Here is a 72,089-nt window from a genome sequence, read left to right as displayed (position 1 = left end):
GCGAAGTAGTTAGATCTCGCTACCCTCATCGCTGCGAGATAAGACCTAATATGGGTTCTTAGTCGCAATCGGTCGGATTCTGGTCCTCATCCACAGCTGAGCGTCCTTTCGGCTTTGGCCCAGTCGCTTCATTCTTTCTGGTGCTACTAGAGCCCTCTGCTCTTCCCCAGTAGCATATTGGACGCCTTCCGACCTGAGGGGCTCATCTTCCAGTGTCATATCATTTTGCCTTTTGGTACTGTCCATAGGGTTTTCATGGCAAAGATACTGGAGTGGGTTGCCATTTCCTTCTCCAGTGGATCACATTTTGTCAGAACTATCTGCTATGATCTTTCCGTCTTGGGTGGCCCTGCACGGCATAGCTCATAGCTTCATTGAATTATGCCAAGGCAGTAATCCATGAAGGGGATAAAAGCAGTAAAATATTACAACTCAAAGATAAAACTAGAAGCAATTAAAATAGAAAGTTGAGGAAAACTGCTCTATTTGAAAGGTTTCCCAATTCAAATATTTATAAATCAATGGAAAAATGTAAAACAGGGGCGTAAAGTTGTCCATCCACATATAGTGTCTGGAATGTAGACTGATATACTGGCTTATTCATGTCTTATTCTAATGTCTATTCTGCTTTATTATGTGCATATGGTATATTTATATGATGAAATTTCCCTTTTTTCATGATGTTACAACAGGAACTGAAGCATGGCTTTTACTTGACTTGAAACACACCTACTAACAGCCACATGGATAAACACAGAAGTATTCAATTATAAAAAAAGGAATTAGTTTTAAATAATGCCAGAAGTGAGTCTGCAGGCTTCTTTAAATCTGAAGCCAACATCATGTCCTAATTGGCCCAGTTTAAATTTTTAGTACATAGTATTCTGACGTATGTTGCACAAACAGAGGGCTTCCTCCCCTCTTTTTTACATGTACTAATGACCTTAATAGCTTTTACTAATAGTGGCCTTAGGCTGAATGGGACCCAAGACATTTGAAACCTGGAAGTTTTTCCTTTGAAGAAAAGTCTACAGCTGATTAATAACAGTGGAACAACCACTGGGCAGTTAGAGAACCTAACATATAAAATATTTCATTTCCTAGCAGTAAGTTCTGGGGAAATTAAATAGACAGGTTGTCATTACTCACTTGGAATTTGGCCACCTATATTTCCAAAGCTTATAAACAAGTTTTAATCATTCTTCCAGTTCAAACAAAATTGAAATAATAGTACTGAATACAGTGGAAATACAACATTGGCTAAAGTGGACATGAGTTAAGGTAAATGTTCAACGGCATCATTTATGAAGGAATAAAGCTCTATCATTTCTTTCAATAAAAGTACAAACTTACAGGTGAAAATAGATTTGTATTGCTTTTGCTATAACAGAAGATACCATAACAAAACTAATCCATTATAGAACATGGATAATAAAAGATGTTATTAAAAATAACTTAAGGCAATATTTTTCATTAGAAAAAAGGTATAAAAGTAAAAGTGAAGCAGTGATTTGATTTATATATAAATGCCATGACATTTTATTCTTTATAATGTTTTGGTTCCTTGGCAGGTATATTAATATTTTGAGTTAATGCATCTTGGAGCTTGGTTTGGGGTATTTTTGATTACTGAGAAATTAGGGGAAAAACAATTGATTCTTAATTTTTTTCAAACAAGGGAAAACTCTGGTCCTCCCCTTCAAGCCTGGGACTTTTCCGAAATGCAGACTTAAACAGCTTGATTCCATACATTATATCAGGAGAGAAAAATAGGTTTAAAAGGGAGGTGGCCAATGATCTCAGTGTAGGAAGCATTTCCTTTAACAACACTTATAGCAAATAGAGGTGGAAGTGTTTATTTACAATGAAATGAACTACAACAGTATAGCATGTGCTGCTCTAAGTTAGAAAATAGTATTTTTGATGCATAATATGAAAAGGCAGGGGACTGAGTATAAACAGAGGACAAAGTCCAAGGGCCAGTAATATTCCAGCATTAACTCTCAGTGGAGTGGCACTTCCCCACAGAATATTTGTATGCAGTGAGGGGGATCTTCTTGGACAATGAGCTCCTGTTAAAAGACAGTGACAACTGTGGCCAAAGGGGATTTTGCAAAGACCAACATTCATGCCCTGATTAGATTAGATTTTGCAAAGACCAATATTTACTTCATGATTAGATTATTATAATTGGCTGTAGTTGGGTCTGCCTTTAAAGATCATGTGGAAGGTACAGTTGATCTACAATGCGGCAGCATGGGCCGTGATGGGAGCAACACATTATGCTTAGATCAGGGGTGTCAAACTCGCAACATCATGTGATGTGTTGCGACGTAGCGTGACTTTTTTTCCATTGCCAGCAGTGGTGTGGGTGCAGTTTCGGCATGATGCATCTGGCCCGTGGGCTGGCAGTTTGACACCCCTGACTTAGAGGAACCTGTTGCATTGTGAGCTGCATTGGTGACCAGTTAGCTTTGAGCTACAATTCAAACATTGGTTATCACTTTTAAAGTCCTGTATGGCATTTGGCTGGTTATTTAAAGTACCATGTAGCTCCAGTTACTTCCCCAATCTGGGAAGATCCAGCAGAGTGAGCACACTTTAGATCCTGCCTCTCAAATGGCATAATTTGGTGAAGTTGGTTTGTTCTTCTGATTTACCATTTGAAGGTAAGCAGAAATAAAAAAAATGGCTATTTGGAGAAGGAGTAGTAACATTGTGGAAAATATTTGTTATGGAGAGCAGGTGGTTTTCATAAAATATTTTTGTTCAGACCTCAGAGTCTTCATCTTCTCATTAGCTGGCTGTCTAGCTGCTTTTTGTTTCCAGGCACAAGTTCAGACTAAACATATCATTTATCTTGAAAACATGCTCTGGTCACACTTTGCTACCAACTTGGAGGAAAAACAATATGTAAATTGGCACTGTCTAAAATGTGCAGTTAGCAGCTAACAAACAACTTTAAAAATGTCCTTAACTAGAACTGTTATGTAATTTTCTGTAAAAATGTGGGGACCTTTATAAAGATGAAATTCCATTGTAGTAGACTAGGTCCCAAAAATGTGCTATAAAACTCACCAGCTTTGTAGTATATCCACTGTCACTCATGTTTGAGAAAGGAGTTCTTGTAGCAAAAGATGTATAAAGTATTTTATCTTTATATTTTTCCTTCAACCACATTATTTAATTGATCATTATTACTTGTTGCCTTTGTATATTCGATAAATCTTTTTGGCTTTCATCTCATTTTTGCTGCCATCAAATTCCAAACTTATAACTCATAGTCTTCATGGCAAAACAGGATATGGAGAATGGAAAAGCTGAAGGTTATGTTTCTATAACACAGAGTTTATTTATTGTATACAAACTATAACATGCTTTGTCCTGAGCTGTGAATGGTGCTTGGACATTCCAGATGATTGCCAAGTATAATTACATGTGAAAATGTCCTCTCATAACTCCACTTATTACATTCCATCTGCCCCAGTGAAGAGTATTAGGTGATGGGTAGAATGAGCAGTGCAGTACTGGTAAAAAGAAAGAACTGCTTGATCAATTGGAGTAGCTAATAATGGGCTGGAGAAAGAAGAAACCAGAAGAAAAAAGTCAGTGTTTTAAGAAGCAGTTTATAGGACAATCTACCTATAAATGTATGTTATGCGCATTAATACTATACCCATTGAAAAAATAATAATCCCATTGAACACTATATATATGCAAAGTCAACAGAGCTATGGAGTTTAATTCAGTGAGGTTTAATACCTGAGTAAATATGTTTCATAATATATGTGGATGCTAAAATGAACTGTAAGTCTCAGTCATAATGCAAATGTAGAATAAAGAAGTAAAGCTTGATTCCTGTCACTGGTGTTATAGATAGATCAATCTTAGTTAAGAAAATGAAATTTTACAAGGAATATTATAGTAGAATTGCTGCTGCAAATTATTGAGAAAGAACATAAGATATTGTGCCATCACTCAGATTTACAAGGCTGCATAGTTATAGACACTATTGATTTGTACATATTGCTGTCTTTCATTTATGAACATTTGTATAAATCAGCAGAGATGGAATCTCTAGAGGTGGTTTTGAAGGATTTTATCTACAGTAAAAACTCACATTGTTCATTTTCCCATATTTTACAGATTCTCACAATTTAATTAGAATGCTCAAATATGAAAAAAAGACCTTGCTAATCTGTATGAAGAAAAAAAAAGCAATGCATATGGTTTGCTTCAGTTTATAATACAATCTCTTAAGCACATCTGCACCACCATCTACTGGAAAGGTGAGTAATTATATAGCAGTCTGTTTTCCTTCATTTTGCCTGCTACGATGAATATATGTATATGTATATGTATATGTATATGTATATGTATATGTATATGTATATGTATATGTGTATGTGTATGTGTATGTATGTATATGTATATATGTATATATATATATGTGTGTATATGTATATATATATATATATATATATATATATATATATATATATATATATATAATATTTTGTATGTCTAAAGGTTTCAACTTTATTTTTAAAATGTATTAAAAGTTTAATTTCCAGACCATTCATAAATATTTTACTAATACTTCATTTGTATTCACACATACACTTTATGAATAAAATAATTCTTGCAAAACCATTCATCTACTTGTTTTGCAACTCCTCTTTGTTTCTGAAGATCTTTAAAACTCCTTCTCAATTTATGACAATAAAAGAAGCCATTCTATTTTTGCTAAACTGAATGAGGCTTACTTCTGATATATTAGTTGCACTCTTGCCAAAAGCATTAAATTGGATCTAGTGAAGGCAAAATGCCTACTTTTTGATTATTCTTAATTGTAAATGGAAACATTCAGAGTTAAAAGCTTCAGGAATTCACATTTCCTGTGTTGTCTTCTAAAGTACTCTGATATCTTTATCCTCAACAGTTCAAACAATTCAAAGTAGACTATTTCAATTTTCAGAAGATAGTTCTATGAATATTCCATAATCTCTATATCATTAAAACAGATTTGATACTGGTGAGAACATAAGTTTTGATCCATGTTTTCATCTTTTTATTAGTAAAATGTATTTACACATAATGTTTCTTACATGTATTTGTATACTTCTTTGTCTAAAATGTGTTTGTGACATAAATTTCCATACATAAAAATCAGAATGTAACAGCAAGATTACTGATACTGTTAAGAAATAAAATATTCATATCAATATTCATATTCATATCATTCTCATTTTAGTGAATTAATTCTTTATGCCCAGCACTATCCACATGATTCTCAGTAGTTCTCAACATACAATAACCACTCTTTTTCCCCCTCCATATTTATAGAAACATATAAAATACATTATATATTATCTGGGTCTAGATAGCACAAGGTAATGCAAGACAACCAAGCTAAATCTGTAAAAGAGAGGTATGCATCCTGAGACTCCAGGGCCACAAAAAAAACTCAGAAAGCTTTGTTTAAGATCCCACTAAGAACAACAATACATTGCAAACAAATTATAATTATTAATTATATGGAAGGTAATTATATTAATTATATAAAATTTTATTTGAGTTATATTGAAATGGATTAATATTTAAGTTTTAACCTAGCTCGGGTTACTTTGTCTTATGCTTACCTACTTTTTTGAAAGTAGGGACCTTTGCAGCCTTTCAAAGTCTAAATGCTGCACTTGACCATGAAACATATATTTTCACAATCAATATCAAACATCCTCTAAAACTATATTCTTATAACCAGTCTCAGCTTCTGTTGACTACAATGGTCTGCCCATGATTTTGTTTACTGATCTCCCAGTGATTCCATAGACATCTCTTATAGGTTTTTAAAAAAATGGGATGGGGAGGAAAAAACAAAAGCAAGAGTGCAGAAACAGATTTTCATCATCTTTGCTTTCAACTTCTTAGTCTAGTTTTTAACTTCTAAAGCCAGATTCCAATTCTATATTGCCAAGATGTCTCCAATCCAAATATTGACCAACCCAACCCTGCTTAATTTACGTTTGCAGTGTCAAAATAAATCAATAGAAACATTTTTCTATAATGCCTATTTTATTAGCTGATTTCTGTCATGTACATTCTAAGTAAAAGAAGCATCCATAACATTAGAACAAGGTTTTTTTTCCTTATCACAGGTAGCAGATGTCATGGTTCTGATAAATGAGACAGTTCAAACAAAATGCAAGCAACTTGTCAGTTAATTTATTTAGATAAGAAATTTGAAAAGCAGTTTCCTGTAGTAAGCCTCTAATAAGAAATCAAGGATGAGTAAAGATACAGAAAAAGCAAAATTGTAGATTCAGGCTCAGTGTTCTGCTATATGCTTTAGCTCAGGGATCTTCAAACTTGGCCCTTTTATGACTTGTGGACTTCAACTCCCAGAATTCCTCAGCCAGTGTGCCTGGCTGAGGAATTCTGGGAGTTGAAGTCCACAAGTCATAAAAGGGCCAAGCTTGAAGATCCCTGCTTTAGCTGAACACACTGTGGATTTAAACTAAGACACCTGTCTTGGATTCTTTACCAGATGCAAATCCTATAAAATAAAATAAAATAATTACTGCTCTTAGGAAAAATGCCTTTCTACATGTTGAGGTATAGATTCCATGGAAGTCAGTTATATATCTCATACAGCTGAAGTAATAGACATAGCACAGTTACCATATGCTCCTTCAGATTATTTTTAAAAGCTGTGGAGAACATAAGGAGCTGCATGAATCACTTCCAGCTCTGACAAATGGATATCAGTGTGTGCCTGGCGGAAGCAAATGTCAGTAAGAGCAACATGCATAAATTCAGCACACCAAGTTCGTGATTTATAATAGAGGAACTATATTGTTGCTTTCCTCATACTAGAAACCTTTTCAGAGGTTACTAAATCAGCAACCCAGTGAGCTCTCAGACTGTAGCAAATTATACAGAATTAAGTGAGGTTTGTGCGATGTGTTAATGGTACTTCTGACTTAAAAGGCTGCTATCATTTCCATATTTATTGGAAGTAAGTTTCACTGGATCTCTCTCAACATGAATAAAACTATACTTTTATAATAAAATTAAGTTGTTAATCAGTGTATCATGTTGCAAGTGTTTAACAAAATTGCTCATATTTTCAAAATTGGGCTTCAGACTTTGTACAAGTACAGCAGCTCTCTGTTATTAAATAACTTAACTTTTTTCAGATTACCATCCAAGCCTGCAAAATAATGTCATTGATTTAAAGAATTCACCAATTAAAGATGATGAAACTATAAATTTGTCTTCTTTAGATGACTGATTATTCAAAATTTAATCAGCTTAGATTATCAAGACTGCCACTCATTTCTACCTAAAACAAATTCTGGAATAACTCATGGCAATTTTATTTTTTGCTTGATATTTCCAAAGAATTTCAGAGAAATAGAAATATAAAGAAATATAGTAGGTGATATGCCACCTCTGTACAGTTTAATTTAATATGTTCAATTTTTATTAGCTGTGGGTATTCTGCCAGGTAAATACCTGTGTGAAATTGCAGGTAACTCCTAACATGAGTGGGTTTCATGTTTACAGTTTTTAATGGGCACAGGCTATCTTCAGCACAGAACTGGAAATTTTGCAAATAGTCTTCTAAATGGTATTAAACTGATAACATGTGAAAAACCCACCACTGTAGCCATGAGTTCCACTGGAATGCAAAGACTCAAGACCTAATGAAGGAACATTTACAGAAGAAATTAGTCCAGGAGCAGACAAAATGGCTTTGCTTTTATGTTGCCAAGCACATGGTATAGCTAAGTTAGGTATGCTGAGCTACTTGGATACATGGCACACCATGCTGCACTTAAAATATTCCTAACTTTTATACTGAAGATTGTGTTTGCGGAAACAGGCTTTACTGTTCCTTCAGGGTTTATGAGATGATTGTATCAAGTTTCAGAAATTATTGTTTGTTCAACATAATCTGCTCAGAAACAGGATTTACAATTTCCCCATGGAACTCTTTAAACAATTTCCCCTAATTTATGCTTTCCTAGGAATACTGTATATTGGCTACAAAAATCCCAATGATTGCTATATGGCAGTAGCAAGTAATTTATATTTCTCTGCTAGCAGGTAGTGGTTATCTACCGTAGATTTTATATAGAAGTCCAAATATTTTGGACCACAGTTACAAGAAACTGGAAATATTAAAGATATTATGCAGATTTGGGAATGCTGGGAAATGAAGCCCTAACACTTCCAGGAGGTGTATGGAATTGGGAGGATAACTTTACTAGAAGTATGCAAGAGCTGCTATCTAGGCAAAAGGTGCTAGAACATCTTTTAAATCCAGAATAATGAGAAAATTTGGAAGAGGGTCAGATAGACAACTCCCTAATTCACTGGAGGATATGGAGGGAAAGGAGGTCAGCAAATCTGACATGCAAGATTCTGTTATTATAGTCAATATCAATAAAAGTACTTTTTAGTTTTCCTGTAGAGTTGATTTACTGGTGCGGTTCATTTGGTGGGCGTAATAAGTTTCAACTTTGCAAATGCTAATCTGAAAGTTTCTTCCTTCAGTTTTAACCAAGTAAATACCAAGTGTCTTTTTTCATGAAAGTTGTTGTTGTTGTTAGTTGTGAAGTTGTGTCTGACCCATCGTGACCCCACAGACAATGTTCCTCCAGGCCTTCCTGTCCTCTACCATCTTCTGGAGTCCATTTAGGCTCACACCTACTGCTTCAATGACTCCATCCAGCCACCTCATTCTCTGTCATCCCATTCTTCTCTTGCCCTCAACCTTTCCCAGCATTAGGCTCTTCTCCAGTGAGTCCTTCCTTCTCATTAGGTGGCCAGAGTATTTGAGTTTCAACTTCAGGATCTGACCTTCTAAAGAGTAGTTAGGGTTGATCTCCTCTAGGACTGACCTGTTTGATCGCCTTGCAGTCCAAGGGACTCGCAGGAGTCTTCTCCAGCACCATAGTTCAAAGGTTTCAATTCTTTGGCGCTCAACCTTTCTTATGGTCCAACTTTCACAGCCATACATTGCAACTGGGAAGACCATAGCCTTGACTATACATTCATGAAAGTAGCTGTGTTTAAACATTAAAAATATAACTATGAAAAAGGTATTTATCCTATTGGTTCTGCTATGTCTTTTCTCGATTTCTACATGTTAATAGGGATGGGAAGGACAGAAATGAAACTAGTCATGTGAAAATCAATTACAGATCAGGATTTCTAATAGAAATCAAGGCAATTATTCACATAAAACTGCACACTGATCCAATTTGATTTTGACTTTATGGGGAAAACAAAACTAAGAGAAATGGAGATAATATGTCTCCCTTTCCTATTTGAAATATCCACCTCTCAGTTACAATTCAAGTGACTGTATATTTACTTCAACTATCCATCTTAATAGTATGTTCATTCTTAGAATATGCAGATCTTTCAAAAATTGTTAAACAGCAACTAACTTGAATTAGGAGTATAGTTTTTCTCTATCCACATAGAATAATTTTCTTTGACCAGGTTAAAGCCAGAGTTATTCCTAAATTGTCAAATTACATATTTTAGGATTTTAATACAGCACTAAACATATACCTTTATCTGCTATATCCTCCCACAAAATTAATGTATTTTATAACTGGAAAGCAGAAGGGACCCAAGACAGGAAATCGCCAAAAGATGTGTGTCAGAAAATCCTCATAGTTTTAAAAAATACCATAACAAGACATGTTATATACAACCTTTTAAACATTATTTTATTATTTGTTATTATTTCTGACCTTTTTATATAATAAAGATCAATAAACATGAAATAAAATGTTCTGATGAATTAAAATAAATTTTATTTATTTATATCCCTTTTTAATAAATAAGGCAGAAAACATAAAATATTCCTTCCTCCTCCTATTTTTTTGCAACAACAATGGTGTGAACTGAGTTGGGCTGAGAAAGAGTGAACTCACAGTCCCCTGGTTTCTAGGCCAACACCTTAACAACTACTAAACTGTTCATATATGTTCCCAATGCTAATTTTCATCCTTTTTTTAGTTTCATGTAAAATTTACTTGTTGATTTTACTTCAAATATACCTATACTCAAGAACTAAATTGTAGATTTTTTCCAGAAATAAATTAATTTAGAGAGAGGAATGAATGGCTTTGAGGACAGAAAAAAGAGCCACTAACAAGATAATGGTTATATAAATGAGGGCTAAATCTTGGCCAGAAATGTAACCTGAGAAAAAGTCTAAAACAAAGATAAAGGGGAGAGGGGAGAGCACATTCATACTTGCTAAATTCTGCTACTATAACTTTATGTTTAGCATTGGCCCACATAACTTTGTTTTCCTGGTTTACTTTCCTTGAAGGGATAACAATTACTAGAAAAGCTGAATGTGAAGCAAACAAGTAAATAAATACATACAGAAAATTATTGATTCTGATTTCTGTTGTGAAAAAACATTCAACAATACGGTGGTGGATTAAATAAGGCTGATATTCAAAGCAGCTGCTCTAGTACTCTCTCATGAGCTTTTCAGTTTGGATATCTATATTGGAGCCTAATTCACTAGCTCTTGCATTATTGTAATTCTAGGGCAACTCAGATGATCTCAGAATATATTTGATATTCCCAGATAGGGTACAAATGGATATCCTGCAATGATTTAGAACTGAATTTGCCAGGTTTGTAAAATAGTTAAGATATGGTTCGTGGAACAGGGAAACCAAGATTTAAGTTTAGCTATAATGATATTTAATGAGATACTTGAGGCTAGGTACATTTTTTTTCCAGCCTCATCTATCTCAAGGTTCTTAGTGTAAGGAAAAAATAGTAATGGTGTGCCAATTTAATTTAAGTAATTTAAGTAATAATTATCTACAAGTGTTGGTTTCAGAGATAGCCTGTTGAGGAAGGGAAGCACCAGTGCCTCACTTTAAAGCAGAGGGTACCACTTTCTTGCTCAGAGAAGCCGACCCACAGGATAGATCCAACCACAGATTACATCCCTACCTGCTCTCATGACTCAAGAGACATCCTGGGTCCAATTAACATGTGGTTGAACTAATAGTACAAATGAGCATAAATAATGGCTTATTCATGATAAGGATTTTGAAACATGTTTATTTCACTGCTCTTATGGCATCCTCCAAATGTTGGCAATTAACCTTGCTTAGGCCAAACTCTTCCTTCTTAGATAGATAAGGACTACGAGATTCCTTACAAGCCACTGTGAAGAATACATTCAGCATTGAGTCAACAAAGTTACATGGTTTTATTTGGAATTAAATTCTGGATTTGTAATTCCTATAAAAGTGACCTTGTACTATTATCTGAGAGAGGTTTAAACATGTTAGTCCTGAAAAAAATGGTTAAGATCCTTGCTCCAACCACCTGTATTTTAGATCCATGCTAGTTCTGGTTGGTTAACAACTCCTTTGGCAGATTTAAGATTGGAGAACTGCGTCTATTCTGGCTCCATTTCTCTCTCAGTGGCTGTCAATGCCTCCAGAATGGGAAACATTGTGCTATGCTGGTTTTCTTTGCTTCAGGGCTGGTTGCAATCAGTGCTGCTGATCTCAAGGAACAATCTATCCCTATCCTCCAGCTTCAATGGATACCTCTGGGCTCTCCTCTCCTCATCCTTTTTAGCATCTACAGGAAGGCACTGGCAGAGATAATTCTGTGGCATAGAAGTTGTATTATCAATAAGATGATTATACTAAAAATATGTTTCTTCTGTAAAAAACAACAACAACAACAACAACAACAACAACAAGTAAAGCTATTCTATTCTAATTCCTGGACAATATCTGGTTGGAGGGAAAAAGCTTTAATTAAACCCTATCAAGACTGAATGATGTGAGTTTGAATTTTCCTGGATTACAGAACTGGATAGGTTCCATTCTTGGTTCTGTATGGAATGCATTTTCTCACACAGACATTGTGTACAATCTGGGGATTCCCTTAAGACTTGCTTGAAGAGCAGGTGGCAGTAGTGATTAGGCTTTGTACAATTTTGTATTGTGCATTATTTTTTTTAATTAGGAGGTCTTGCTTGTTGTGACTCATGTGCTCACGATCTCTTAATTGGACTACTATAATGCACTCTACATGAGACTGCATTGAACCTCATTAAAACTACAACTGGTTCTGAAGGAAACAGTGTAAGTAAGTGTAAGTGCACCTCAGCTCATGTAACAGCCTTAAGGAGCACTCCTTAACAGCCGGGGAGCGTGCACGTGTGCAGGACTGCCTTGCTGGCTCCCGCCCGACGCCGGACGGCTCCGCCGATGCTGCTTCAAGAGGGAAGAGTGTGAGGCGCCTGCCATGGCTCCCCGAGGACTCCTTAGGAGCCAGGGAGCGCACACGTGCGCAGGACTACCCTGCCGGCTCCCGCCAGATGCCAGCCTGCCCTGCTTCCTCCACAGTGAGAGGGGAGGGCGTGCCTTCCCGGGCTTGCTGACTTGCAGCCAAGCCAGAGCCGAAAGGGGCTTTTCCTTCCACCCACCCTTTGGAATAGACGCAAGAGCTCCCGGGGTCTGGCGTTTGCAAGGGGGAGGGGAAGGGGGTGAGAGGCTCTTGGGGGTGGGAAGGGAGAGTCACGTTGGAGGGGGGACTGGACTAAGGAGGCTTGAAGTTGCTTTTCAAGAACGGGGGCGCTCAATTGATTTATGTACTATTTTCCAGCGTATAAGACGACTGGGCGTATAAGACGACCCCCCAACTTTTGAGATGATTTTCATGGGTTAAAAAGTCGTCTTATACGCTGGAAAATACAGTACATATACATATACATAGAAAATTTATTTCTAGACACGATAGAAAATCAGTTAAAATACATTTTATTCTTTGATATTAATTAAAAGTCCATTTTTATCCAGTTCTTAAGAATTATTTTCTCTCTTCACTCAGAAACCAACAAAACCTGTCTTCTCTTAATATGACAAACATTGTTATTTCAACTATTGAAGGTCTTACTGACCTTTTCCTCTTAGAAGCACAGACTGATAATATGCAAACAGACAGGATAGAACTTATTTTTTAAAAAAAAATTCTGTGTGCTCGGATGCACAAGTCCTATGCAGGTCCATTAGGAAAACAATAGGAATGGAGGCAAAATTTCTTCAGATAACAATGTGAAGAGACAAAAGCAGAGGAAAAAGAAAACTTAATATGAAATATATATATAGAGAGAGATCAAATGAATATTATGTCCAAGAATATTTTTTTTAAAAAGCCCTGGTTTTATGGAGTTATTTACTAATACATACACTGGATTAACGGGATTGTAGACATACACCATGCCATAACTTCAGTGCCCTCAGCTGTACAGCTACTGGGAAAGATGTTTGAGAATTTAGATGATTATGTTTATAATTCTAATTACAATTGGAAGCCCTTGCCTTATAAAGATCTCCAACCATGAAGTAATTGCCTTTGAATCATTAAAATAATCATGTCTTTTCTAAGTTTATTTCTTAAGCTGTTCTCAGTTGCATCTGCTGGTGCTGTAAATGTATGCACTACCAATTCAGTATCTTTTATTAGGAAACCTATAAAAAACAGCAGTGTTGCACCTTATGAAGCACTACATGAGCCTGGAAAAAGATAAGGATAATCATTCATAGAAAAATATATGTGAAGCAATTTTTGAAGGATTTATACACATCTTATTTTCTTCTTTCTGAATCTTGTGTTGTGACCAAAACAAAAACCATGATATAGTGCTGAACAAAACACAGAATGGATGATGTAACTTTAAATTATGCTACCAAATCAGATTCATAAAAGCAGAATAAGAATGATACTACTTCAAAGTAATAAATTGAAACAGATAACACCAAAGCCCTTTGGGAATGTGATGACTTTTCTGTTGCTTCTGGAATTTTTGCAAACAATTTTCAATATTGTAATTTCAATCTCATATAATGAAATCATGGTGGTAGGAATATTGAGTTGGTTCTCCGGCTGACATGAGGAGCCAATCATGAGATTTATCACCTTATTAAATATTCTAGAAGAATTATTTGAGGTTAAAATTAATTTAGGATTAATCCAATTTTCCAGTTCTTACTTTTTTCATGTAAGAACCATATAAACACTAACTTTATTCTCTCTTGTGCTAATGCAACATTTTCATGCTGTTCCTTCATATACAGCTGGAGTTTTAGTTCTCAATATTCTAAATACAGGTTCAAGGTTGAGCTTTATAATTCATTAGAGTGGATCAGATTGAATATTCTTGACAATGAATGGATGCCAGGCTACTTTCAGGTACTGATCAAAACTTTTACAGCTCTAAAAACACAACTGGGCTGCTAAGGATATAAGGGTTATTTACTATATCAACCTTTTTCTCAAAGATAATTTGTGCATCTATTAATATGGCTTTTAAATGTTTGACTAAATATAAAGAAGAAGCATGTTTTCCTTTTCTCTTTGCAAGGTCTACATTGAAGATCTCCTCTGAAAATTGTATAACTTTATAAGAGAGACTTAAAGAAGCTTAAATGCTTCTCATTTCTATGTATTTATAAATATCTAAGGCAAGGTAGGGGAAATAGATGACCCTATGGATCTTGTTGACTTTCATTAGCAATCTTCTTCATCATTAACCATGCTGATTAAAACTACTAGGAGATGTATATCATCAACATCTGCAGAAGTAGAAGCTCTTAACTCTTGTATTGAGCACAGTGGATGGAAAGGTATCCAAAAACAAGGTTAGTTATTAAAAGCAGCATTATTTTCTCCTATCAAATATATTTAATTTTTTAGAGTTATCTAAACAAGATGTGACCAATATTTGAGAGTTGTCGGTTTGCAGCTCTATCCTCAACCTTTTTGAAACTACACAAAGCCATCTAGTTACAAGATGCTGTCCTTTAAAGCAGAGTTCCCAACTTTTACGGTTTTATGGGATGGCGGGGGGGGGGGAAGAGGGGATGGTTCTGCACAAGTGGCAGGCAAGCACAGCTTCATTTGCATGAGGGGTGGGCATGGGTGCCCACTGCTTGTGCAAATGGAGCATGTGTGCATGCGCTAGCCCATTACTCATGGACTTTTCCTTTCTTACTGAACTTTGTCTCTTAAACTGTTTCTAAATTTCTCAGGAGACATGTTGGCAAGATCATAACACTGGAAGTTTTTTATAAGGATGTGAGCATGTGCACAAGCACTTACGAAACATTTTGGTGGCTTGATTTCAAATGGTTCAAGATGAGGTAGTGGGGTTGGGAACCCCTGCTTTAAAGGGTACAAAAATGTTTGTTTTAGCATTTGTTTTAGAATTAGGGAGAGAGAGAGAAGGGAGAAAGAAATAATATATATTCCACAAGACACCCTGATTCTAGCTATAAATCCCAGTAAGAAGGGTAGCTATAAATGATGTGTTATATAAACCCCATTTAAACTTTAAAGTTTAATGTAGGGCAGCCTAACTTGGTACCCTTCAGCTATTATACCAATCAGGAAAATCAAATAAACAGGAGGAGCACCAAATTGGAGAAAAAAGGTATATAGTTTGTCAAGATCAACCAGAAGGTGACCGTAGAGAAAACTTTTCTTCTCCTCCTATTAGTAACTACAAGTATTAGAGAACAATTCAGTATTATTTTCATAACAAATTCATACATTTTTATTTACAGGAAAAATTACAGGAAATGATCTCTTGCAAATATATTTGCCATTAAATATTTAAAAAGGAGATTCATTTTAAAAACACCATCACCTCATTTTAATTAAAATTGATTCTGAAAACAATATAAATTTTATTGCCCATTTTAATCATGGTTTTTTTATATTTATTTCTACTAAGACTAATATGCTTACATGAGGTAATCACTATACTCAAAGTAAAAGGCCGCCCTTTCCTTTCTCACTGCACTTTGTCTCTTAAATTGTTTCTAAATTTCCCAGGAGACATATGTTGTGCAAGATTATAACACTGGAAGTTTTTTGTAAGGTAATTATATTTCTTTGAAGGAATGTTAACGGGAACCTTTTTGAAGGTTACATCCTAAAAAGCTTAAGGAAGAAAGGCATTTCAAAGTCTTTCAGCTTAAATATGAGGAGCATAAGCCTGTCAAACATAAACTAAGATGCTAGCATCTCTTTGTGAACCACAAATCAATTTTTCACTTAATATATTTGCTTTTGGTTGACTAAAAGATGTCTCTACCAGAAGCATTAACAACACTGCAATTTGCTGGCATCAGCCAGGTCTATACCTTAGTGAGTCTGGGCCTTCTTTAATTATGCTATCAGCTTTCAAAACCTTATTAGGCAGAGCCCATTTAGGTGCCACTAGTTTCTCGGAACTACCAATGTATCTCTAATCAGAAAACCACAGAGCAGCCAACCTGCTACTATCAGAAACCTCAATGTGATTTTGTATATTAATATTTCAGAAAGCATGTGGGAACACACCTCCCTGCTGAGCACTACAACCAGCCAAGAAACAGAAACAGCAGAAGCCAATCTCCTGTAAAAAGCAGCCAGATATACTTAGTGCCATCTCTTGTCTGGCTTAGGACCTGGTAACCAAAGACGACAAAATGCAATGACTTCTCCTATCTGAGCTGTGATGAATAAATTTATAATGAGATGACACTCCATGATTATAATTAAAGTTAAATGAACAAAGGAATTCCTAGATTTTTTAAATGGATCTATTTTATTTTCAAAGTTGCTAGGTTTGTTTATACAAATGAAAGAATATACAGAGAAGACTCCCCCCTTGTTATTTTCATAAATAACAAAGACCATCAAATGTAATTCAAATTAAAATAAAATGATACAGATGCGGTGGCTCAGTGGGTTAGGACGCTGAGCTTGTTGATCAGAAGGTCGTCAGTTTGGCGGGTCAAATACCGAGTGCCGCGTAACAGAGTGAGCGCCTGTTACTCGTCCCAGCTTCTGCAAACCTAGCAGTTCAAAAGCACATTAAAATGCAAGTAGAAAAACAGGGACCACTACGGTGGGAAGGTAACAGCGTTCTGTGTGCCTTTGGCATCTAGTCATGCTGGCCACATGACCACGGAGACGTCCTCGGACAAGAGCTGGCTCTTCGGCTTTGAAACGTAGATGAGCACTGGCCTCTAGAGTTGGAAATGACAAGCACGCATGTGTGGGGGAAACTTTACCTTTACCTAGCAATCTGAAAGTACTGATAGTAGATTCAGGAATCAGGCAGGCATTCAGGTTTGTTTTGATAGCCACTGTAGGTTCATACATTTTCAAGAGGAAAGAATGAAACAAAACACATTCCAGCAAAGCAGAGCACATGAACACAATCAAATATGGCTATCAATGAAGAATTCTGGAACATAACAGGAAAGCTAATTTATGAAGCAGCAGAAGCTTTTGCTCATCGAAGAGGCAAATTAATGAATGTCAGTATATCATCAAGAAAAGAATTAAACATAATCCTTTCAGTGAAATCAAATAGAGTTTTAACAGAAGAAGCTGGTAACAGGTTATTGTCCTACTCCTACTCTTTTGTGGGAAGCAAATTCATTTGGTGAGGAAAATATTAAATTTCCTTTATGCCATTATTTTAACATATCTCCCCAAAGACCCAGTGCCTTCCTCCTTAGCATCCTAAACAAATTATTATTATTATTATTACTTTTGTAATAATAAGCCCTAATAAGCAGGCATATACATAGAATGTAGGCTATTGCTAAGCACATTGATTTGTGCTTCTTAGATTGTAAGCCGCCCTGAGACTTCGGAGAAGGGCGGGATATAAATGGGATTAAAAAAAAATAGAAGTATGCTAGATCAAGTATCAACCTCTATTTAAGCAATATAAACCTAGATGTTTAGGGGAAATCAACAAGCATGTTTTCCTCAGCATGTAAAATAAATTTCATCCAATATTAGTTATATGTAGCTGTTACAACTGGTTGCCATTTATAGTCTTAATCATACTTATATTTGTCTGCATTCCCTCATCCACAACTGTTTGTGTGTAGGCAAACACCCATTTATACCCTACAATCTGAATCTAATAGATTTATTTCATTAGTGGGTTTCAGCCACTTTGAAACTATGAACTTCTCAATCTTATAACTAATTAAAAAAAGAAGCAAACTCTCATAGAATACAGTTTTATTTTTGTTTTCTTTTAAAATGAAAAACATATTACTCTCCATCTTCTCATTAACACAAGTACAATTTCTAAATCAGTGTTAAAGTTAGTCTTGTTCTGTTTATTCTTCTAGAGAATCATAATAATCTATTCATCTCAATCTAGTTTTATCTGGGATTATTTGAGGGTCAGTCTGCATTCTATGTTTACTAAGCATGAAAAGTCATGCCTTGTGTGTTTCTTATATTCTTTATTATTTTGAAACTGTTTATAACTGATGAACCGTATAATAATAATAATAATAATAATAATAATAATAATAATAATAATAATAATGATGATGATGATGATGATGATGATGATGATGATGATGATGATGATGATGATGATGTTGGAAGGGGCCTTGGAGGTCATCTGGTCCAACCCCCTTCTCAGGCAGGAAACCCTATACCATTTCAGACAAATGGCTGTCCAGTCTCTTCTTAAAAAGAGCATTCACAATTTCTGGAGGCAGGTTGTTCCACTGATTAATTGTTCTAACTGCTTAGTTCTATGTTGCTTCTCTCCTTTATCAGTTTCCATCCATTGCTTCCATTGTCTTCTGGTGCTTTGGAGAATAGCTTTACTCCCTCTTCTTTGTAACAACCTCTGAGATATTGGAACACTGCTATCATGTCACTCCCAGTCCTTCTTTTCATTAAACTAGACATACCAATTCCAGCAACTGTTCTTTATATGTTTTAGCCTCCAGTCCCCTGATCATCTTTGTTGCTCTTCTCTGTACTCTTTCTAGAGTCTCAACTTCTTTTTTACCTCATGGGGATCAAAACTGGATGCAGCATTCCAAGTGTGACCTTATCAAGTCATTATAAAGTGGTACTTTCCCGCCCTATCTCCCGAAGGACTCAGGGCGGCTAACAGCAATAATATACAATAAATACAGAAATTAAGATAAAATATATATATACCCTAGTTAACTGACTAGCAAAAAGTTAATCTATTTCCTCTATTTAGTTGGGTGAACTATAGTATACAACTATGGCATTGTTATTTTGGTACATAGGGATCAATACTAGAAGGGAAGGAGGGAAGGAGAAATAATACTGTCAGATTCAGTTATTGGCTTAGATATAAATCCAATGATATTATTTTCTGTCTTTAAATATTAGTTTCATTTAATGATTATTTTTAAAAGATGAAACATTTTAAATGAAGAAATTGTCTCATTTTTCTCCAAAACAAAAGCAATACAAGACATGGTAATAAGAATGATCATTCTTTACTGGATTAAGTAATGTTTATTGCAAGACAAAGGGTTTTGGCTGGAACAAAACTCTTTTTTGAGACATTGGCATTTAAGAGGAATAATATATAATGGTGAAACTTATGTGGGTGAAATATTAACCTAAAAAAATATTATTGTAAAGCAAGAGGACAGTTTTTCTCCCTTGAACCAAATCTGTCTTTTTTGGAATTAAGCAGATAACTAAGTAGGTATTGTCTGGCTTTGATAAAGTTGACAGAGAAAAATCTGTGCTATCATTGTTTATTGGTGTTTATTGTTTAATTGTTTTCATTATATTATTCCTTTATTGTGTTTTGATTTTGTATACCACCTAAAGGAATGAGGCAGTTTATAAAACTTATAAATAAACAAACATATACAGATAATATTTGGTTAAGTATTGCCACTGCTGAAATAAAACATTAAAGTAATATGTTACAGACTTGTTAAAAATGTCTTTCAATTATTTCTTATATTTGTCCAATTAAATTTATGACAAACTATGTCATATGTGAAACACTTCAAACCGAGATGGCAATTGTGGTAGAGAACTTCTATTCATTTTTCATAGTACTGATATTGAGCACCTAATACATTTTAATAACAAACAGGATATGAAGATTTTAGGTAATAATTTATAATCTATAATTATATTTTAGCTTCCCATGAACAGTTCTGCATGGATAAGTCAGAAATGCATATTTCTGTTTCCAACGTTGTTGGCAAACACAGCATCATCTTACTGGGTATTAAGTGAAAGCTGAAGCAAAATATCAAACAGAAGCTAAAGCTAAATCATGCAAATACATCTTTTGCCGCTTTATAGCACCATGTTGCCTCATTTCCAAACAGAGTCATTGACAAAACTGTCAGAAAAAAAAACATTTGTAGAAAGAAGGAACACAGAGATAGAGAAGAGTTGCTTTGTGATGAGAAATGTGTGAAAAGGGATCACCTTGAACATTTTAGAGTTGAAGCTGTCAGATTTCTATGTAAATGCTACATTAAAGAAACTAAATGTGACCTACTTGTACCATCTTTCTGATAAGAAGTAAACCTAAAACTTTGACAAGATAAAGGGAAAGATTATCTTTAAATCCTTAGTGATTCTGACTATTGCGAAAATTATTCATTGCATCAGTTTGATAAGACAACATATAAATCCATTTTATTTCATCTTATGTGCCTTACTGAACAATTACAGTCTAGGAGCATCCTTATTAATAAAACTGATCTAACTTTTAATCTCTGATATAAAGAGTTACATGACAAGATTACAGAAATCCAAATCTAGAATATGAAACTGTAGTACCTTTTTTTTAAAAAAAAATAGATAAATTAAAATGTAGGCAGTATTATAAATGCTAATTATTTTCATACAAAAAGTGCCAAAGGTTTTTCTTCCCTAGGAGATCAACTGATGCTCTGTATTTGCAGCTGGTACAGCACAAAGGGAGTATTAATTGCCATGGTGTGTGTGTGTTTCTATATACACACACACACACACACACATTCTGAACTTTTACCCCACCCACATCCCTAAAAATATTTAAGCTTTTTTTTTAAAGCTAACTTTGTACAGTTGTCTTTCTGAGAGAAGAGACTCAGCTTAAGTAGTCATCTGAAAGGCCTATGCATTCTTCTACATACTATATGCTGTATGCTTTTGTATTAAGAGTGTAAATATATTGATCTTTGACCTAAGCACCAACACTTTGACCAACGTTTTTTTACTTAGTCAATATTAGGATAAACATAAATGTTTATTACACATATTGTCCTTTTAATTTATAAAATCTTTGTATTGAGTAGCCCAGAAACATAACATAACATTACTTTTTAAGGCCATAATCCAGGTAATTTGGATTGGAAAGATAAAATCCCAATGTATAGCTCAGAATATATTTTGCAACAAAAAATTAGATTATTCAATCAGGAGTAATACTGTAGAGATAATTGCTATGCAATTATAAATTTATAACTAAGAATAAATATAATTTGTGATTATAACATTAGCAAAAATCAATACAGTTTGACTTAAATCAACAATGAATTTCTCTTCATATATTTAAAATTATAAATCATGACAACAGGAAAGCAACAGAAGACTTTAAGATACTCCTTGTACTATGATTGTATATAAGAAAGACTTTTCTAAGTCTTTAATTTTCTAAATTAACAGAAATTGGAAAGATAAGTACTATATTTATTTATAAGATGAAAGTATTTTTATCCAATTCTGTCTTATTTAGAGGTGAGTGATATGCCATGCCCAAATGGCAACATGCAATTGGTTTAAAACAAATTTTTTTTTAAAAAAATGACCAAAATTGCAAAAACCTTGCAGGTTTTTATGAAGTTTGTTAAAGACATAACTCAGGAGTCCTCAACCCCGGGGCTCTGGTCCAATACCAGGCCATGTCCCATTCAGAACCAGGCTGCTGAAGTAGCAGGCAAGCAGCTGTTCATGTGTGTAGCTTCACTTGCACACACAGCAAGTGAGCAAGTGCACAAACACATATGCTTTCCTGCCATATATAAAAGGTAAAGGTTCCCCCGCACACGCGTGCTAGTCGTTTCCAACTCTAGGGGCCGGTACTTATCTCCGTTTCAAAGCCAAAGAGCCAGCGCTTGTCTGAGGACATCTCCGTGGTCATGTGGCCGCATGACTAGACGCCAAAGGTGCACGGAACACTGTTACCTTCCCACCATAGTGGTCCCTATTTTTCTACTTGCATTTTTACGTGCTTTCAAACTGCTAGGTTGGCAGAAGCTGGGACGAGTAACAGGCGCTCACTTTGTTACACGGCTCTCAGGATTTGACCCACCAAACTGCCGACCATCTGGTCGACCAGCTCAGCATCCTAACCCACTGAGCCACCCACTGAGCCACCGTGTCCATATTTAAAAACTGGAATCCTGGGTGTAGACATTTGAAGTTAGTAAAAATAAAAACGATGAACTCTGAGATATAAGAGAAAATTCTTCTTTATTGCTGAGCTTTCATCAACAAGCTGTTGACATCATCAGAGCAAGGAAAAATAGATTTTTTAGAATCTAGTTATGTTGCACTTCAGTCTTTAAATAATTATCCTAGTATATACATAACATTATATGATGTTTTCCATGGTGAGCTTAACATCAATAACAACATTTATTAAAAAGGTGTAAGGTTTTACACTTAGCCTCACAATTGTCCCAGCATTACTCAGGAATTTAAAAGAGCCAAAAGAAACTCCTGAGCTGAGGTTTCAGCAAGCAAACAACTTTTATTTTGATCAAAATAGAGTTGGGTGGCCACATCTCTCTTCGTGGCTGGTAGAGAGATGAAGGCAACAACCAGGAAAGATGTCTTCCACCTTTTATACCCCGTCAGAACAAATACATCTGGTCTTGGTACTAGGAACCAAAAGGTACAGAAAAATAATTCCTAGATGATGCCTATACACAGCAACCCAGGCTCCACCACAGCTCCTTTTCCCCCTCCCCTTACCATGCTCTTTTCATGTAAGCAGTCACCTGTACCTAACGCATGAAACATTTGCTTTTATATAACTAATTGCCCAATATAAAGCACCTACAAAACTTCTTGCACATAAACAAAAATGATTACAAAGTATCACTACTAATATCAATATTACTAACATCAACCTTAAGCATAATAAAATCCCTTCAAAGGCTAAAATAATTTCTGGTGGTATTATCTGTACATTAAAATTTTGTTTAGTCACAATCTTTCACTTTTCACATTATGGACAAGCAGTGGTGATGTATCCTAGCAAAAAATGTTACGTATGTGCTTAAGTGTAGTCAGTAGCATATGCCTTTTAAAAATATCAAACATGCAAAGAAACAAAAATAAGTCCAAAATATCTGTATTACATCCAGAAATGCCAACTTTGCAACCAATATTTCTCATCCATAACTATGGCACCCTAAGGATACCTGCATACATGCAAATGCTTTTCTGGGATCAGTAACGCAGCAGGGATTGTTTTTTTCCTTCCAGTAACAGATTGCTGGGAAATACTAAACATGGCCTTGAGAATTCCAATGTTTGTTACAAATTTGTCTGGATGTGGTTGGAAAGAGGCTGTTTGGTGCCGGAGACCACTGCCGTGAGGAACACAGCTCTGGGTCAGGGTTCGGAGCAGCTGAGGGGTGAGGGCTCAGCACGAGCCGCGGAGTGGCAACTGCAGGGAAGGGAATCCCCACGGCAGCTGTGGGGAGGGGAATCCCCATGGCATGTGGCTCCGAGCTGCGGGGCCGGTGTGCAAAGGACGTGCGGTGACGCTGTAGCAAGACACCGGCATCGCTCCCAGTGACAGCACCTCTGAGTTCCAGCACCTTTTTTTTTAAGAAAAAAAGCACTGATTACCTCAGTGGATCTACTATACATCTTCATATGACACAAAGTATAGCTTTGTAACAACAATACTGAATATCTCATGAAATGAAATGTAAGAAGCTGCCTAACCTAATTACTTATCACATGCTTCCATCCATGGTTGTATATATATATATATATATATATATATATATATATATATATATATATATATATATATATATATATATATATATATATATATATATATATATATATATATATATATATATATATATATATATATATATATATATATTTTCGTAGATTCTCGCGGGTGTCTGTATGTGTAGGTCTAGAGTCTCGGGTTTCTTCCCGCGTTCCTTTCATCTTCAGAAAGTTGTGGCGACGTTTCGACGAAATCCCATCCGTCATCATCAGGCCGGAGTATTCCTCCTGCTGCTTTCAGGAGCAATGCGTGGTCTGTCTGTTCCTTTCCTTCCAACTGCTGGTGGGGCTGTGTTCCGACTGGGTGGAGGCGCGGCTGCTTTCTGATTGGGTGGGGGTGTCATCCGACTGGGTGGAGGCGTGGTTGTCTTCTGATTGAGTGGAGGCGTGGCTGTCTTCTGATTGGGTGGATGTGTGGTTGTCTTCCGATTGGTTGGAGGCGTGGCTGTCTTCTGATTGGGTGGGGTGTGTTCTGAATGGGTGGGTTTTTTTGTTGTGTCGTAATATCCTGAGTGTTGTGATTTGGTGTCTTGAGGAGTGGGCTGTGTAGTGGCCTCCAGAGCTTTGGCTTGGCTCCGAGTTCGAGGAGCCGCCATGTATCTCTGGTATGGGTCAGTCAGGTTCGTGTGTGCGTTCTTCTGCTTGGGTGATAGCACTTTTGCTTGACTTGTTCTGTCTTCTGTGTGGGAGAGTTTTTGTTCTGGGTGTGGATGAGTCTTGCTGGGGCTGGTGGCATTTGGGGTTGTTTGTTGGTTTTTTAAATCCTTGTTTGCTGAAATTCGTTTGTCTATCAATGCTGGTTTCCAAATGGCATGTAGGCGGGAGGTGTCGTCTCGCTTGTTCATACTGTCTGGGTGTTTTTCTATTTCAATGGCTTCTCTGATTATTCTGCTATTGAGATGTTCTATTTTGGCGATTGTTTTTGTACCTTCAAAATTGATGTTGTGTCCCGTAGTGTTTATGTGTTGTACTAGTGAAGATGTTCGATCTTTCTTCTGTACTGAGTTCTTATGTTCTTCTACACGTACCTCTATTCTTCTGTTAGTCTGTCCGATGTATGTTGCTGGACAGGAGGCGCATGGGATTTGGTATATGCCCTGGTTTTCCAGTTCTATTTTGTCTTTGGGATTTCTCAGGATGGTTGATATCTTTCTGTCAGTGTTAAATGCGGTTTTGATGTTATGTTTGCGTAGTACTTTACTGATTTTGTCGGTTGTTCCTTTTATGTAGGGCAAGATGGCTCGTCCGTTGTTCTGTTCTTCTTCTTGGATGTTTTTCTGTTTCGGAGTCCGCTGCTGAATTATATTGGTGATTTTGTTTTTTTGGAACTTGTTTGCTGTCAATATGTCTGTCAGGGTGTGTAGTTCTGTTTGTATATGTGTTTCATCTGCAAGGCGTCTGGTTCTTGTTATTAGTGTTTTGGCTACTGAATTTATTTGTGCTGGGTGATGATGTGATTGCGCATTGAGGTAACGGTTGGTGTGTGTTTTCTTTCGGTAGACTGTGTGTCCTAGGGTTCCGTTTTGTTTTTTGTATATAAGTACATCCAGGAAAGGTAACTGGTTGTTTGTTTCAATCTCCATGGTGAATTTTATTTTGGGATGTAGGCTATTCAGGTGTGTTAGGAAGTTTTCTAGCTCCTTTCTTCCGTGGGGCCAGATCACGAAGGTGTCATCCACATATCTGAGCCACAGTTTTGGTTTGTTTGTAGTCTTTTCTAGAGCGTTAGTTTCAAATTCTTCCATGAAAAGGTTGGCGATAACTGGTGATAGAGGGGATCCCATTGGTGCGCCTTCTATTTGTTTGTATCTCTGGCCTCTGTGTATGAAGTATGTGTTTGATAAGCAGTGTTCTGCTAGTTCTATAATATGGTTTGGTGGTTGGTATTTGCTTCTTATTGTTGATAGAGCTTCTTGGACTGGCACCTGGGTGAATAGTGATACCACATCGAAGCTGACTAGCAAGTCTTTTTGGTCTATCTGTAGATTTTTCACTAATTCTATAAAGTGGTATGAGTTTTGGACATATGAAGCTGCCATTTCTGCTAGAGGTTGTAATTGTTTTGCTAGGTATTTAGCTAAGTTTTGTAGTGGTGAGCCTATAGAACTTACTATGGGTCTTAGTGGGATTCCATCTTTGTGTATTTTGGGGAGGCCATATAGTTTTGGGCATCTGGATGACTTCTCCCTAGGAATGATTGTTTGTTGGATTTCTTGGCTTATAGAAGTTGATTTTACCATGAACCCTACATAAAAGGAACAACCGACAAAATCAGTAAAGTACTACGCAAACATAACATCAAAACCGCATTTAACACTGACAGAAAGATATCAACCATCCTGAGAAATCCCAAAGACAAAATAGAACTGGAAAACCAGGGCATATACCAAATCCCATGCGCCTCCTGTCCAGCAACATACATCGGACAGACTAACAGAAGAATAGAGGTACGTGTAGAAGAACATAAGAACTCAGTACAGAAGAAAGATCGAACATCTTCACTAGTACAACACATAAACACTACGGGACACAACATCAATTTTGAAGGTACAAAAACAATCGCCAAAATAGAACATCTCAATAGCAGAATAATCAGAGAAGCCATTGAAATAGAAAAACACCCAGACAGTATCAACAAGCGAGACGACACCTCCCGCCTACATGCCATTTGGAAACCAGCATTGATAGACAAACGAATTTCAGCAAACAAGGATTTAAAAAACCAACAAACAACCCCAAATGCCACCAGCCCCAGCAAGACTCATCCACACCCAGAACAAAAACTCTCCCACACAGAAGACAGAACAAGTCAAGCAAAAGTGCTATCACCCAAGCAGAAGAACGCACACACGAACCTGACTGACCCATACCAGAGATACATGGCGGCTCCTCGAACTCGGAGCCAAGCCAAAGCTCTGGAGGCCACTACACAGCCCACTCCTCAAGACACCAAATCACAACACTCAGGATATTACGACACAACAAAAAACCCCACCCATTCAGAACACACCCCACCCAATCAGAAGACAGCCATGCCTCCAACCAATCGGAAGACAACCACACATCCACCCAATCAGAAGACAGCCACGCCTCCACTCAATCAGAAGACAACCACGCCTCCACCCAGTCGGATGACACCCCCACCCAATCAGAAAGCAGCCGCGCCTCCACCCAGTCGGAACACAGCCCCACTGGCAGTTGGAAGGAAAGGAACAGACAGACCACGCATTGCTCCTGAAAGCAGCAGGAGGAATACTCCGGCCTGATGATGACGGATGGGATTTCGTCGAAACGTCGCCACAACTTTCTGAAGATGAAAGGAACGCGGGAAGAAACCCGAGACTCTAGACATATATATATATATATATATATATATATATATATATATATATATATATATATATATATATATATATATATATATATATATATATATATATATATATATATATATAAAATGGTCTATTTAATCATTATTAAAATGTTATTTTTTTTTAAAAAAATGGTCCAATCTCATTAAAATGTTCTTTGGAATAGTTCAACTTTATTTTCTTCCTGAATGCAGTCATATATTGCTCCAAGCTGATGTTATTTAAAGACTATTTAAAGACTGTTCTTACAGTTGCCACTGAGAAACAAAGCCTCCTGATTTTGTTTTTTAACTTCCTAAAAATGAAGCATTAAGAGTAGATTCCCCTAGATTGCCAATATGCCAGACCATTTTTGTTGGACCAGATAGCTGGGGGGTGGGTGGGTTTCAGTGTGCATATTCGTGGAAGAGAACCAATATAACATATAAGAACAGCTTGTTAACAGATCAAAGTTGTATCATTCATAGATACTTTTAATTTGTAAGAAGAATGTACAAAAGATATACTAACTTCAATATTTTAGTAACATAGAAATATGTTATTAATCTCATTCCAAAACCCGCATTATTTTCCACCAATTTAAAAGCTCTTGATAATTAAAAAATATAACTGGAAAGTATGATTGTCCCACAGATAAAATATAGTCCAGCAATAACATTTTTCAGAGATTCAGTCTCTCTCTCTCTCTCTCTCTCTCTCTCTCTCTCTCTCTCTCTCTCTCTCTCTCTCTCTCTCTCACACACACACACACACACACACACACACACACACACACATGCACAGAGAGAGAGAGAGAGAGAGAGAGAGAGAGATCTGTTTATCTAAATTATTATTACAAACTAAATTATGTATTATTATTAATAAAATGTATATACTGTATGCTAATATAAAGATATTTTAATATCAGCTCTTATACCAAAGTTGTTTTCCCCCCCCCCCCTGTTATTATTGCTATTACTACTCTTAATCTCAGTTTTCAAATTGCAGGTTTAAAATGTTTTGTAAGCTGCCCTGGGAAAGAATCTCATCAGACTAGAAGAATCAGCTCTAAAATGGCAAATGCAATTCAGTGCAGTTTCTACAAAGTGATACCTGCAAGTTGTAAATACACAAACTTTAGATGTACCATACATTAATATAGACCTTAATGGTATCTCAGCCGACAGTGATTGATGAGGAAAAGGATCTTGAAGTTATAGTTGATCGTGAAAATGTCAGCTCTTTGTGCAGTTACTGTAAAGAGGTGATTTCTGTGATAAAAGCATCAAGAACAAAACTAAAATATAATTACCTACACAGCAATGTCCTAATGGTGAGATTGCACTTGGTATACTGTGTAGAATTCTGGTCACTGTATCTCAGAAAGAATATTATGGAGCAAAAATGTATAAAAATGGATGACCAAAATTATAAGGAAGTTGGAAAATTTCTCTTTTAAGGAGAAATTGCTGCACTTAGTTTTTTTTTTAAGATTTCAATGAAATGTTTAAAGAAGAAATAGAAGTTGCAAAACATGAAAAAAAATCCTAGATTTTCTTTATATTAGGACTAGTAATATTTATCGATATTAAACACAATATGATTCAGAATAATTTTATGCATAAAATAGCACCATTACTTGTGATAATGATTATAAAAATGCTCATTTTTAAAAGGTTTTAATCAGTTAATGATTGAGAAGACTACTATATATATTATATAACTAAATAATTAAGAATGCTATTATTCTCTTGACTGTGTTTGTGAGCTTCCTGAAAGTACCTGCTTAAACATGATAGACATCAAATGCAGGACAAGAGGAATTCTTTGTCTGATACAGTAGAGTTCATTTTATGTTCTTACAGGTGGTCCTTGACTTAAGGTCATTTGTTTAACAATGGTTCAGTTTTATGATGGCCTTGGAAAAAGTGACTGTCCTTGAAATGATGACTGATGCACCACTTCCATAATCATGTGATTACAATTTGGGTAATTGCAACCAGCTTGTATTTATGATAGTCACTGTGTCTTGCAGTAACATGAACATGATTTGTGACCTTCCCAACTGGCTTCTGATTAGCAAAACCAATTGTGGAAGCTGGATTCACATAATGATAGTATACTTCATTTAAATAGCACAGGATTCACTTAATCACCAAAATAAAAAAAATTATAAAATTGGATTTGGGACTTGCTTGATTACTGCATTACTTAGCGACCAAAATTCTGGTTCCAATTGTAGTTGTAAGTCAAGGTCTACCTGTATAAATTTATCTATATTAGTTGGTATTAGTTTCAATTCAGTAGATATAAAAAACTGCTGCTCCTACTTCAGATCCTAGAAATTGTTCTCTGTATTTGCATCTCTTTTGTTACTATGTATATTTTCCTCTGCATTAAAGAAGTGGATTATTTCTTTATAAGATACTTTAAAAATATTCAAGTGTACAATTCCATTTAGATAGACAGACAATCTTTATTGCAGTCACTAACCAGCAAATTAAACAGTCAGCTAAGAAAAGAATAGAAAAATAGAAACTTTAAAAGTTTCGAACCTGGCAGAAATGGCAAAAATTTCAGCATATTTGAAAGATCATTCGCAACAAAGATATATCTTGGAATGGAGAAGATGGATTGATTATATGCAGAATAAATATGGGACTAAAAAGTTACATTTAGCATTGAATAAGTATTAGATTTATAAGATTTGTTATTATTTAGTTACTTTTAAGGAGAGTTAAAGTGTGATAGGATTTAAAGTGTTATAGCTAGTTAGCATATTATAGTTTAAGATTGTTAGGGTCAATACCCTGTATTATGCTCTGGGAAGTCGGGGGGGGAGGGGGAGGGAAGGGAAACTGGGTGGGGGTGGGGGAGGGATGGGTTTTATGTTTAAAATGTATCTGTAAAACTTTTTAATAAAAAAAGAAAAATAGAGTGCAAAGAGATATAACATTAAGCAAAGAAAGCAATACATTGTTTGCAGTTTTGAGCTTTCTACAATTTGCTCATAATATATTGCTGTTGCGTGAGATGGACATATTAGCTTACAGTTTCTTTCCAGATGCACTTCTGTGTTCTGGTTATCACCTTGAAAGCCCTGCCTGGCATGGGGCTATGTCACTTGCAGGACCATTGTGCTGAGGATATCTGCCTGTTCCACCAGGCCAGATAATGTGGGCACATTTCAAATTCCTTCCATTTTAGGTTATCATATGATAGGATGACACCAACTGATGAGAAGCACATCTTCTCCATAGTGACCTCTGCCCTACAAGTTTCCCTTTATGATGTGGTTGGCCCTTGCCCTCCTAGCCTTGCTAAGAAGGTAGAATAAAATGCCTTGCTGTGTGACATACACAGTTCATGAATATATAGTTTTCTAACAAGAAAGATATTCTGGTTGTTTATAACAAATTTCAGGGTCTTAATATACTTTTCTCTTCCTGAACAGCTATATCAAACTCTGCTGCCAAATTACAGGTTGTCCTCGATTTAATAATTTATTTAGTGACTGTTCAAAGTTACAGCAGCACTGAAAAAAGTGAGTTATGACTGTTTTTCACACATACGAACATTGCAGCATTCCTGTGTCACATAATCAAAATTCAGATGCTTGGCACTGGTTAATATTCATGACAGTTGCAATGTCCTAAAGTCATGTGATCAGCTTTTGCCACCTTCTGAAAAGCAAAGTTGATGGGGAATCCAGATTCACTTAACAACCATGTTACTAACTTAACAACTGCAGTGATTCACTTAACAACTGTGGCAAGAAAAACCATAACTCACTTAACTTTGTGTAAATCACTTCGGATCCTGACTTTCCAAGAAGAGGGTGAACCATTAAAAAAACTTCGCCACAGCAAGGAATGGCTGGAAAAGTTAAGCTTAAGTGAAAAGTCAAGCCAACATGGATGGACCCTAAAATCCACAGGAATCAATCCAGCTTCTGAATGAAGTGCAGCACTTGAAATCCAATTAGTGCTCTTAAAAATACGGACTATGCTGTATCTACAGTTATGTTTTATACATACCTGAGACCATATAGCACTAGGGAGATGGATTTATCTTTCAAAAGTATCGTTTTAGCACCACTATTGGCCTTATTGGAAAAGATTTAATTTATTGCTGCCAGATTTCCGAGTGTTAAAATACTGCACCAAGATATTTAAAGGTTGAAACTTGGTCTATATTATTATTTATTTTAAAACACATAGGACATTGTAAAATATATTATAAAGTGAAGGCTACCTTGCACTGAGGTTTTCTGGGCAATGATTCAAAAAATTTCGCTTGGCTTACCACTGGCATAAATAATGTCCAACACTCTTTGTCAATTTCTCTTATTCTTAGTCTGCTATTTCTCTGTAAGTGCTTTTTATACCCATTTAGAGACCATTGTGTTTCCAGCACTTTATACAAAGAATCTAACCAAAAATTACCCCTTGAGTAAGGAGAAAGTTAACTATTGTTTTTTGGGGAAAAACTGCAACCATCCAATCTAAACATATTTGGGTCTAATGAAAATTTAACTGTAAAGTAAAAAGGAAGTTTGATTTGTTTAACATTCTAAATATTTTAACTGCAAATACTATGAAGTAAACTGATCCAGCTGAACTGTTTCAGAAACAATATACTGTATTTATCACGTTCCTTTTGGTAGAATAAGGTAAAAAGGCATGATAATATATTCTAGAATAGGGGTCCCCAACCCCCAGTCCATGGACCAGCACTGGGCTGCAGCATGCCAGAAACTGGTCCGCACAAACAAGCAAAGCCCCATCTGCGGGATGCAGGCTGTACATGAAACCACGCCCCTCTGGTCCATGGAAAAACCTCTATCCATGCAACCAGTCCCTGGTACCCAAACGGTTGGGGACCTCTGTTCTAGAAGATATTAAAATGATGAATAATTGGAATTATGAATAACTATTTCTAGCCAAATAAATATATTAACAGACTTTGGATAACATACAGGTAGTCCTGGACTTATGACATTCAATTCAGCAACTATTTGAAATTGTGATGGAACTATAACTAGTCCTTGGAATTCCAGCTCTCCCAGCATGCCTGTGGTCACATGATCATGCATTGGGCACTTGACAACTGTCTGATACTTACAAATAGTTGTCCCACGATTGCATGATCACTATTTGTGACCTTCCTTGTCAGTATCCCCAAAACATCAATGGGAAAACCAGCAGGGAAGGTGGAAAGTTACACACCTTTCTCCAGCCCTTTGGTGTTCACAACATATTGATAGCTTGGGCACGCTCATACAGAACACAGAGTAACAGAGATGGAAGTGACCTTGGAGGTCTTATAGTCCAACTCCTCTCCATGGCAGGAGATCCTATATCATTCTGTAAAAATGGTTGTTCAATCTCTTCTTAAAACATCCAGTGATAGAGCACCCACAAGTTGGATCTCTTTGTTAGAGATGGAAGCTTCCATCCATCACTTCTTGTCCTTAGGTGTTTTCAAGAACCTGCTCCTCTCAGTGACAGCACCTCAAATATTGGAAGATTTCTATCATGTCACCCCTAGTCCTTTTCTTAGTTAGACTATGCAGGCCCAGTTCCTGCAACCATTCATTGTACAGTTGGCTCAAGATCCCTCTCAAAGTTACTGTCATTAAGTCAGGTTTCACCTAGTTTGTACTTGTACAGTTGGTTTTTTCTTGCCTAAGTGTAAAACATAACTTTTATCTATGTTGAATTTCCTTTTCATGCATAGGGCCTAGTGTTCAAGTTTGTCAAGATCCTTTTGGATCTTGAGCCTATCTTCTGAGGTATTGGCTATTCCTGCCAGCTTAGTGTTGTCTGCAAATTTGATGAGTTTCCCTTCTATTCCATCATCTAGGTCATTTATGAAGATATTGAAAGTACAGTACCTAAGGAGCCTTGGTGGAGCAGTGGGCTAATGCCTCCTTAAGTAACACCAGCTGCCTGCAATTAGTGCAGGTTCGAGTCCCACCAGGCTCAAGGTTGACTCAGCCTTCCATCCTTCCGAGGTAGGTAAAACGAGGACCCAGATTGTTGGGGGCAATTAAGCTGACTTTGTAATAATGACGCTTGGGGTGTGTTCGTGTGAAAGCCCTAATAAGCAGGCATATACATAGAATGAAGGCTACTGCTAAGCTTGTAAGCCGCCCTGAGTCTTTGGAGAAGGGCGGGATATAAATGGAATTAAATAAAATAAAATAAATAAAATAAAACAAAACCTTAGGGTACCCCACTGATAGGCATCATTCACTCCCCTATTTGAAAATTCCTGTCAGCTTCCTCACTGGGAAGCTAGTAGGACATTGCCTAGCCTAAAAGCAATAGGGTTTGGTTAATGACAGCAGTGTGGATTCCTAAATGATGCACTTATGCTTTATGACCACATTGCTTAGTGGCAAAAATTCTAGTCTTACTTGCCATCATAAGTTGAAGACTACCTGTTTTAAATATATTGTCTTTTTTGAAAAAGTTGGCTTTTTTCATTTTTATATTATAAAATACTTTCAGGAATAGAAAATAAATAAATAAATAATAATAATAATAATAATAATAATAATAATAATAATAATAATAATAATAATAATAATAATAATAATAATAACAACAACAACAACAACAACAACAACAACAATAATAATAATAATAATAATAATAATAATAATAAGTTGGAAAGGACCTTGGAGGTCATCTAGTCCAACCCCCTGCTCAGGCAGGAAACCTTATACCTGTCAACTCCTCATCTTCGCCGGATCAACAAGCACACAGGAAGAACCACGACGAAGTACGGATGACTGGAAAGAGTACCTTTAATAGCAGGATCTCTACACCTTAACAAAGTCAGCGTTGGGAACCACTCGTCCCAACGCTTCTTTAAACGTAACTACCAATTGAGTAATAGCCCCACCCGTCAGCCCCACCCGTTAGCCCCCACCCTCCCCTACGCAGACCAGCATCCGCCCGAACTACGTAAAACCCCGCCCCTCTATCCCGACGCCCCACGCCCTGCTGCCGCCCCTGTCGCCGAAGTCCACACAGCGCGAAGGAAGGTGTAAGTCCAACATCCCCCTCCCTCACCCCCTGGGATCCCTAACGTGCTCCCCTCCACCAACCCAGTGCTTCGTGTCACACCCGTTCCAGGCCGCTGTACAGCTGTTAAGGCTGGCACGGCTCTCCCGTGCGCGACAAGCCCCGTTCGGGCAGAGGCAGGTCCTTTGCCATGCGCTCCCGGCCGCCGATCAGCTGTGCGAGCAGGCGCGGCCGTGGTGTCAACGCCCGGGGTCTCTGTCAGCCGCCGAGCAGCAGGTCGAAGAGCCTCGGCTCCAGCGCGGGCGCCCGGGGTTTTCTTCGGCTGCGGACCAGCTGATAGGCGCGGCTGCGGCTGCAGGCCGCCCGGGGTCTCCGTCGGCCGCCGAGCAGCTGGTGGAAAGGTAACGGCTCCGGCACGGGCGCCCGGGGTTTTTCTCGGCCGCGGACCAGCTGACAGGCGCGGAGTCTCCGTCGGCCGCCGAGCAGCTGGGCGAAGCGTTACGGGCCCAGCGTGAGTGGCCGGGATCTCCATTGGCCGCTGAGCAGCTGACGGGCGTGGCTGCGAGCTGTGGGCGGCGTCTGGATCCCTCTCCCGGTGAGTATGTCGAGCACGAGGGGCTCGACAGTCGGCCCCTCCTACCAAGGCTCCTCCTGAAAGGCAAGACGTAGAGGTCATACAAACACCAAGGAGAGCAGCAGTCTCCCCTCGACCCATTCCCGAGGGTTTACCAGGGTGCCTCTGGTGGAACGCCTTAACCAATCTGGGAGCCTGAACATTCGATTCCGCCACCCAGGATGCCTCAGTAAGCTGATACCCTTTCCAAAGCACTAGGTATTGCAGTCTCCCTCTCCGCCTCCTGGAATCTAGAACCTCTTGTATTTCATATTGTCCATCACCCATGGGCCCTCGCCCTACTGGCTCTCCCCGGACAGGAACAGGGGCTGGTTTTAGCAAGCTGCCGTGAAACACGGGATGCACCTTGCCCAGAAATTTAGGCAGCCGGAGGCGCACCGTGACCGGGTTGATGACGTGGGTGACCTGGAAGGGACCTATATACTTAGAGCCGAGCTTCTTGCTAGGTATCTGTAACCTCAAGTATTTTGTAGACAAGTACACCCAGTCCCCAACCCCTGGGGTGTAGTACGGTTGGCGCTTCTTATCCGCTTGGGCCTTTACGACACTGGCTTGCTTGTTCAGAGCCTTTTTGGTTGCCGCCCATGCCTTTCTGACTTGTAGCATCCACTCCTGGGGTTGACAAGGGGAAGCCGATCCCTGGTCGCACTCGGGAACAGGAGGGAAGTCGTAGCCGGACACCACTGTGTACGGTGGGAGACCAGTACTACTGTGCACAGCGTTGTTGTGGGCGATTTCTGCAAACGCCAGTAGGTCAGCCCAGTCTGCCTGCTGGTACGAGACATAACTGCGTAGGTATTGCTCCACCGCCGCGTTGGCCCGTTCTGCCGCACCGTTTGTGCAGGGATGATACCCCGAGCTTAGTCCCTGGGATGACCTGATGAACTGGAGGAATTCACGCCAGTACCTGGCGGTAAACTGTACCCCTCGGTCCGAGATAACACGTCTAGGCGCCCCGTGTAAGCGGTACACGTGGGTTATAAAGAGCCAGGCCAGACGCCGGGCCGAGGGTAAGCCCCTCAACGGAACAAAATGGGCCTGTTTGGAAAACAGATCAACTATGGTCCAGATAACAGTGTACCCCCGGCTCTCTGGTAGGTCTACGATGAAATCCATCCCGATGTCCTGCCATGGCCGGCAGGGGTCCGCCACCGTCTGTAACAGCCCTGCTGGTTTCCCGGGCTGGGGTTTGGCCATAGCACAAGTGCGGCAACGCTGGACATACTCTTTGACCTGCCGCCTCATCCCGGGCCACCAGAACTGACGTCTAGCAAGGTGCAGAGTTTTCAGGAACCCGAGGTGTCCGGCCTGCTTGGCATCATGACACCTATAAAGCACAGTGTCTCGCAGGGTTTCTGGCACATACATCTTACTCCCATACCAGGCCAGGTCGTCCCGTCGGGTTAGGAGCCGCGGGTGCTGCTGTAGCCAGCCATCTCCCTCCAGGGCTTTTTTCACCCGCTGTACCAGATCATCCGCACCCCTGTTCTGTACGGCCTGTACCATCTCTGGGCCGAAAGGAGGGATAAGAGCTTGCACCACCTCCTCCCGCTGGTTGTCATACTGCGGAAGCCGCGAGAGGGCATCCGCCAGGAAATTCTTCCCCCCTGGGACATATTTCAGGGTAAACCTAAACCGCCTGAAATACAGGGCCCACCATACATGCTTAGGGGCCAACTTACGTGGGGATTGCAGAGCTTCTAAATTCCTATGGTCCGTCCATACTTCGAAGGGCTTTTCTGCCCCCTCTAAGAGATGCCGCCACGTCTCCAACGCCCACCGAACGGCGTAGGCCTCCTTTTCCCAGATAGCCCAGGCGCGTTCGGTGGTTGATAGCTTTTTGGACGCGTAAGCACAAGGTTGCAATGCGCCTTTACTGTTGTGCTGCAAAAGGACAGCTCCGACTGCCACGTCGCTAGCATCTACTTGCACAACGTATGGCGCTGCTGGGTCAGGGTGCAGAAGTATGGGCTCTCGGGTGAACAAACCTTTTAGGGTCTCGAAGGCCCGTTGACAGTCTATGGTCCACGTTACACGCAACCCTGGCCGTGGTTTCACCGCCAACTTCTTGGTTTTTAGCAAGTCTGTTAACGGAAGAGCCACTGCAGCAAAAGATGGTATAAATTGGCGGTAAAAATTGGCAAACCCCAGGAAGCTCTGTAGCTGCCGTCTGGTCCCCGGGGCTTGCCACTGCAGTATAGCCTCCACTTTCTTTGGATCCATTGCAATCCCGGCCGCCGAGACCCTATAGCCTAAGTAGTCCAGTCGAGACGCGTGAAATTCACATTTTGATAATTTCACGTACAATCGTGCTTCTAGGAGTTTCCGCAGAACCTGGCGCACAAGGGCAACGTGTTGGTCCATTGTCTCCGTATATATAAGGATGTCGTCAAGATACACGAGCACCCCCCTGTATAAATGCTCATGCAAAACTTGATTTATTAGTTGCATGAACACGGCGGGGGACCCTGGAGTCAGAATGGCATTACACGAAATTGGTAGCTGCCCAATGGGCAGTTAAACGCTGTTTTCCACTCGTCTCCTCTCTTGATACGCACCCGATAATAGGCTTCGCGTAAGTCCAAGCAGGTAAACACCCTCCCCTTAGCCAGGTGGGACAGCATGTCTTTCATTAAGGGCAGAGGATACAAATGTTCAACACACACTGCGTTGACCCCCCGGTAGTCCACACAAAGACGCAGGCCCCCGTCTTTCTTTTCCCTAAAAAGAACTGGTGCTGCCATCCGCGAGCGAGCTGGTTGTATGAACCCCCGTGCGAGGTTCTTGTCGATGTAATTCCGGAGTTCTGTCATCTCCCGTGGGGTCATGGCATACATCCGGGTCTTAGGAAGTTTGACCCCCGGCTCCAGCTCGATCGCGCAGTCCGTCGGTCGATGGGGAGGCAGGAGGTCGCATTCTTGCTCACTGAACACCTCGAGGAATTCGGCGTACTCTGGCGGTATGTGTACTTCTGCCCCAGCCCTGCAACTCTCCTCCGGCTTCCCTAGCGGGCCAGACGGCCCTGGCTGCTTGTGATCAGGGGGCTGTGGCCCAATCCCTAGGCGGAGGCATCGACAACCCCCCTCCCACCAGATGGTCGGGCCCCACCTGTCCAGCCACGTTAGCCCCAGAATCACCTCCTCCGTCATGGAGGGCACCACGATGATCTGTAACCGTTCCCAGTGCTCCCCCATATCCAGCCGCACGAGTTCCGTGACATGGGTGATAGGTACCCCCCCCAGAAGAGACCCATCCACCTGCTGGAAGCGTATTGGATTCCTTAGCCGTACCACCCTAACACCCAGTTTAGCCACCACCTTCCGGCTAATAAGACACCTCGTGCTGCCCGAATCAATTAAAGCCTTAACCTCCACCACCTCCCCCGTGGCGGGGTTTGTTAACGTAACCGGGACTGCAAATGGGCTAACCGAGGCACTTACCATGGGGTCCTCCTCTGGTCTATCCTCATGCCCGTACAACTCCACGTCCACATCGATGGCACTGCCCCCTTCCGTCTGGCCATTTCCTCCTGGTGTTGACTCCACAGCCTGCCGAGAAGCCCGGGAACGCTCTGCAAAGCGCCCGGGGGTTGTGCTCCTTGCCGGGGTTGCTGCCGCGACCACCCGGGATGCAGGTATTGGGCAGGCGGCCACGCGGTGCCCTGGCTGATCGCACCTGAAGCAATGCAGAACGGACCGTGGGGGCTGGACGGTAGGACCCAGCGACGAAGACGACGGCTTCTGCACCTGGCCCTGCGCCCTTGGCGGGACCTAACGGGAGTCTCCTACGGCCCGCACACGGTGTTGACAACCCCGTAAGGCCACATCCAGTTCGACCGCGACCCGCAGCCAGTCTTGGAGCCTAGAAGGGATTCCCCGGACGATACAAGCCCGTAGGAGGTAATCATCCAGTCCGGCCCGGAATTGGTGAACCAGCATCCTCTCTGGCCAGGAACTGAGCCTGCCGGCCACTTCATGGAAGTCCTGCACATAGACTGTCGCTGGACGGCCGTTCTGCCGCAGGCCAACGATCTCAGCCTCCGCTCGATGCGTGCGCGTCACATCCTCGAATCGTGTACGCAGAGCTTCGAGGAAAAGGCCGACGTCCCCCAATTCACGGGCACGGTCGCCGTAGAGGTTCACCACCCAAGCCGCTGCCTCCCCTTGTAATGCCGTAGTGACAGCCATCACCATCCCCCACTGGGATGTATATAAAGGACCATACTGGTCCAAATGGTGGATGGCTTGTCCAAGGAACAGGGCAAAACGATCAGGGTTGCCGTCAAAGGTTATGGGCAGCGGTGGCGGGCCCCAAACCGCAGGCCCTCCCCAAGGACCTGCCGGGCCTCCCAGTCTCTGTGCAACCCCTGGTTGTTGCCACCCCAGCACTCCTGCGGGTACAGCACCCCCCGGTCTTTTTCCACCAGGTCCTGGGGGCCCCAAGTCAGGAGCAGCCGCCGGTCCCGGCGGTGGAAGGACTGGGACCTGCGGGGTACCAGGAGCCTGCAGGGCCCGGAAGCGGGGACTCGCCAAACGGAACCGGGTTTGGCTTCTGCGCTCCGGGTCGGTCCTGGTTTGTGTCCATCTACCGGTCTCCAGGTCGGTGTCACTAGGGGTCCACGGCCGAGGTTCTCCAAAATGGTCCCTCAGGACGTCCATCGTGTAACTGCCAGGAGCCGTGGTGTAGCTCCACTCCTCTCCGCCTTCGTCGGTGGCACGACACTCTCTCCACTCCCAGAGGGACCCCTTCCCTCTAGACGGTTGGTTTTGTCCAGCCACCGGCTGACTCAAAACAGGGCTGAGCCACCATTCCCCAGGCTTCTCCTGGACAGCCGGTTCTGAGGCCTCAGCTCCCTTTGGCGCTGGTCCAAGGTCCCGGACCTTAGGCCGAACCACAGGTGGGGCCTCTGCCAATTCCCCCACCTCAAGGGGCACAGCAACCCCAGCTGGCTCCTCCCCTCCTGCCACAGGCACCCCACCCTGGGTCCCCTCAGCCATGGAGGCAGGCAAAAATCAGAGCCCAACAGAAGGAGCGCTGTGCTAATTGAACGCTGACTTACTGTCAACTCCTCGTCTTCGCCGGATCAACAAGCACACAGGAAGAACCACGACGAAGTACGGATGACTGGAAAGAGTACCTTTCATAGTAGGATCTCTACACCTTAACAAAGTCAGCGTTGGGAACCACTCGTCCCAACGCTTCTTTAAACGTAACTACCAATTGAGTAATAGCCCCACCCGTCAGCCCCACCCGTTAGCCCCCACCCTCCCCTACGCAGACCAGCATCCGCCCAAACTATGTAAAACCCCACCCCTCTATCCCGACGCCCCACGCCCTGCTGCCGCCCCTGTCGCCGAAGTCCACACAGCGCGAAGGAAGGTGTAAGTCCAACATCCCCCTCCCTCACCCCCTGGGATCCCTAATGTGCTCCCCTCCACCAACCCAGTGCTTCGTGTCACACCCGTTCCAGGCCGCTGTACAGCTGTTAAGGCTGGCGCGGCTCTCCCGTGCGCAACAAGCCCCGTTCGGGCAGAGGCAGGTCCTTTGCCACGCGCTCCCGGCCGCCGATCAGCTGTGCGAGCAGGCGCGGCCGTGGTGTCAACGCCCGGGGTCTCTGTCAGCCGCCGAGCAGCAGGTCGAAGAGCCTCGGCTCCAGCGCGGGCGCCCGGGGTTTTCTTCGGCTGCGGACCAGCTGATAGGCGCGGCTGCGGCTGCAGGCCGCCCGGGGTCTCCGTCGGCCGCCGAGCAGCTGGTGGAAAGGTAACGGCTCCGGCGCGGGCGCCCGGGGTTTTTCTCGGCCGCGGACCAGCTGACAGGCGCGGAGTCTCCGTCGGCCGCCGAGCAGCTGGGCGAAGCGTTACGGGCCCAGCGTGAGCGGCCGGGATCTCCATTGGCCGCTGAACAGCTGATGGGCGTGGCTGCGAGCTGTGGGCGGTGTCTGGATCCCTCTCCCGGTGAGTATGTCGAGCCCAAGGGGCTCGACAATACCATTTCAGGCAAATGGCTGTCCAGTCTCTTCTTAAAAACCTCCAGTGTTGGAGCATTCACCACTTCTGGAGTCAGGTTGTTCCACTGGTTAATTGTTCTAACTGTCAGGAAGTTTCTCCTTAGTTCTAGGTTGCTTCTCTCCTTGACTAGTTTCCATCCGTTGCTTCTTGTCCTGCTTTCAGGTGCTTTGGAGAATAGCTTGGCTCCCTCTTCTTTGTGGTAGACCCTGAGATATTGGAACACTGCTATCATGTCACCCCTCACTCCTCTCTTCGTTAAACTACACATACCCAATTCCAGCAACCGTTCCCTATATGTTTTAGCCTCCAGCCCCCTAATCATCTTTGTTGCTCTTCTCTGTACCCTTTCTAGAGTCTTGACATCTTTTTTACATCGTGGTGACCAAAACTGGATGCAGTATTCCAGGTGTGGCCTTACCAAAGCATTGTAAAGTGGTATTAGTACTTCACTTGATCTTGATTCTATCCCTCTGTTAATGCAGCCTAGCACTGTGTTGGCTGTTTTGGCAGCTGCAGCACACTGCTGGCTCATACTGAAGTGATTGTCCAGTAGGACTCCGAGATCTCTCTCACAGTTACTACTATTGAGCAAGGTACCACCTATACTATACCTGTGCATTTGATTTTTCCTGCCTAAATGTAGAACCTTACTTTTTTCACCATTGAATTTCATTTTGTTAGATAGTGCCCACTATCTAGAGTCTGTCCAGATCCTTCTGTATCTTAAGCCTATCCTCTGGAGTATTGGCTATTCCTGCCAGCTTGGTGTCGTCTGCAAATTTGATGAGTTCCCCATCTATCCCCTCATCCAAATCGTTGATGAAGATATTGAAGAGCACTGGGCCCAGAACAGAGCCATGTAGATGCAGTTCCATTGAAGACCACACACTGAGTACGGCCTGTCAGCCAGCTATGAATCCATCTGGTGGTGATGCTATCTAACCCACATTTTTCTATCTTATCAAGTAGTAGGTTGTGATCTCCTTTATCAAATGCCTTACTGAAGTCCAAGTAAATTATATCTACAGCATTCCTCTTGTCCACTAATTTTGTCACTTGGTCAAAGAATGTAATAAGATTTGTTTGGCATGATCTGTTTTTGACAAACCCATGTTGACTTTTAGTGATGACTTTGTTTTCATCAAGGTGTTCGCTGATTTGTTGTTTGATTATCTTTTCCAGAATCTTCCCAGGTATTGAGGTCAGGCCGATAGGTCTGTAGTTTCCTGGATTTATTTTTTCCCTTTTTTGAAAATGGGAACTACATCAGCTGTCTTCCAGTCCTCTGGTAGTTCCCCAGTGCTCCAGGATCTATGAAAAATATAGTTCAGTGGTTCTGAGATCACGTCTGCCAGTTCCTTGAGAACTTTGGGGTGTAATCCATCTGGTCTTGGTGATTTGAACTCGTCTAGGCTGGACAGGTGTTCACTTACCATTTTTTTTGCCTATCTTAACTTGTGTTTCTATTCTGTTTTTTATGGCACTGGTTTTGGTAGGTTGGACTGTTTTTCCCCGTTGTGTAAAGACAGATGCAAAAAACGAGTTAAATAGTTCTGCTTTCTCCCTGTTGCTTGTCACCTTCTTGCCACTTTCCCCCACTAATGGACCAATCATTTCCTTAACTTTTTTCTTGTTTTTTATATGTTGAAGGAAGCATTTTTTGTTATTTTTGACTTTGGTTGCAAGCCTTAGTTCATTTTGAGCCTTAGCTTTCCTCACTTCATCTTTGCTGATATTCTGACTTAGTTATGTGCCCCTCTTTCCAATTCTTATACTTGTCCTTTATATCTTTCAATTTATCAGAGAGTTCTTTATGCAGCCATGCTGGTTTCTTTTGAGAGCTGTTATTTTTCTTCTTTGTTGGTATTGTACTAGACTGGGCCTTTATTATCTCACTTTTCAAAATTTCCCAAGCTTCTTGAGTTGTTTTCCCCTTTAGGATTCTCATCCATTGAATTCTTCCCATGGTCTCTCTAAGTTTATTGAAATTAGCTCTTTTAAAGTCCAAGACTCTAGTTTGGCTGTGTTCTATTGCTTGTGCCTCCAGAATGTTGAAATCTAATATTGCAACTTAATTATGACATAGAAATCAGAATGGTGAATGGATCATATTGAAAAGGGAATAAACACATGAATAAGATATAAAGTGATTCTGAAACAACCAAGAAAAGAATTGGGACTATAGCACAATATTTTATAAACTTCATATTTATTTAATAATAATTTTGAATTGGGAGAAACGTCTTCTTCCATATTCTTTTTACTGAAATGGCCATCAAGTTACTGGAGATAAAAATCTAGCAAATATCATTTCAGAAATATCAAAGAATCAAATTTTTTTAAAAAGTACATATTTTGATTGATTAAAAACATATGCTTTAAATCAACTTTCTAAACAGCTTTAGCACTTATGAGCACATAATCAATGTGGCTGAGATGTTGTATGTGATATCTCTTTCAATGGAAAAATTCTGGCTGCTCCTCAAAAACAGCATCTGTCATTTGGTAGCTTATTCTGTCTGCCTTGTTTTAAGCCAAAAACAATCTATATATGGAGATATATATTTATACCATTACAATCCTGATAGACTACAACATAAAATCATCAACCAGAACCACATAATAACTTTTAAATCATGCATAATTAAAAGCATAATTATAATTCTTCAGATGTCTGTCAAACAACCATGATCTTCAATTTTGAAAAAAAAAATACCATAACAATTCTGTTCTTATCACTTCCCTAAATAGAAAGAGGTGGGATGCCATGCACATCTTTAGGTAAAGGCTGTTCCAGAGACTTCAGAGTACAATCAGAATCCCTGACTTATGGCTCATTCCCCAATCTCTCACAATTTCTCTTTATAGCCATATGGCTCCTATTAGAAATAGACATCCTGCAGTTTTGAAATAGCAGCACTCACCTTTTAACACATATCTGTTTGTTTTGTACTTATAAATAGTCATCCAAGGGAGTTGTTTGTAGAATGCAATCTACATGACAGATGACAAGGGTATGAGTGATATCCTTGTCAGGGTCACTTTTTTTGGGAAGGATCACAATTAGTCCACCAACTGGGCAGCTGTCCACCCCCAGTTGCTATTTTAATTTGTTTTATTATTTACAAGAATGTGTTCAATCCAAAGTAAATTGTGGGTTCTATGGACCGGATGTCATTTATTTGTCAGTTTCATCTTATTTCATGTCAAATTGGGATTATTTGGGAAAAAGTGGAGGAGTACCAATACTTTGTGCTGTTTATAAATATTCTCATTATTTCAAAACAATACTTCAAATATTCAAACAATATTTAATATATTCTCTCATTCATATATCACAATGTATTGTTGAACTGTAAGAAAAGAGCAAGCAGAGCTGAGAGATGGGTGCAGGTAAAGATATTTATTTTTCTCTTCCTTGCCTCATTGACTGCATATAATACTATAATATAAAAAAAGCTGATTGGGAGATGGGAGAAGCAACCTCATGATATCTTCTGCTGGATTGAATTGCGCTGTTTGGTAGCCCTGGAGTATTCAGATTAATGGAAAGATTTCTGTATGCTGAATAAGAAGATACATATCCTTTTGTCTGTTGTCTAACTAAAGCAAGTACAAGTACACTGTATGACACCCATGAGCACATTAATTTGTTTTCTTCATGGGGAAGGAGGAGAAGAAAGCATTTTCTCATCCAATGAGAAAAAGTGAAGAAAATATATACTATATTTTAGTTTTATCACAGCAATAGTACAGAACTCAAAAGTAAAATAACCCATACTTGAATCTCCTGCAGAAAGCATAAAATCAGAATTATAAATGCTAATAATAATAATAGACTGGAAAAGTTCTGTTCCCTAAACTATCCAGGCCCAAATCTTCTAATCTAATCATGTCTTCTTCCCTGCCATGTAACATCTCTCGTAACCTCATGGTTTGTTTTTTTTTTTTGTTTATTTTCCATAATAAATTGACTTTCATCATACCATTCTGCCTCTGTGATTCCTCTTTGTGCTTTGAAAAAAAATCCTTCTTAACAAAAAAGCTGTTAACATGAAACTTTAATAAGTTAACAAAAATATTCCTTGTTTGCACATACTATTTTATTTCTTAACAAATATACTACTGCATACAGAGATAATATTGTTTTTTTTACATTGTTTGTTTTTTACTTGGGCTTTAGAAAAATTTATTACACTGAAATAAAGATGCATCTTTATCTGAAGCATTTCTGTATTCCTAATATGGAGGATTATAGATTGATTCTTTCCAGCATACATAGTAGCGATAAATACAGGGCTGAGTCAAGGAGTCAAGTGGAGATAGACTTGAGCAATATAAAAAGGTAGTAGAATAAGAATACATTTTTAGAAGTAGAACTGTAAAAAGTGTCATGATTGAAAGGCTGCTGAACCAGAACATGATGAAAAATATGTGCAGGGACATAAAAAAGAGACTTTTATTTGAAAAAGCAAGTGAAAGAAAAGATGACTGAAGAAAACTAAAGAAAATATAAAGTCAGCAAAATAAAAGACTGCAGAAATCTAAATCAAAATGAGACCAAGAAATTAAAAAGAAAGGGGTCTCTAATATGGGTTGGTTGACTCAATCATAGGTTATGAACCAATCTGTTTTTAACCATGGCACAAATATCCCCTGATATCTTTATTTTGCAATTGTCATCATTTTATTCCTAGCTTGTCCCCAGCCTGGTTCTCTAGTCTTACAGATGATAAACTTGTTTTCTCTTTAAGATATTGCAGCACTGTGGAGTTACCTTTGTGGAGAATTCTTATATCATCACAGTTCTTGATTCCTAATAGAGAGTTACTCTAGGGAAACCTTTAGTAGAAAGGGTAAATTGATGGAAGAGCAATTCACTTTTTAAGAACAGCCAAATGGTTGTGTTTTGTTTTTTGCATGTAGCCATATTTGGAGTCAATAGGTTGTAGTAGATGAAATTTCAAGAAAGGTCCCCTTTCTTGAAAGCTTAGTAGAACTAGAGCAGATAGTGACATTTTTTAGGACAGTGTAAGAGAAGACATATGTGAATTATCATTAAATTTCTTGCACAAAAGGTACACTGCAAATATTAGTGGTATAGATTGAGTATTGTGAAAAGTTGGGTAGCCTAGAAAGTAATAAGGTTTATTTTATTCTTCTTCCCTGTTCAAAAGGAATATCTTAAATTTCCCAGCATATGTATGTACACAAAATGTCATGTTTCCAATAGATGAGACCAGTAGAAATAAGAACTCCGAGGCAATTGCTTTCCTCAAAAAACACATTTAATGGCTACATAGTATCAGCACGAACAAAGGGGAAACCAAGTCTGAAGTTCCCACCCCCTGATTACAAAGTTTCAAGTTGAACTTCCCTTCCCTGCAATGTGTCATAAATCACAATCCCCAATTTACTTTTTTGGTGGCCAAAGCTTCCGTTAGAGTGCCTGCCAAAAGTTAGACAGAGTGACCTTGGTTCCCACAGAATAATTCTTATTGTATCTAAGATAAGAAAATACCTCTCCCCCTTCCCATCTGCGTTGCCCATCTATCCCGGGCAACACCAAGGGTAGCCGATTATTCAAAGAGGCCTGATTTTCAGACCATTCCTCAATTAACTATCCTATAGATTTCCTCCCTGCATACCAAGCCCTTAGGAGTTGGGAAGAAGAACGGCGCAGACAACACAAATACTCAAGGAGTATACCGTCGAGCCAAGATCAAGATCGCATGGTCACACAGCAACTCCGCATCACAAAAAGCAAGAAGGGGGAGGAGCAATCCCCAAGGACGTTTGGCATGAGGACACGTGCAATGACAAGGGCATTGGTCGTGACAGAAGAAGAGACAGCGATTCCCTACTGACAGCAATCACCTAGAGGCAACCGCACTCCACGAGAACGAGTGCAAAGTAGCTTGAGAAAATATGGCCGATGGAAACAAACGGACCAGTGACACACTCCATGAATGGAGCGCAAAAGCGCCAATGATATAAATGTAGTTTCACCTCTCCAGCAATTCTATCCTGACGACGTTGGCAGTTGGCCAACGAAAGCTCGATTTTATTAAAACTGCTTTGGTTTTTACCTTATCCCAGTGTTCTCCCTTTCTGAGTGAGTTTCTGTGCTCTTCAATGCGTGCACTTATTCTTCTGTTGGTCTGTCCGATGTATGTGGTGGGGCAGGTGGTGCATGGGATTTCGTATACTCCTTGGTTTTCTAACCCAATTATGTCTTTGGGGTTTCTTAGGATGGTGGATATTTTTCTGTCTGTGTAGAATGCTGTTTTGATGTTGTGTTTATGGAGGATCTTGCTGATTCTGTCTGTGGTCCCTTTTAAGTATGGGAGGAGGAACAAACAGCCACTACCACATGCTTCTCCCAGAAGAAGGAAGCTGAAGGCACCAGCCTGAGGATGACGGATGGGATTCCGTCGAAACGTTGCTTTTACACCTTCAATTCTACGTGGGGAAAAACCCGAATGACCAAAGATCCACATACAAACACCTGCGAAAACCTCAGAATATATATATATATATATATATATATATATATATATATATATATATATATATATATATATATATATATATATATATGTGTGTGTGTGTGTGTGTGTGTGTGTGTGTGTGTGTGTGTAATAGTAATAGACAGTTACATATATATATATATATGTATATGTAATTTTTTTGGATTGCTAACAAAGAATTAAAGGGAGACTGATATGACCATTTCAAACTTATTTGTTCTCATCAGTCAGCCATACCCTTCTGAGATTCGAACCTGGGCCGATTGCACATTAGGCAATTGTTCTAACCTTTAGGCCACTGGCTCTTTCTTGCTTTGTTAGCTGAGAAGCAAGGGAGATATGTGTTAAGTGTTTGTTAAGTATTTAGAATACCTTGCTAGGCCCCAAACACAGGACAAATCTTATTTCCTGTTTCAGCCTAACCCAACGCCATCCACAGGCAGTAGTCACAGCAATGACAGCTCATATTTGTATTCTAAATACTTAACAAACACTATATATATATATATATATATATATATATGTGTGTGTGTGTGTGTGTGTGTGTGTGTGTGTGTGTGTGTGTTTTCTGAGGTTTTCGCGGGTGTCTGTATGTGGACCTTTGGTCATTCGGGTTTTTTCCCGCGTAGAAATGAAGGTGTAGGCGCGACGTTTTGACGGAATCCCATCCGTCATCATCAGGCGGCTTCTGCTTCCTTCTTCTGGGAGAAGCATGTGGTAGTGGCTGTTTGTTCCTCTTTTTTAAACTGCCAGAGGGGGTGTGTTCTGTGGATGGAGGTGTGCTCTGATTGGGTGGGGGATTAAGTGTGTTCTGATTGGGTGGGAGTGTGTTTTGAATGGTGGGTGTGTTCTGATTGGGTGGGGGTGTGTTTTGAGTGGATGGGCTGGCAGCTGAGACCAGCCCATCCACTCAAAACACACCCCCACCCAATCAGAACACACCCACCATTCAAAACACACTCCCACCCAATCAGAACACACTTAATCCCCCACCCAATCAGAGCACACCTCCACCCACAGAACACACCCCCTCTGGCAGTTTAAAAAAGAGGAACAAACAGCCACTACCACATGCTTCTCCCAGAAGAAGGAAGCAGAAGCCACCAGCCTGATGATGACGGATGGGATTCCGTCGAAACGTCGCGCCTACACCTTCATTTCTACGCGGGGGAAAACCCGAATGACCAAAGGTCCATATATATATATATATATATATATATATATATATATATATATATATATATATATATATATATATATATATATATATATATATATATATGTAATAGACAGTTACAAGTCTGCTTTCACTTTATCTTCCCTCCCTCATTGATTCTCTTCCTATCATTATCTCCTTTTTTGCAGCACTTAAGAAATGTTTTTCCCTTGTTTCATCAATGGCTTCTGAATATTACCTTCAAGGCCATCTCCATGGCTCTTTACAGATAAATTGAAGTTAACTCACAAGAACCCTAGTGTATTCATCTACATGCCGTGACAACCTAATTAAAGCCTTCCATTAACCTTAAGTTTTAAAGCAAACATAAAAAGGCAGTAAAAATGGATTAAAAGCAACCTTGAGCAACAGGCAAGCATTTACTGAAGAAAAAACAACAACAAAACCCTTATTAACAAAAGAAAAAAGAAAAAGGAGAACGGGTAGAACACAGTCTCTTTTTCTTCTACTAGCCATATGAAGATAGATTCCACACAATTCCGGTGAAACTAGTTTTCAGAATTTAGTCTTCAGTTAACACACATCTGTTCCCAGGAACTCGTAGAGACACCAATGTTTCTGTATCTCAGCCTTGAGACTTGAGAAAAGTTAAAAAAAAAAAGGCTGTCCTTCAACTATCCTTAGGATGCTTTGACAAAGAGGCATTCAGTGTTTATGACCACATACAGCAGGGGTGTCAAACTGCCGGCCCACGGGCCAGTTGCATCACACCAAAACCACGCCACCCCATTGCCGGCAATGGGAAAAAAAGTTCTGATACATCGTAACACGTAACATGACATCGCACGTTTGACACCGGTGAGATACAGTGACTCTTTCCATACTGGTAAGATCCACTCCTATTCCCCCCCCCCCTCATCCTATGTTTTCTGAAAAAAAGAAAGGCAGAGGGATAGCACAGGAAAGGGGAAGAAAGGGAGCCGAGTCCCCTGACAATTGCATAATTCTGGTTCCCTGACTGCTTGCTAGTCACAAACACAACAGGTCTAAGAAGCAGTCCTGTAGAGCAAATTGTTTACCAAAGGGAATATCGCTCTCATGAAAGGTTCACTTTTTTGATGAGCAAGCCATATATATCCAAAAGCAAAAATAATTGCTAAGTTGCTGTCAGCTAAGGCAAAAATAGCTATGGCTGTGAGGCACATCATAACTGTGGATGTGGAAGGACAGAGGAAGCAATCCTGCAGCAGAATAACAGAAGCCTACCAAGCCTATCATAATTCTGAAAAAAAATTACCCTACTCAGATTAGAAAATTTGCATGGGGGAGGGGTGTTTATTCTGTTTCCTTAGAGAAAAATATTGCTTTCACCCTGTTTCACCCTGGACTAGATTTAGATGCTGCAAGAATGGATTAGGTATAAGATGGAGGCTCTGTTGTAAGGATATATCTCAACAAAAGGTAAAGTGGGAAGTTTTTCATCCAGATCAAGAAATGCAGGACTTTTTTTCTCATAGAATGCTCAGAATGGAGTTCCGGCACCTTTTTTGGATGGAACCTTGCAGGGTAGGCAAGGCGGGTTGTATGACATGTGTGAGTTCCGGCACCTTTTTCTTTTACAAAAAAAGCACTGAAGAAATGTTTATAGCTGAATTCTAAGTGGGAATAGACATAGTTACTGCTTTGTAGCAAGTAATGAGTCGTAGACATCATTACTTTGTAGCAAGTAATGAGTCAGAATTCCAGGTTTACTGTATGGGGAAATGATTATGAATATAATCTGTTATCCAATATTTATTGCGTAAATTCTCTGATACAATGATAGACAGACATATACTTAAGAGAGATAGTCTTATACATTGTGTGTGTATGTGTGTGTGTGTGTGTAAGCAATATATACAATAGTTTTAATAGAGGATAGGCATGTTTCATATAATCAGCTATATACCATCCATAACTATAAGCTGTTTATTCATGAATCACAAGAAATATGAGAGCTTCAATCCAATAAATTCATTATTATTATTTTTAATGTTGAAAACTTATCTCTTAGCAATAAGGAAGACAGGGAGAATCCATATTTATTGTCCAACATCAAATTCAAAAGGTCTACAACTGAAAAAAATACGCATTCAAAAATACAAATTTAGTCTGAAAATCAAATTAATATAAGTAATTATTTCCCCCCCAAATATATTAGTGTTATTCTTATTTTACCTATTCCAAAACAATGATTTGCTCATTCCTTTTTGATACAACTGTAATTGGAATGAAAAAATGCCTGGACCCTATTTTTAGTTTTTAGGGTTTTTTTGTTTTTGAAAAAGTCATAATATGTTTGAAATTTTAATAGTGATATCAACACAGTTTATCACTAGTTAAACCATATTGGAGTTCTGTGTAATTCCTAATTCCACTATTTTTAAAAATTCCTATCTAATAGCCAATATATAGAAAGACTTATTGTGGGCTTGTCTGTGTTATAGGATTTAATAGTCAATAATGTTAATGGTTTAAAATTAAGTAGTCTCTGAAAATGAAAGTGATGTTTGTTGTGAGGAATGTCAACAAATTTTGTAGTTGTAAATATAGCTAAAGGGTGGTGCTTATGGTGTTTATTTGTTAACATAGAAATAAAAAAATCTCCATTCAATAATTGGTATAATGTAAAAAATCCTTTTATTCATTCAAATAATTCATTGTTGTTGCTGTTAGCTGCGAAGTCAGGTCCGACCCATCGCGACCCTATGGACAACGTTCCTCCAGGCCTTCCTGTCCTCTACCATCTTCTGGAGTCCATTTAAGCTCAGGCCTACTGCTTCAGTGACTCCATCCAGCCACCTCATTCTCTGTCGTCCCCTTCTTCTATTGCCCTCAATCTTTCCCAGCATTAGGCTCTTCTCCAGTGAGTCCTTCCTTCTCATTAGGTGGCCAAAGTATTTGAGTTTTAGCTTCAGGATCTGGCCTTCTAAAAAGCAGTCAGGGTTGATCTCCTCTAGGACTGACCAGTTTGATCGTCTTGCAGTCCAAGGGACTCGCAGGAGTCTTCTCCAGCACCATAGTTCAAAGGCCTCAATTCTTTGGCGCTCGGCCTTTCTTATGGTCCAACTTTCACTGCCATACATTGCAACTGGGAAGACCATAGTCTTGACTATATACACTTTTGTTGACAGGTCTCTGCTTTTTAGTGTGCTGTCCAGATTTGTCATGGCTTTCCTCCCCAGGAGCAAGCGTCTTTTAATTTCTTGGCTACAAATAATTCATATAATCTTTCTAAAATTAATGCTAAGGTCTGGATTTCTCCAAGTTTCAATTTGTCACAAGAATAGAAATTAAATTATTATTATTTTCTTGGAATAGTATACTACAATTGTTGAATTGATGTGATATGGACAAGCTAAATATTTAATATATCATTTAAACCCCAAACAGATCAATTAACATTATATATACTAAATATTTTACAAAAGTTCCATAAGAAGAATTTATACTAAATGAAGAAGTCCACTATTTGGTACTTTTTAAAAGGTATGTATAAATGTGTAATTATTTTTTTTGACAAACCAAAGACCCTAACAACACCTTTTTCAGAGATATTGCCAGAATTGAAGAATTCCACTGAATTTCATGGAATAGTTTACTAGTTTTTCAGATACCTGGAAATTCCATGAAAAATGTGAAGTGTTTATCAATTGCTAGGTTTTAAAGTTCCAATCTATCAATAAAAGCATATCATATCAAATCTAAATATTCATTTAAACAAACATTCATTTAAACATGTAGGTTTAGAAAACACCATGTTGACTTTTAGATTCACTGTTTAAAAAAGTTAGAAGTGAACTCTGTAAAATTAAAAAAAAGAAGGAGAGGGGGAAGGGAACAAGTTGAAAGAGATGGGTAAAAGCAACAAGGGCAAATGTTGTTTGTATTATAGTTTAGCATGGGATTTTAGGTAAAGTGCAACCTCTATTTTGGTAATAAAATCAAGTAAACAGGAGAAAGTGAGATCAGGCTGACCACACCCACTGGCCAAAGAAATTGATTCTCCAGTGAGATTGCCTTTACTTCCTTCTTTCCTAAAATTGACTTTGCTCCAAGTACTTGTTATGTTGGGATGGCATATAAGTAAAAGTAAAACACATTTTAGATCTTCCTTCAAGTAAATATATTATATTTCATCTGTCGTAACCATGACACCATAATTTTCATGCAACACCATCTGCAATTCACTACTTCCTTTGAGCATTGAAGAAGACCGCCTTTATCTTCTCCCACATTCCTGTATGTGGATGTATATTTTGAATTAATAGAGATGGTAGCATGGCAGTGTGAATGACTCTTATTCTGTTAAGAACCAGTTTTATGTAGTGAAGGAACACCATATGTAAGGATACTGTAAGTTCAAGTTCCTCTTAAACATGAAGCCACTTAGGTGACCTTGTCTCAGTCCTCTCTCTCAGCCCTAGAAAGCAGGCAATGGTAAATCACTTAAAAATTGTAATTTTAATAAAGGAAAATCAATGAATAAATGTATAACACTGAGATAGGATTCTGAGAAAAGTACTAGTACTTTGCTCCAGTTGTGTCAGATTCTATATCTAAGTTTATACACTAAAGTTCAATGTGTTCGTCCTGGCCATGTCTTTAATGTTTTAAATGTACTAAGATATCAGATTTATGGACACTTCAGATTTGGTACTGGCTGAAATATTTATCTCACGATATGGAAAAGGAACATCTACAGTATATTTAGTAACAAAATATGTGGGCGCCCCGGTGCTATGGAATCAGTTACCGGTTGAGCTCCGGATGGCGCCCGATCTTCGCTCCTTTCGCCGCGATCTAAAAACATACTTGTTCGAACAAGCCGGCCTGGCCTGAGGGGGGATTGGTGGGGGTTTTTATTGTATTTTATTGGGTTTTTTTTACTATGTATTAATTGTTTTTTAGTGGGCATGTATTTAATTATTTTTTAACTTTTGTAATTCTGTCTTTTTATTCTTGCCCTGTTCACCGCCCTGAGTCCTTCGGGAAAAGGGTGGTATAGAAATATTAATAAATTAAATTAAATTAAATTAGTAACAAAATAATTTGTTATTTTTTTTCTCCCCTTTTCTTACTGCATAAGAAAAAGAAGGTATTTTGAGTCAAAATTTCTTAGCTATTCCACCAATGACAATTTTCCAGGGCCTTCATTCTTTTCTATTTCACAATACTATGATAATAATTAAATTTGTGGTTTATTATATTATTAAGATTGTTGTATGCTTATCCTTTTTTAATTAGCTTGAATATATCCGTGAAATTTTAGTAGCCCTGCATGCATGCAGTGTACTACATAGTCACTAAAAAAGAGTACATATATAAAAACAGATATTCAAATAGAAAAATCAGCATTAAAATAGAGATAATTATAACTAATATATATATATTTCTTTTAAATAGAAAAATCTACAACTTTTTAAAATAATACATTATACACTTCTCTGATTCCTCCTAATTGAATATATTTATTCTCAAATCATATAATTTATGTCATTAAATTACAGAGAAGTCTGTGAAAAACTACCTGGCAAGAAGTCAGTTCTACTGCTTCCAGCTATATCATAACTCTGTGTAACCATGATGACAGTTTTATTGTCAGAAAGAATATTCATCTAAGCAAATTCAGAGTGTCGATAGCGCAAGGTGAATGGCAATGGAAATTCATATTGTATTAAGTATGTATCTTAATTCCTTCAGAATTTCAAGTACTTGAACAAATAACTAATGCTTAGTTATATTTTCTATTTCCTGAAAAATGCTACAGAACATGTCCTATTCTAGTACTTGCTTGCATAAATTTTTGCTATAAGAATCTACCATTTCTATTATTTTCCAGCTTTGGGGACAAAATTACAGGACAAGTCCTCAATCCTGTGATATCTTATCCTGCTTCTTGATAGCTTTTAGTGGTTTAAAAATAACAAACAGGAATAGCAATGTCTTGGGGTGCACACAGTAGACCAATCTTTTTCAAAATGGAAAATGTATTTCAATCTTTTCCCATAAACAATTAAATTTTAATTTAATTTTTACTATTAGCAACCTGGAGTAATTGCAATGAATACCGCATAAATATGCTGCTGATTTTATTAGTCTGGCATTAATAGAAGAAAGAACTTGTCAAGAAAAATGTGGCAGAAGATTTGTTGTCTGGATTGGGTGGAAAACACAACAATGTGAGATAAAACAAGACCATTCCAAACAAGAGGTTATTTCTATTTTTTAAAAAAATCTATATTACTTTAACTAATTAATCTTGTGGCTCCCCTTTCTTTCCAGTTATTTATGTCATATTTATCACAAAAGTAAATAGAAATTCTTCACCCTGCAATGCAGAAAGTTTTATCTTTTCTTGAGATTTCCTGGAGAGCTAATAGATTTTAAAAATTGGCATGAGATGACAGCTTTTGCACAAACTTATTTATGTTTTCAGCATTGCCTGCCTGTCAAAATGGTAGGATATTTTTTTTTCTTGTGAGGATCTGTTATTGTATCAAATGAGAAAGAAACAATCATGTGGGAACAGCACCTTTAAACATGTTCAAATGGTCTTCAGATGTGAAGTACACCAACACTGTAAATGCCAGGAAAGGTGGCTTAAGTTCTTTTGAAGTTCTAAAGCACTTCAGTGCAAGTAGAGGCCTTGAATTAAATGTTAAATAGAATGTCAACAAACCTTTTCAGAATAATGTCACATCAAATCTTCTAGGCTAGGCTATTATAAAAAAGGGATTTTAATCAGTTTTTTTTAATCCATCCAGAAGTATGGTCTTCCATCAGAGTTTCTTGGTCAGACATGATGAGAAAATAATAAAATATTGAATACCTGCTTGCAGTAAAAAAACAACAACAGAGTTCATAAAAGTTTACAATATATGGTCTGAGAAAATTAGAGAGAAAATAAGTTAATACTAGAACCTGGGGAATTCAGGGACAATCAATGAAATTTATGAGTAATAGATCCAGAACAGATAAAACAATGTAAAGTTTATAGAAATTTCTATAGTGAAAATGCCAGAAAGTAAAATGACACAGGTTTAAAAAGTTTTCAAATGGAATGAGATGCCAAATCAATAATATTGCTATATTAAGAGCCAGTGTACTTCTCATATGGGTTTTTCAGTATCAGCTACTGTTTTAATAAATGTGGCTGGTTGCTACTATGAATAGATTTCATGGGCTGATCCAACATGACTTATTTCTTTATGAGTACCAAGCATATTGTTAGCATATTCGCAAGCTTATAAAGGTCAATTACTCACAGAAGTTTCATTTGGTTTTAAATTTTGTTTTTATAAATGCATATAAACCATCCAGATTTAGATCTTCCAGTTTACCATTCCAAAAGGTGATGAATCAAGACTGTTTTTTTAAAAAAAAATGAAAGATAGAAATTCTATATCATTTCCCTATGTATGAATATCTTATAAACACTGATCAATATTAAAATATAAAATCAAATGAAACAAATTTGAAAAATTATGTGGTAACTCTGCATAACTATATCAAAGTATAAAAAAACCTGAACATTGTTTCTAAGGTCTTTTTCTCTACTCCAACTCCAAATTCATTGCCAAATTTTGATGAAAAATGTTTGTCACTTAAAAGTGATTAATTGTGGATCCATTCTAACAAATCTAAAAAATTCAATGTGTTTCCTCTTTCTAGATAAAATTTTAGTGCTCAAAATAAATACTAATTTAACAATACATATACAGTATATACATTTAACGTTTACTCCCATTCTAGACTTATACTAGTACCATCAATATGCAGTACTTATTAAACTTGACCAATGAAAGGCTAAAATATTCATAGTTATTTGGGTTCTGTATTGTTTATTTGAGTTTTTTACAGTAATCAGAAAAATGGTAATAGACTTGCCAGAGATTCTGAAAAAGCAGTCCTTCTTTTTGTGTATATGAATTCTATCAAAGGGGTTCAAACAGTAGTTTTGATTTTTTGTAATTTTCAGCCAATTAGTAGCAGAAGAAAACCAACACTACAATGTATATGAAACATATTTTGAACTTCCTGAGAATTAATACATACTATCCCCTAATCTATAATTTAGCATTCTGAAGGAATATGATTGTCAACCAATGTATTAAACATCTTTTAAAATTGTTATAAAATACACACATTTAAGAAATTAAATGCATAGAAAGTGAAAGCATGTGGAATGAAATCAATGTACTTTCTTCTGTCTTTATATGTAACTCTAAAAGCTTATCAGTTTTATGTATTTGTTTAATTTATTTTATATGAAGCACTACAAAATATACAATAAACCAACTTTTAAAAATCAAAATCTTTGTTGGTCTTCCTATTTCTGATCATAAAAATGAAATCTTGGTTGCATAATAATATATTGTATAAAGTGTTTAAAAAATCTAGGTTTGAAATAATTATATTTAAACTACCTAATTATAGAGCCTTAATTGTCTCTCTTTTTAATCAAGTAAATTTCTTCTTTTCATCCTTTTCTCTGGTAAACATATTAGTGAATCACTCAACTTCATTTTCAGATAAAAATGAGGTCAGAGGTCCAATTTGCAGACCCCTCATAAAATATCTGGTGTTCTGAGTTGTTTCTTGGGTTATGATCATTTAGTAGTGATGACTCTTTGTTCATGGTAGTGTTCAGATTATTTGTAACTGGCAATGTGAATGTGCTATTTTTCCCAGCATATTTCAGTTAGAGAAGCAGATGACAATTCATTTCCGATAATTGTCCCCAATAGCACAAAAGTTCACATCTGTTTAATCACTCAAATTGCCGATTTTCAAAGCTGCATTTATTTCTAGTCATATAGCACAAAAATTCACAGGCAGTGTAATAGAGCAGCTAGAAAAAGTACTGTTCTGCCAATGGCTTATTTCACCTTTTTAATAAATTATAATCTATATTATGGAAGTCACCATTATTTCTGAGAAAAAGATTTCTCAAAACACTTTATTCAAATGAACATTTAATTCTAAAGAGGCAACATGAAGATTATAAGAACAACTACCATAAAACGTATGAACTAAATAAAGGTATAATGTGTTTAAATACTGATTTAATATTGATATTTATTTAAATGTTAAATATAATTTGTTAATACACAATTTAAAATAAAACACATAATTTGCACAATCTCTTGAAACAGGAGATTATAATAAGTTGATGTTGTGTGCAGAGTATTTCAGTGGTTACTTTCATCCTTTATGTTAGGAACACAAAATGTTGTCATAAAACAAACAAACCCAGCCTCAATGCCTCAGCACAAGACTGACTCACTAGTAACTTATACTAACATATTAACTGACTTTTGGTGCTCTAGAAACTTTTTTTCTTTATTTTTCTTTCACACATTTTTTTAGGTGCATATGACACTTGAGAGAAGTGGCCTAAAATATTATACTCTATATCAGCAAAATTGTGGCTAACCCCAACACTTTTCTCATACTTCTGTATCCTCTTTTGATTATGAAAGGCAAACTTTAAGACAGTATGATTTTCTACTGGCTTCAGGATGAGAGTTTTTACATAAAAAGTAGGTTCCTAGCTTTAAAGAAGATAAAAGAGATGTACTGATGAACTCATGGAGGGTGAACTCTAAAGGCAAAAGGATTCAGCACCTAAGAAAGAAGAACAAATGTACATGTGTTTTATTTAATTTAAAGAAAAGAAACAAATATGTTTGAAACACATGATCCATTGACTATAAAGTAAGATGTCTCCTGGAAGCATAGAATGAAGATGTGGTAAAATAGCTGCCTTAACGTATTAAAGGCCATTAAAGTCATCAATCCTCTATGTTCATTCAAAATTGAACAAAAGATACTATTAAAATACTTTATCATCTTGAGGTAGAATATTCAATATGGAAGCTGCAGACCCTGAAGATTTAGATCTTGTTTCAATCTACTACTATTGAAAAGGACTGAAAAAGGAAATAGTACTGCAGGGAATGACACTTAAATGACTGGAAGCAGAAATGGTATTTACAGAAGATATTTGTTTTTTGGGGAAAAGGTTATAAATTATCTGGACAATGGACTTCCATCTCACAAAGACTGGGAAGACATTACAAGAAGGATGCTGAGGAGCTGGAAAGAGTACAAAGAAAAGCAACTAGGATGGTGAGAGTCTTAGAGGTTCAGTCCTATGAAGAGTAGATAAAAAGACTGGGCATATTTGGCCTAACAAATAGAAAGTTAAGGAGTGACATAGTAGCAGCCTTTAAATGCTTGAAGGGCTGTCACAGAGAAAAGACTATGGGTTTATTCTTGGTAGTACCTGAGCGTAGACAAGAACCAATTGATGAAAGCTTTACAAAGACAGATCAAAAATTGAAATAAAGAAAATTCCCTCACCTGGAGAATCATTGAGCAGTGGAACAGTCTGCCTCCTAGAGTTATAGGTGTTTCATTACTGGACATATGAATGGGATGGTTTGAAGATTTCTGTCCTGGGTAAGAGTTTAGATTAAAAGATTTCCAAGGTACCTTTCAACTCTATGATTTTATGAATCCAAATAAAAGCCTAAGAGCAAGAATTGTGTGCTACAGGAATAAGAGGTAGAGTGATTATTTTGGAACCTATTGTCATTAATTGAAAAATCAGAAAAAATGATTACTTCATAATGTTATTGAGCTTTCTGATGCTCAGAATATAGAATGTTATAATTACCAAGGCATGGAAAATAAAGATCATGAATTTGAATTGTTATTGAATAGGAAATGTAATTTAATAAACATAACTTAGATTTGGACAGAACATAGAAATTGAAGGATGCTGAAAAGAAACAAGAGAAGTTGGTTTATATATATATATATATATATATATATATATATATATATATATATATATATATATATATATATATATATATATATATATATATATATATGTGTGTGTGTGTGTGTGTGTGTGTGTGTGTGTGTGTGTGTGTGTGTGTGTATGTATATATATATATATATATATATATATATATATATATATATATATATATATATATATATATATATATATATATATGTTTAAGTATTTGTCAAGGCTTTTTGAATGGACCTTGCTAATTAACTCTTTCATTCCTGTTTTTGGCCCGGCTCAGGGCTTATCCACAGGAACTAGTCAACTTATGACAGCTCATTATTTGTGCAAATTATTCAAATTGCTAATAAAGAATTTGGGAGGCTAAGATGATCATTTTGAACTCATTTATGTTCTCATCAGTTAGTCATACCCTTTATCTGAGATTCGAACCCGGGCTGATTGTATATCAGGGAGTGTTTTAACCTCCTGAGCCACGGGGTTCTTTCTCTCTTATATTAGCTGGAAGGCAAGGCAAATGTATGTTTAAGTATTTGTCAAGGCTTTTTGAATGGACCTTGCTAATTAACTCTTTCATTCCTGTTTTTGGCCCGGCTCAGGGCTTATCCACAGGAACTAGTCAACTTATGACAGCTCATTATTTGTGCAAATTATTCAAATTGCTAATAAAGAATTTGGGAGGCTAAGATGATCATTTCGAACTCATTTATGTTCTCATCAGTTAGTCATACCCTTTATCTGAGATTCGAACCCGGGCTGATTGTATATCAGGGAGTGTTTTAACCTCCTGAGCCACGGGGTTCTTTCTCTCTTATATTAGCTGGAAGGCAAGGCAAATGTATGTTTAAGTATTTGTCAAGGCTTTTTGAATGGACCTTGCTAATTAACTCTTTCATTCCTGTTCTGTGGATAAGCCCTGAGCCGGGCCAAAAACAGGAATGAAAGAGTTAATTTGCGCATATATATATATATATATATATATATATATATATATATATATACACACATTCAGAATACACTTGCTTAGTCCCAGACATGGGACAAATCTTATTTCCTGTTTCAGCCTAGCCCAAGGCCATCTACAGGCAGTAGCCACAGAGGTGGCAGCTTATATTTGTGTAAATTTTTTGGCTTGCTAACTAAGAATAAATCATATCGGTCTCCCTTTATTCTTTGTTAGCAAGCCAAAAAAGTTACATATAGATATATGTGTCAAATGTTAACTATTTAGATTACCTTGCTAGGCCCCAAACATGGGGCAAATCTTTATTTCCTGTTTTCAGCCTATCTTTCAGCCTATCGAATCTCAGAAGGGTATGGCTGACTGATGAAAACTAATGAGTTAGAAATGCATTTCAGTCTCCCTTAATTCTTTGTTAGTAATTTACACACACACACATACACACACACACACACACATGCATACATACATATACAAAATTCAAATAGAATGAAACTGGTGGTCCTGTTGAAATCATTTGGATTAAAATAATACAATGAATAAAAATAATCTTTATTAATATCAATCTCTTTAGTAAGACCTTGGAAAAAATTCCCAAACACTGGACTCAGCCTAACTTGATTAGGCTTTAGTCTACATCAGTCCTCACAGTACTGAATCCTTTTAGGAATGTTATTGAGAGGACGGTGTACTGTCAGACTTAAAAGGCTGAAGCTTTTTAGTCAGGGCTCAACTTTGATGACAGTACTGAGATGGCAGTAATTGGTGTGATGTGAATAACCTGCTTGAAATCACAATTGCTTTTAATATCATTACTGATGGCATTGTTTTGGAATGGCTTCAGGGGTTGGTAGTAGGTAGAACTGTTATGCAATAAGTCTACACTTTCTGCTATGTCTATTTCTACCTGTTAATTAGGAGAGGGGAGAGATCTAACTCTCACCCCTTGCTGTGTGGGGTATTTCAGAGCTTTGGTTTCTCACTGCTCTTCTTTAATATCTCCATGAAACTGCTAAGTGGAGATCATTCACTGACAAGGGATGTAGTAACTATCAGTAAACTAAAGATACCCAGGTTTTCATTTCCACCCCCAATCTACTAGGCAATGCATACTTCATAATCCCCCTCTTATAGATGCTTATATTGCAAAAGCATTCCTGAGGAATCAAAGGATAGCAAATAATAAATGAAGCATTGCACCATCACAGTGCAAGTTCCTCACTTTTCTATATCCATTGTGATTCTGTATGTACAAGTGAAAGGAGCAGAAATTGTGTTACAATGGTACAGTGCTTTCATCAAAATGACAAAAGCATCAGATACTTCAGATATCTCTAAGTGAGTGACATATTTTGTGGGATGCCAAAGAGTTTGAATCTGAAGATGGTCCTCTTCATTTTTTCCCCATTAAGGTTTGAGTGAAAAAGTTAATGAATGCATTAGATATAGCTGGGGAGGGGCATTTTCTAAGTTGCTGTGGTATGGGATTACTCAAAACAAAAAAAGCAACACCAACCATAAAAAGAAGTATGGTGGAAGGGATGTTTCTAAAATATGAGGGCAGAAAAGGTGGGGAGAAAGACTGAGGAGTCTTTATTAAGAAGGAAAGATAGAAAAATGAAAAGATGGAAGGAAGGAAAGGAAGGAAGGAAGGAAGGAAGGAAGGAAGGAAGGAAGGAAGGAAGGAAGGAAGGAAGGAAGGAAGGAAGGAGCATTTTAATTGGTAAAGGGTAAAAGTTAAAAATTGGAAACCTTAGATTTCCATGAAATAGAATACAGTATGCATGTTTACATATTTCTACTTCTGTCTACCATTCCATTATGACTCAATTTTAAGCAGAGCAATTTAAGAGATTAACAGAAATTGAAGTAAGTGCAGAAAAAGGCAAAATGATGAACAGCAGTTTTCCCCACTGGTGAGTGGAACTATTATCTATTCTTTCTGAAGTCAACAAAAATTACTGTGGCATTCAAGTTGCTGTCCCCATTGTCAATTCATATTCTTTTCTGTTACCTCTATTTTAAGTCACTGCAACCACCCAAAGTAATAGGTAAAGGTATCTTACATATTTTATATATTTTGAATCAGCCCTTGTAAAAAGAAAGGGAAGAACACAAGTTTAATAGTGACACAGATAAGGATAACATAAGCCTGTCTTATTCATGAGCTGGGTACAGATAAAGGTTGTTGCCATGGCATGTTTATGTTATGCTGTCAATCTTCACACCAGGTAGAGAAATAAATAGTAACTGACTAGAATTCAGCCTTACATTCAGTAACAGCAGAAACTTCACAGTTTTGACATAGCTAGACAACCTACATTATTGTATGTATCTATGTATGTAGTGTGTGTGTGTGTGTGGAGAGAGAGAGAGAGAGAGAGAGAGAGAGAGAGAGAGAGAGAGAGAGAGAGAGAGAGAGAGAGAGAGAGAGAGAGAGAGAGAGAGAGAGAGAGAGAGAGAGAGAAGTTTATCACTTCCTTCATCCCTTGTAGATCTTCTACATCCTTATATGTCTGCTATAAAGGACTAGCAAAATGCAGAGGTCTGTAGCTGAATATTTGACTTTGTTCTTCCTTGTGCTGCTGATAGAAGACACCATGAGATCAAAGGACATTTGATTTTCAGTGAGTACTAGACTCATGCACTGATAGTTTGAACCATGTTTTACTACAGATTTAAATACTTATTTGTAATCTTTTAATGAAATAGTTGTTGCTACTTCCTCTTACTGTTTATACTATCCTAAATAGATAGTCCCTATTCATTACTTTTGATTCAGCACTGTTTTCAATTTACCATCCTTTCTATGCTTTTTACAAAGATTCTGGGTTGAAATTAGGTATATCTGAATAAAACTGGAACACAACTATTGGCTGACTGTCTGATGAATGAGGAGGAGGAGGAGGAGGAGGAGGAGGAAGAAGAAGAAGAAGAAGAAGAAGAAGAAGAAGAAGAAGAAGAAGAAGAAGAAGAAGAAGAAGAAGAGGAGGAGGAGGAGGAGGAGGAGGAGGAGGAGGAGGAAGAGGAAGAAGCTACTTCCAAATGAAAGGATTAAGAAGATTAATTAAACATGGAAATGGGGCATATGCTAGAGGGAAGGCAGCAAGTTGCAAGCATTTAAGAACTACCTGCACATTCTGTCAGGTATTTTCAAGGGAAATGGTTTATGCAGTCATATTTTCATGTTTATGAGGTAGTAATTACACATTCTGAATCATTGCAAAGTGAATTAAAGTGCAGTATTTAAACTACCATGAATTTATCTCTTGTACACCAGGTGTTTGGCAGTTGCTTGAGGATTCTTTTGATATGTATTAGAGAGCTTTAAATATGATACATCTGTGTTTCTCTTTTAAAATACACATTCTAGTAGGCGTTTATGACCTGTTTTACAAATACCACATTTTACATGTTAGGAATGATAAAAAAAATACCACAGCTGGCCTTAGAGGTGAATTTAGTTCACATTTTAACAGGCTACAATGAACTTGTCTCAATGTTTTGGGAATTCCAATTCTACAGTTGCTGTGTTGATGATTCTTTTTTATGGAGAATGTCCTACATATTTTGGTCCTAATTTCTTTGATGGCTGCAAAGACTTTAACTACTTTGTGGATAAGTACACTTTCTCTCCCACTTTAAACGGTTTAGGTTCAACCCACTTCTTATTTGCTTGAGTTTTATACACTTCCCTAGCCTCATCTAATGCTTTTCTCATGCCATGTATTTTGAAGTTGTGTGATCCACTCCTTTAGGGAGGGGATGGTGGGTTCGTTGACTGGCAATTCAGGCATTGGGTTGAAGCTTTGTCCTGTTGCAACCTGGAATGGGGTGTAGCCTGTTCTGGAGTGAACAGCATTGTTGTAAGCCACTTCTATGAAAGGAAGCAGATCGGTCCAATTGTTTTGTTGATAATTAATAAAGCATCTTAAATATTGTTCCAATACCAAGTTCGAACATTGTGTCCACCATTCATTTGCAGCCGATGACTAGATGACAGGCTCTGGATGGTCTCCAGGAGGTCCAAAAATGCTCTCCAGAACTCTGAAGTGAATTGCACCCCCCTGTTTGAAATTATGCATTGCAGAATCCCATGTAGATATGTTGTACAAACATCTTCACTATCTTGGCTGTGGGAATCTTGGTGCATGGGATGAAATGCACCTGTTTGGAGATCAGGTCAGTCACCACCCAAATGACTGTGTTCCCTGCACTCTCTGGTACCTCCATGATAAAACCCATGGAAATCTCCTGCCAAAGTGCTGATGGGCTTGCTACCACCTGCAATCGCCCCGGTGTACTACCCTTCTTCATTTTGCCATTGCACAGATGGGACAGCTATCCACATAGCTTTCAATATCCTTCTTTATGGATGGCCACCAAAACTGTCTGTTTACTAGGTGGAATGTTTTTATGACCCCAAAATGTCCAGCCATTTTTGAGTTGTGACATAGTTGCATAAATTTCAGTCTCTGGGCTTTTGGCACATATAATTTTCCACCCACCCAAGACAGTCCATCATCCATCAACATAGGTTCTTATGAGCCAGGAACCATTCATCTGTTTCCAAAGCCTGTTTGAACTCCACTCCTGATTCGCTATTTAGGGACTTTGGTTTCTTTTCTTGCAAGTTTGTGGTTACAGGAGCCGCTAATTGTTTACATGGCATGAGGAGGTCCACCACTTCTGTTTTGGTACTATTATACTGTGGCAACCTTGACAAAGGATCTGCTAAGAAATTTTTTTCCCAGGCAGGCATTTGATAGTAAAGTTAAACTGGTGGAAGTGTTGAGACCACCTCATTTGTTTTGGTGACAGTTTTCTGGGGTTTTTTAAGGCTTCACATTTCTTGTGGTCATACCTGGAAGGGGATTTTACTCCCTTCTAGGTAGTGCCTCCATGTGAGGAGGACCCAGCACACTACATAGGCTTCCTTCTCCCACACTGCCCACCTCTGTTCCATTTCCATAAGTTTTCTGAATGTGTAAGCACAGGGCTGCAGTTGGCCCTTTTGTTTTTCTTAGAGCAGTACTGTGACTACTGCTACATCACTAACATCTTCTTGTATGACAAAAGGCTTCTCTGTGTCTGGTGTTTCAGGACTGATTCAGTTGCAAAAAGTCTTTTCAACTTTTCGAACATGGCTTGACATTACATACTCCATTTTAGTGATTGGCTAGGTTTTGGTTTGCCCTTCCCTCTAATTTTTAGCAAATTTGTAATGGGAAGCACAATTTTGGCAAAAGAAGGGATGAACTGGTGGTAGAAATTAGCAAACCCCAGGAAACTTTGCAATTGTTTCCTTGTGTGTGGCAATGCCCACTCCAGCACTGCCCTGACCTTTTCCAGATCCATTTCTATCCCATTATATGTGGTATCCTAAATAGTTAGTTTTTTTCTTACGGAATTCACACTTTGACAGCTTGGCATAGAGTTGAGCGGCCCACAATTTATTCAGTACTGCCCTGACAAGTTTTGCATGCTCTTCCCTTGTTTTGGTGAAAATTAAGATGTCATCCAGGTGCATGAAAATCCCCTTGTAGAGGTGCTTCTGGAGGATTTCATTAATTAGTTGCATGAAGACTGCTGGTGCTCCCTGCAGTTCAAACAGGAGCACCCTAAATTGGAAGTAGCCCATTGGGCAGTTAAATGCTATCTTTCATTTGTCTCCTTCTTTAATCCTAACCCAGTAATATGCTTCTCTTAGATCTAATTTTGACAATATTTTTCCCCTGGCTAGGTGGGCCAACATATTTTTCATTAGTGGCAGGGGGTAGATATTGTTTTCGCTCATTGCATTTAAAGACAGGTAATCAACACAGAGGCAAAGGAACAAAAACTCAGCTGCCGTTTTTGGTCTAGTTGTCTGTATGAAGCCTCGCATTAAATTTTTCTTTGTGAACTTCTGCAGTTCTCCTAGTTTTTGGGGGGTCATTGAGTACAGGCATTGCTTTTAGGGTCTGATATTATCTAATAAAATGAACACAGGATCAAAAATCATGAACAGCCTTCCCTATAAAAGTGTGTGTGTTTGTGTGTAACTAACAAAATAGGAAAGGTGTGTTCTATAATGAAATTATAAGGACCTGGAAGATTGGGCAAGGTTAAAATCTAATTGTTTTTGTTTTGCTACTAAGTTATCTGCTAACTGAAGTTCTATTACTTTCAGTAAGACTTCCAGCTTTGTGATGATTCTGGAAAAAATGCAGGAAGCATGGCTCTGAAATTTCTTGCTATAAAGGCCAGTAGGTTATCAGGCTATGTTCTAATTGCAACATAATTATAATTTTCTTTTAAAAGCAGGAGCTTTAAGTTTCTTAAGTTTCATTGTTAAGCTGTTGATCTCTATCTCTATCTCTGTCTCTGTCTCTATCTCTGTCTCTGACTCTGACTTTGTCTCCATCTATATCTATATCTATATCTATATCTATATCTATATCTATATCTATATCTATATCTATATCTATATCTATATCTATATCTATATCTATATCTATATCTATATCTATATCTATATCTATATCTATATCTATATCTGTCTATGTCTGTCTTTCTGTCTGTCTGTCTGTCTGTCTGTCTCTGTCTGTCTGTCTGTCTGTCTGTTGTGATTCAGGGTCAGCCTGTGGGTTCGGCAGTTGGGTCGGACGACTCAGAGGACGAGGAGGGGGGTGTTGAAGAGCTTGATGATGAGAGCCCTCAGCCAGGCCCCTCCCACCTGGTCACGACGGAGACCCAGCTGTGTGAGCCTGACAGCGTGGATGAAGATGACCCACAGCTGGCACTGTTCAAGGACGCCCGACGCAGGAGGCAGTCAATCAGGAGTAAACAGAGGAAGGCAATGGGGCACCTCGGAAGGAGGCAGAGAGAAGCCACACCCTAAACTGTATAAAAGGGGAATGCGTGGGAGGGCTGGTTTGCTGAAGGCAACCGCTTGAAAAGCTCCTGTTTCTTGGTTCGTGTCTTGTTTGTTTTTGTATCAATAAATTTGGCAGGCTTAATTCCAGCCTCTTGCCTTCTTGTAAAAGGGGTTGTCCCTGCCTTTTCTGCAGGGCTGGTAGCAGGCTGGTAAAGAACACTGTCTGTCTGTCTGTCTGTCTGTCTGTCTGTCTGTCTGTCTGTCTGTCTGTCTATCTATCTATCTATCTATCTATCTATCTATCTATCTATCTATCTATCTATCTATCTATCTATGAAAATCTGTAACTTTTTAAATTAATGGTTAATTCCAGAGAAATAGCTGATCCTAGTATAAGCATTTTACATAGGTATCAGAATGATCCACTTGTTTTAAAGTACTTTATCTGAAAATTCTAGTGATCTTGCTCTAGAGTACAATATACAACCTATACTGTGGTCTATAATATATTGTTGTCTCAAAACAGGAGTTTGATCATATTGTGATGTAAAGCATGTTTCCTTCCTTTAGAGGATTTTTTCCCCTCTAAGCAGTTTAAGCATCTAAGCGCTGCTATAACTTGTACTAAGCAAGGTGGAACAGAGCCATAGTGCTCCAAATCAAGCAAAATTTAAGCAAGCATCCCAAAATGGTAGTGAACAGAAGTTCACATAAGAGCTTGTATGTGGTAAGAACACTGCCCAAGGGTTCTCTCGTGTTTTTGACACAGAATAACATCAGAGTTAAGAATGTGCCAGCTTTCTATAATGAAAATCTCATGTTCTGTCACAAAGGCTTGCTTACTTCGATATAATACCAGTTCTTTTCTGCTCCAGGCACAGTTCCATATAACTTTATGGGACACTAAGAGAGTTAAATCATTACAATGATGAAAGGAGCAATGAAACTTCTAGCTAGAAGGCAAAGAAATGGCTGTTGGACATTGTATACTAGAAACAGAGTTATAGCACAGCAGTAGTGGGAATTTTGCTCCAGGAAACACTTGTTCTTTGGATGTAGAGCTGTGCAAATTGTAACTTTAGAAAATATGCCAGAAAAATAGAGACCTGACTGAAAGGCAGAATTGTCTGTGTTGTGTAGTGGGTTTCTTGGAAGTAGGAGATGCGACAAGAGGGTTCAAACAGGAACATTGCTTTATTGTAGTAACAGGAACAGAATTGAGAACAGAGGCTTCTAAGCAGCTACTTATACAGTTGGCCACTAGATGGCAGCCAATAGGTTTAAAGGAACCTATTCTTGCCCCAGAGCCAACCAGTGATCGTCCTGGAGACTGCATGTCTGGGCAGCCAGCGACCGTTACACAGACACCTTAATTAAGCAATCTCAAGCAGCATTCAAAGACATGTGAAAACAGTTTAAGTAAGGTCCTGTCTCTAGTGGCTCCTCCAAGATAAATACTAGATCATCTGTGAAAACTTGTAGCTTATATTCTTCTCTCTTAACTTTCATACCTTTTATATCCTTATTCTTTCTTATAGTTCTATTTAGTATCTCTAGTGTCAATACAAACAATAATGGGGATAAAGGGCATCCCTGCCTTGTTCCCTTCATAGTATTAATCTTTTCAGCTTATTGTAGGTTGCTTTAATTACATTTATAAATTTCTCCCCAAAATCCATAATGTGTAGTTGTCTTATAATGAATTGCCAATTTACATTATTGAATGCTTTCCGCACATCCAAAAACATCAATGCCATCTGTTTTTCGGGGTGTGTTTCATAGCATTCTAATGTGTTTAATATAATTCACATATTGTCTCTAATCTGTCTTTTCGGCAGGAGCCCATTTTGATCCAAATGTATAAATTCATTTAGGAACTTTTTAAGTCTTTCGGCCATGACTGATGTGAATATTTTATAGTCCATATTCAGCAAGGAAATAGGTCTATAGTTCTTTATTTTCTGTATTTCCATTTCTTCCTTTGGTATCAGGGTAATAAGTGCTTCCGACCACGAATCTGGTATCTTAGCTTCAGAGAGGAGTTCATTATAGAGTTCCAGCATTACATTGTCTAACAGTTCCTGCAATGTTTTGTATAGTTCCGTTGGTAGCCGATCTGGTCCTGGTGGTTTTTATTTATTTATTTATTTATCTATTTATGTATGTATGTATGTATGTATGTATGTATGTATGTATGTATTTATTTATTTATTTATTTATTTATTTATTATTGGGACTTATATGCCGCCCTATCTTCCGAAGGACTCAGGGCGGCTAACAACAATAAAATACAACGATACAAAAGTTAAAAAGAATTAAATTAACAGCCCCAATAGAATAAATTAAAATTGAAGTTAAAAATTAAAAAACATTTTAAAATCCCTGTCGTCAGTCCAGGTCAGCCTGATGCAAAAGAATTGTTTTAAGGCCGTGGCGAAAGGACCGGAGATCCGGGGCCATCCAGAGCTCAAGGAGAAGTTGGTTCCATAGGGCTGGCACTCCCACAGAGAAGGCCCTCCCCCTGGGGGTCACCAGTTGACATTGTCTAGCCGACGGCACCCTGAGGAGGGTGTGTGAGCGCACAGGGCGATGGGAGATCATTCCCGGCAGCAGACGGTCCTGCAAATATTCCGGGCCTAAGCCATGTAGGGCTTTAAAGGTAAGTACCAGCACCTTAAACCTCACCCGGAGGACAACCGGTAACCAATGCAGCTCACGCAGAAGGGGTGTAATATGGGAGTATCAGGATGCTCCCATCACTACCTGCGCGGCCGCTTGCCATTCTTTTGTTTTTTTATTGCTTCTGTTAATTCCATCATTGTTATTTTCTCTTCTAGTAGCTTTTTACATTTTTCTGGTACTTTAGGTATCTCTGTTTTTCCCAAGAATTCTTTTATCCTATCATCTGAAACTGCTTGTTGCTTATATAAATTCTCATAATATTCCCAAGCTATTTTTTTCCTTTCTTCATTCCGGTGTTGTAAAGTCCCCCCGGCATCTTCCAGTTGTTTAATCCATCTCTTCTCTTTCTCCTTTTTAATTTTATATGTCAACCATCTTCCTGGTTTGTTTGCATGTTCAAAAAAGGTTTGTTTAGCTGCCTTTATTTTCATTGCCACTTCTTCATTTTCTATTAAGTTCATTTTATGCTTGTCCAACTCCATTAATTTTTTTATCTTTTTGTTTTGTGTATCTTTCTGTAATTCTTTCTCAAGAATCTTATATTCTTCCTCCAGTTTTTCCCTAATTTGTCTTTTCTGTTTATTCTTTTTCCCCATATAAGATATAGCAAGTCCTCTCATGTACGCTTTCGCCGTATCCCAGACATTTTGAAGTAAGGTATCTTCTGTTCTGTTTTCCTTGAATAAGAAAGTCATTTCTTTTTCCATATATTGCTGGAAGTCTTTTTCATTCAACACAATTTGATTTAATGTCCATCTTGTTCTTTTTTTGTCCTTTCCATATAATTGTGACTGGGTTGTGGTCCACCCATGTGCTTGTTTCTATGTTTATATTTTGTGTACTTGTAAATAAGTCTATTGATCATAAGGTAAAGGTAAAGGTAAAGGTTCCCCCGCACATGCATGCTAGTCGTTTCCGACTCTAGGGGCCGGTGCTCATCTCCGTTTCAAAGCTGAAGAGCCAGCACTTGTCCGAGGACGTCTCCATGGTCATGTGGCTGGCATGACTGGATGCCAAAGGCGCACAGAACGCTGTTACCTTCCCACCGTAGTGGTCCCTATTTTTCTACTTGCATTTTTACGTGCTTTTGAACTGCTAGGTTGGCAGAAGCTGGGACGAGTAACAGGCGCTCACTCTGTTACGTGGCACTTGGGATTTGACCCGCCAAACTGCCGACCTTCTGATCGACAGGCTCAGCATCCTAACCCACTGAGCCACCATGTCCCTTCTATTGATCATATATCATATCTATTCTTGACCAGGACAGGTGTCTGTTAGAATACAATGTATATTGCTTCTTTCCAGATGTTTTTCTCTCCAAACATCTAATATATTTAATTCGTCCACCATATTATGAAAAGATTTTGGAAGTGTTCTCCTTAAGGTCTTGTTTTTTTTTTTTTTTTTGGTCATATTATAATCCAGCCCAGCCTTTACGATAGCATTAAAATCTCCAATCATAAATATGCTTTCGAATTCCAATTCTATTATTTTCTGGAGTACTTTTGGATAGAAATTTTCTTGGTTTTCATTTGGGGCGTAAATCGCTACCAATAAAGATTTTTTACAATTCATAATTACTTCCACCATTAAAATTCGCCCTTCTTCATTTGAATATATCAATGTAGTTTGTATTGCTTTTTGAATATATAATACCACACCTCTTTTATTCTGATCTGCAAGTGAGGTATATAATTCTCCCAATTTTGGATATTCTAGTAGATTTTTATGTTGTTTCTTAATATGAACTTCTTGTAAGCAAATTATGTCTATTTTTAATTTCCCCAATTTATTTAGTGTTCTTTTTTACAGCCGAATTTAGTCCATTTACATTTATCGAAATTGCTTTTATCTCTTCTTCCATGATTATTTATTTGAAGTTTTAGTTGCTCTCATTATTCTCATCTCTCTTTGCTCTTTTGCCTCTTTTGCTCTTGTCCCTTCTCTCAACACCTTTTCCTCCTGTTCTATGCTATACTTACTCCGTTGCTTCTCTGTCTCGTCTCCTTGCAGTCTGATTACTCTTTCCCCTCTCAGCCTTTCTTCTTCTTGCTGCCCA

This window comes from Vipera berus (genome assembly GCF_964194415.1).
Source record: "Vipera berus genome assembly, chromosome: 7".
Taxonomy (NCBI): Eukaryota; Metazoa; Chordata; class Lepidosauria; order Squamata; family Viperidae; genus Vipera; species Vipera berus.
This window is presented reverse-complemented; position numbering follows the sequence as displayed.